This window comes from Rosa rugosa, chromosome 5, assembly GCF_958449725.1.
Source record: "Rosa rugosa chromosome 5, drRosRugo1.1, whole genome shotgun sequence".
NCBI classification, from domain to species: domain Eukaryota; kingdom Viridiplantae; phylum Streptophyta; class Magnoliopsida; order Rosales; family Rosaceae; genus Rosa; species Rosa rugosa.
This window is the reverse complement of record NC_084824.1, coordinates 6,296,559-6,355,723: the sequence shown is the minus strand read 5'-3', so window position 1 is coordinate 6,355,723 and position 59,165 is coordinate 6,296,559. Positions and strand designations below refer to the sequence as shown.

The 59,165-nt window shown below is 41.4% G+C and overlaps 3 protein-coding genes, 1 non-coding gene and 1 pseudogene across 5 annotated transcripts; 4 read left to right on the top strand and 1 right to left on the bottom strand.

Annotated features, from left to right (window-relative positions):
• Positions 1 to 12,079: 12,079 nt before the first annotated feature.
• On the top strand, positions 12,080 to 12,186 carry LOC133713257 (small nucleolar RNA R71). Its single transcript, XR_009847923.1, has one exon. It is a non-coding gene; the product is annotated as a small nucleolar RNA R71 (small nucleolar RNA).
• A 7,746-nt stretch (positions 12,187 to 19,932) lies between these two features.
• LOC133713116 (cytosolic sulfotransferase 13-like) lies at positions 19,933 to 27,420 on the top strand (annotated as a pseudogene).
• A 13,392-nt stretch (positions 27,421 to 40,812) lies between these two features.
• On the top strand, positions 40,813 to 44,321 carry LOC133710063 (ACT domain-containing protein ACR4-like). The gene is made up of 8 exons (XM_062136039.1): positions 40,813 to 41,345; positions 41,748 to 41,820; positions 41,913 to 41,958; positions 42,055 to 42,169; positions 42,263 to 42,330; positions 42,413 to 43,006; positions 43,133 to 43,237; positions 43,642 to 44,321. The coding sequence occupies exons 1-8, from the start codon at positions 41,342 to 41,344 to the stop codon at positions 43,981 to 43,983; spliced, it is 1,347 nt and encodes a 448-aa protein (XP_061992023.1). The 5' UTR covers positions 40,813 to 41,341; the 3' UTR covers positions 43,984 to 44,321.
• Positions 44,322 to 51,414: 7,093 nt separating this feature from the next.
• Positions 51,415 to 55,472, top strand: LOC133708934 (uncharacterized). 2 transcript variants are annotated; one of them, XM_062134525.1, is made up of 5 exons: positions 51,415 to 51,602; positions 52,308 to 53,959; positions 54,537 to 54,650; positions 54,811 to 54,960; positions 55,125 to 55,472. In XM_062134525.1, the coding sequence occupies exons 2-5, from the start codon at positions 52,316 to 52,318 to the stop codon at positions 55,269 to 55,271; spliced, it is 2,055 nt and encodes a 684-aa protein (XP_061990509.1). In that variant the 5' UTR covers positions 51,415 to 51,602; positions 52,308 to 52,315; the 3' UTR covers positions 55,272 to 55,472. The 2 variants fall into 2 exon arrangements, with proteins under 2 accessions (XP_061990509.1, XP_061990508.1); XM_062134524.1 differs by having other exon boundaries at positions 51,416 to 51,602; positions 52,302 to 53,959.
• LOC133708935 (cytochrome P450 CYP749A22-like) lies at positions 55,303 to 58,078 on the bottom strand. The gene is made up of 5 exons (XM_062134526.1): positions 57,763 to 58,078; positions 57,461 to 57,684; positions 57,140 to 57,372; positions 56,500 to 56,878; positions 55,303 to 56,386 (listed from the first exon to the last, which is right to left on the bottom strand). Exons 1-5 carry the CDS (start codon positions 58,046 to 58,048, stop codon positions 55,958 to 55,960), a joined length of 1,551 nt encoding a protein of 516 aa, XP_061990510.1. The 5' UTR covers positions 58,049 to 58,078; the 3' UTR covers positions 55,303 to 55,957.
• Positions 58,079 to 59,165: the final 1,087 nt, after the last annotated feature.

Below are 59,165 nucleotides of genomic sequence, written 5' to 3'. Positions count from 1 at the left end.
AGATTCATTTTCTTGCCTTAAATTACTTCCTCAGGGGCGACGAGCTGCGACGACGTGGGGAAGATGGCATCGACTTCCGGTGTGTCTATGGCCGCGAAGCAAAGCGCTTAATGCGCGAGGCACACGCGGGCGTATGTGGAGCCCATCAAGCGGGTCCTAAGATGCGATGGCTCATCAGGAGACATGGGTATTATTGGCCCAGCATTTTGAAGGATTGTATCACGTTCGCGAAGGGATGCCAAGACTGCCAGGCACATGGTCCAGTCGAGCACATCCCCAATATTCCCATGCAACCTATTATTAAGCCTTGGCCTGCGAAAGGCTGGGCATTGGACTTGATTGGCATGATTCACCCACATTCCTCACTCCAACACAAGTTCATCATTGTTGCTACTGATTTCTTCACCAAGTGGGTCGAAGTTGAGCCTTTGAAAGAGGCTTCAGGTGCCACCATTCGCCAATTTATCTTTCAACATATTATCTGCAGGTTTGGTATCCCAGAAGTGCTTGTCTCAGACAGGGGGCCAGCATTCATGGGTGGTGATGTAGAGAAACTTGTCAATGACTTAGGCATCCAGTTCGTCCACAGCACTCCATATTATGCTCAGTCCAACGGTCAAGCGGAGGCCAGTAACAAGATTATCATCACCCTGCTAAAGAAGATGCTGGTTGAAAACCCTCGCCAGTGGCACGACACGTTATATGAGACACTATGGGCTTACCGCACCTCCAAGAGGAATCCCACTGCTACAACACCCTATGCACTAATGTTTGGTCATGATGCAGTTTTACCCTTGGAACTCAACGTTCAATCCTCGCGCGTCCAAGATCAGCATCACTTGATCGGCGAAGACTATGTCCAAGCGATGTGGCAAGAGCATGAAGATCTGAACGAGCAGCGCCTAGCGGCTTTGGATAACCTAGTGATGGAAAAACAGCGTATCGCCCGCGCCTATGATAAGAGGACGCGTGGCCGTAGTTACAAAGAGGGCGACCTTGTTTGGAAAGCTGTTTTGCCCTTTGACGAGAAATTGACCGGTCACGGTAAATGGACTCCGCGCTGGGAAGGACCCTTTGTTGTTAACCGCATTCTGGAGCGCGGGGCTTTTCACCTCAAAGATTTGGATGGCGATATCCACCGGAATCCCATCAACGGGCAGTTCCTAAAAAAGTATTACCCTAGTGTTTGGGAGTTCGAAGATCCACCGGATCAACCTTCTTTCCAGACAGGGGGCAACCATAGTCTTCATTGGCTCGCGTCATCCATACATTCAGGCCTTTCCTGTGGCCTCATTCTCATGTATTTGCTTCACCTACGAACACTAGGGGGGCAACACTCTTTACATCTTGGCCTTAGTTGTGGCCAATTTTATGTTTTTATTGTAACTTTCTTTATTCCATTTTCCTTGACAATATGTGTTAAGAATATATCCATGGCCTATACATCAGGCTTTATTTTACAACAGATTTTTCCATTTTGAACTCAGAAACATTCATTCATAAATTGGCTTTGCGGCCAAGGCAGTACAAGTTGAAACAGTTACATTTGCGGTTTACAAGGTCAAAAGTGGCTTAAAAAATCATAAGAGTTGCAGATCTTCTAAGAATTTCTGGATCTTGTGGCGACAGGGGGGCAGTGCTATGATCATGCATGCTCTTCCTCTCTTCACCCACATCCCTACTCTGATCTGAGTCGCAGCTGCTATCGTCTGTACCGGAGGAAGAGGGAAGGAAATAATCCATCGCAACCCTTCCAGTTGGTTACCCTCCGGGATGGAGATGGTCTTCAGAGAGAGCGCGACTCACAACCACATCTACCTCCAGGGGAAAAATAGAAGTCTGACAGTCAGACCCCGGAGGTAGGCTTCGGAAGAAGAACAGTCAGCCTCGAATGGCCTTCCGCCCTTCTTCGTCCTGCTCCACACGAGAAATCTGAGGAAAGGGGATCCTCAGAATCTGGTTCCGCCGCGTTAGGAGCGTCGCGTGTTCTTCAGTCTAACTGGAACCGGTGAATCCCATCCGGAGTTCCAGAGACCAAAGACATGCGGCTGGACCTGAGATTAGGCCATAAGACCTACCCAAGTATTGAGATTAAGCCATAAAACCTAAGGATTTGAGGCTAAGGTTGAGATCGTGAGGAGAGGATTTCAGAAACAGAAGGAAGAGAAGTAGGGCTTGCGAAACTATTTCTGGGAAGGCCATATTTGCTCGTGTTTTTTCACTCCTCCAGAGTACAGGTATTTATAGGACCAATCTCAGTGGCCTTAACCGTGCGATGGGCAGTTGAAGTATTTTCAACGCCATCAATAAGAGTACCAATAGAATTGAATGCTAAGATCTCGGAAATGAAGGTAATTAAGAACGCGTGGGAAGTAGGGCAGTCTTCAAGGAGGTAACCGCTTCATTTCAAGAGTATCTTTTCAAACAGTTTCAACAGCAATAAAGGAAAATTAAACGCTGAACTGCTTGAAAAGTTGTGTATATATTTGGGCCAAGCGATGTGGGCTAAATTTTTAAATTATTAATAATAATATTGTTCATACAAAATGGGCCTAATACAATAGGCCTAAAGTTTTCGGCCTGCATGGGTTAAACGAAGGAAATGTTCATCTAAGCGAAAACTGGCATCAGCAACGGCTCGTTCTGCTTGTCGGACCGCCTCGCGAGCTTGAGCTAGGTTTTGAGACAGTATTTCAGAAGCCGCTAAGGGTTGCTCCAGCAAGGGCTCTTCATGTTCAAGCTGGGCCGTCACAGCAGTCAGTTGGGCCTGAAGATCTTGGACTTGGGACCGGAGGTGATTTTGCATGAGCCTCAAGTCTCTAACAAGGGTAGCCTGATAGCTCTTTTTAAAGCTATTGATTTTCCTTATTCTCCTGCAAATATGTCGATTGTAATATAGGGAAATAAGGGTCTCCCGCAGAGGATTAAGATAAACTAAAGGCTTCAACAAAAGTCACAAAAACGTGACTGCAGCTCCTACTGAACCGCAGTAGAAAAACAAACTAAAAACCTAACTAAAACAACCCAGAAAAATACGAAAATTTACAGAGATATACTAGACACGTAAAGAGTCTAGCACACAAAATTTGGTGAATTTTGGAGTTGATTTGCTATGGAAATAAAATACAGAAAAACAGAGAACAGAAAGAAAAATGAAATTGAAGCAGATTTGAAGTTGGTTGAGATCAAGATAATGAAACTAGCTAGGAAGGAAGTATCCACCCCCAACAATAACACACAACACACTTTGTCCAATTTATCACCAATTAACTTAGTTGAAGATACTCAGATTGGCTCGGTACGCTTGAACACAACCTATTACTCTTTCTTACCTTGTACGCTAGGCAGGAAGTGCTCTACACCTAGACTATTCCCAAGCAATGCAACCTAAAGGTACGTTTATTAGATTAAACATGCAGAGATCATTAAGTTTTAAAAGAGTTTGAGCAATCACTAGGCATCGCAAATAACTTAGAGCCTTGCTAAACCTAGGATTTTGTTTACTTGCTAGTGAAAACTACCAATTACTTCTCTAGATAATTTGAGGAATCCAACTATTGATCCAGGCATCAAACCATCAAAGTATTAGAACCCTAGCATGCATACTAAGTAGTCCTCCAAAGCATACAAACATAGAATTCATCAATGAGAAATTGGTAAACAAAACCTCAACTTTATTAATTGAAAACAAACCGAAAATCAAAGCATGTTATGGATCATGTCTAGGGGCTTCAACAGCTCCCTAGCTACTGGAAATTTAGTTACACATAATTGGAATCAAAAACACAAAGGAGTTCATGAGAAAGGAAGACAACAAAAATCAGAAATTGGGAAAAATACGATCAATGATCGATCTTTGAGAAACAGTGATCGATCGTCTCTGGTGTGATTTTGCAGTCTTGCTTCTTCTTCTTCTTCTTCTTCTTTGGTGTGTCTCTGGTTCTTTTTTATGTGATCTGGTCTGTATGTGGTTGGTCACTCTATTTATAAAACATGGAAGGAGGCCCCTTTATGTAGGAGTTGCAAGTTTCAAGGGCACTCTTGCAATTAGGCCAAGCTTGTTTACTTGTTCTATTTGATTTTCTCTTCTTAGGCTGAATTCTTTGACTTGTAGATCCTTTACAGCTGATATAAAACATGCTAACAGCTCATATAAAACGTGTATAACTCAGCAAAGGATCCCCAAGAAGCCTCAAAACAATCTGCCAAGAGATAAGGAAGGTGACTTCCTTATCTGCCTCACTTAGGATTGCCTTTTTAGCCCTTCTTTTAACTCGGTTTTATTTCAGCTTTGAATGTGATTTTTAACAAGATAACAGCCTTGATGTTGATCTTTAAGAGTGCATAAAGATCTTCTAAAAATCCCCTCAACTTGCTGCCCAAAAGCAGCCTTGAAAAGCCTTCAAGATAAGGTCTGTCAGAAATTTCCAGATTTTCCTTATCTTCTGGTCAATTTTATGGGCTTGTACACCGACCTTGTAGCTATCTTTCTGAACGTTTCTTAGGCCTATAATGTCCTATGATATCATTTATTGACGTCCAAACAATATCCTTCCAAAAGACTTTCCAAGAAAGTCTCCAAAAGACAGCTCCAATATGCTTCATAGATAAGACTGAAGGTGGAAAGCTGATCAGGATGCTTACTTTGTGCAACGTTTCTGACTTGATCCTTGACTATTATGATCACTTGATTTGGCTTTATTTATTGTAGTGAAATATCTGGTTTTCACATGTAGTCAAGAATTGCTGCCATGGTGCACTCAAAATATCTTCAAAATGGGGTCCAAATATAGAAGAAAATAAGGCAGATTCCAGTTTTCATATTTTGCTTCTCAGCAACTGTTTTGCACGAAGTTTTCCACAAGCTTCCCTTCTTGTTTCTGACCACATAAATGGTTGTCCTTCATCTTTTGCATCAGTATTATACATCTGAGCCTTAACTTGCCACAATTGAGCTCCTATTTTTCCATGGTTGATCCACAAACCTCCTAAGAAAATGACAAAGTTAGTTTGATCTTTTTAACGAAATAACTAAGCAAAAGTGTAAAGGATTAAACTATAAATTCGTCGCATTTTATGCTCCTATCAAATTCCCTCACACTTAGCTTTTGCTAGTCCCTTAGTAAAATCAAAACTAACAAGACTGAACAAAGACTTGACAAAAAGCAAGTAAATGACTCTACTGCTCCGAACTGTTGTCTCAGAGATATCAAACTCATGGCTTTCACGTTAAACACTTAATCACATAGATAATTCCAAGGTTAATAAACATGTGACACTCATATGACTAAGTAAGATATGGAGAACTTAAGTTATATAGTGAATGATAGCGTGATTCGAACAAGTCCAATCCAAACTCACAAGGCATACTCTCAATTTTTCTCTCAGAAACGGCTATGCTTAAAAGCTTCACACTCAAGTATATGCAAGAGAACAAATAGTAAGGCAACAAACAGCTTGTATATTTCATCAATAAAAGCATTTTGTGAAGAATTTTAAAGACCTCAAGAAATGATTAAGTGCACAAATGGACCTAAACCATAAGCTCGACTTTGTAACTGACTCCACTAACCAAAGGCTGCCCATCTCAAGGATCAAGTAAGGACTTGAAACGGGTTGTAATGGGGCTCAGCTAGGGTTTTCGAAATGAAGATTAAGGATAAAAAAATCCTAAGGACCTAGCAGAGCATATATGGACCATCTTATGTCACCATTTTTATGGGTCAATTATCATTGTTTTGGACCCAACTTTCACTCTAACCAACATGAGAATGGACAAAAGGCCTAATTTTCAACTTTGAGCCTTCTACAAATTTGAAAGTCCAAAACCACACTTCAACAACTTCCCAAGAGTTTTCTTTTTAATTTTTCTTCTCTTTTTGACATTTTTCTTTCTTTCCTTTTTTTTTTTTTTTTTTTTTTTCTTTTTCTTCTTGGGTTTTCCCCACCCCACACTTGTCTTTCATCGTCACCCCTAAACATTATGTCATGCTCTACTAAGTCCCTAGCACAAGGGTAGAGATATCCTGTACTAAGCTCATGGTAGGGTAGTGAGGGTGATGAAACAAAGGTTTTCAACGTAGGCTCAAAGGGGTTCATTCTAAGGAGTCCCACGACGGGCACTATTGGGGACACATGCTTGTTTGGCTATGGTAGTTACCCTAATGCCTTCTATCCTATCCAAGATCAGGGCAATTTATGGCATACAAGTTTTGACAGTCACAAAAGTCGAGTTCTAGTATTCTCTAGTCCATTAAGATCTATGGCACATGATCCTTGGATTTTCAAAGAATGATGAGGTCTTGCAAATACAGCCATTTAAATTTTGAATTTATCCTAGCATGCTTTATGAACCAAGTTACAATCCTATCTCAAATTTTCATACAAGTATCACAATGTCGATTAACCACAGAATTCAATTAAGTCCTATTTCAATTGTGAAAACCTTCAGCCATGAATTCAGAGACATGTTCATCCTCGACGTTAGGAGCATCCTAAGACTCAAAACAAAACAAAAACAAGAACAACACATAAAGTGACGCAACATACAAGAAAAAAAACATTTTGGACTTAGGGATATTCATCTTCTCCTTTCGGTAACTCCTTTGGAACATGACCAGGTGAAGAGAGGAACGATTTTGGCGGAGCTCAGCTCACTGGATTGACAGGGGACGAGACCCTTTGTCAGCACTTCTCATATCCAAACTAGACCTTAGACATCACATCCCATTGGATGCGCCTACGATGAAGAAGATATTTACCCAAAATTCATTTTGACTCTAATAATAAACAAACAAACAAACAAAAAGATTTTTAAATTTTCTGATTTTTCCGATTTTTTATTTTGTTTTTTCTTTTTATGACAAAAACTAACTACAAGCATTAATCCTTCCCCCCACACTTAAATCATACATTGTCCTCAATGTTAAACAAGTTAGAGCATGTAATGAACAATTATCATGTGAAAGGAATGATTAACTCAAGAAAACCTAAAAACAAAAACTAAAAATGCAAATAACATAGATACAATCAGAAAATAGTAATAGAGGAGATAGAGTTTAAGAGAGCAAATCTGCGTTGATGGCTCCTCCACAGCTACGGTTTGAAATGGGTTGCCTCCCATGCAGCGCTTAATGTTTAAAGTCTTTCAGCCTAGACTTGTACCAAGAATTTTGCTTAATGGGAGGGGGTTCATGGAGGGGTACATCCTCCATTTCTTGCTCCACAAAGGACTCATAGTAAAGTTTGAGTCGATGGCCATTGACTTTGAATTTCATTCCGGTCTTTTCACTTTGAATTTCCACTGCACCATGATGGAATACATTAGTAACAAAAAATGGACCAATCCAACGTGAACGAAGCTTACCAGGAAATAATTTAAGGCGGGAATGGAAAAGAAGGACTTTTTGTCCAACAACAAAAGTCTTCCTCATTATCATCTTGTCATGAAATGCCTTGGTCTTCTCCTTGTATATCTTAGCACTCTCATAAGCTTCATTGCGGATTTCCTCAAGCTCATTCAATTGAAGTTTTCTATGCAAGCCGACAACGTCCAAGTCCATGTTAAATTTCTTTATTGCCCACCATGCTCGATGTTCCAACTCCACGGGTAAGTGGCATGGCTTGCCATAGACAATTCGGAAGGGTGACATGCCAATGGGAGTTTTGAAGGCAGTCCTATAAGCCCATAAGGCGTCATCTAATCTCAAGCTCCAATCCTTCCTATTTGGTGCCACGGTCTTCTCCAAGATTTGCTTGATTTCACGATTGGACACTTCCGCTTGCCCACTTGTTTGAGGATGATATGGTGTAGACACTTTGTGGGTAATATTGTACTTCCGAAGAAGAGCTTCAAAGGTCCTGTTGCAAAAATGCGATCCTCCATCGCTGATTATGGCTCGTGGGGTCCCAAACCTAGAAAAAATGTTAGCTTTAAGGAAATCTGAAACCACTTTAGCATCGTTAGTCCGGGTGGCTTTTGCCTCCACCCATTTAGACACATAATCAACTGCAAGTAGAATGTAAAGAAAACCATATGAAGAAGGGAATGGACCCATGAAATCAATGCCCCAAATATCGAATATTTCAACACTTATAATTGGAGTTTGAGGCATTTGATCCCTTGGACCCAAGTTACCTGTACGTTGACATTTATCACATGTCTTGCAAAAGAGATAAGCATCCTTGAATAGTGTAGGCCAATAGAATCCACATTCAAGGACTTTCAAGGCAGTTCTTTTCACTCCAAAGTGTCCTCCACAAGCATAAGTATGGCAAAAGGTTAGTATAGAATGAAATTCAGATTCATGGACACACCTTCTTACCAATTGATCGGCACAAAACTTCCATAAATATGGCTCATCCCAAACGTATTGCCTTGCGGTTTTAATCAACTTATCCTTTTGAGCTCGAGTGAATTTGTCTGGAATTAGCTTGGTGGCCTTGTAATTTACGATGTCTGCGAACCATGGTTCCAAAGTACGATCGTTCATTTTTCCTTCTGATCCCAATTCTTGTACTTCAAACAATTGCTCATCCGGGAAGGTTTCCTTCAAAGGTAGTGCATCTTCTTCCTCCTTTGAACTATGCACAAGTCTACTCAAATGATCAGCCACCACATTCTCACATCCTTTCTTGTCTTTGATCTCCAAGTCAAACTCTTGAAGGAGGAGAATCCATCTAATTAATCGAGGCTTTGCTTCCTTCTTTGTAAGTAGGTACCTAAGGGCTGCATGATCAGAGAAAACAATAACTTTAGTGCCCAAAAGATATGAACGAAATTTTTCTAAAGCAAAAACAACAGCTAATAATTCTTTTTCTATGGTGGAGTAGTTGAGCTGGGCATCGTTCAGTGTCCTTGACGCATAGTAAATAACATGAGGGATCTTTTCAACCCTTTGCCCCAAAACAGCTCCTACGGCATAATCAGATGCATCACACATGAGCTCAAAAGGAAGATTCCAATCTGGTGGCATGATAATAGGGGCCTCGGTCAACATCTTCTTTAGCTTTTCAAATGCCTCCATGCACTCCTTATCGAAGACAAAAGGTACATCTTTTTGAAGTAGTCGACATAAAGGTCTTGTGATCTTTGAATGATCCTTGATGAAGCGTCGATAGAAACCTGCATGGCCAAGAAAAGACCGCACCTCCTTCACAGATGTGGGAGGTGGTAAAGAACGTACAAGATCTATCTTTGCTTTGTCTACTTCTATCCCTTTAGCAGATATAATATGACCCAAAACTATACCTTGTTGTACCATAAAATGACATTTTTCCCAGTTTAAAACAAGGTTAGTTTTTTGACATCTTTTAAGAACTAAAGATAGATTAAATAGACAAGAATCAAAAGAGTCACCGTGGAGAGAAAAATCGTCCATGAAGACCTCGATGATCTTTTCAACCATATCAGAAAATATGCTCATCATGCACCTTTGGAATGTTGCAGGGGCATTGCATAGGCCAAAAGGCATCCTCCGGTAAGCGAATGTCCCAAAAGGACATGTGAAAGTTGTCTTTTCCTGATCTTCCGGATGAATGGCAATTTGATTGTAACCGGAGTATCCATCCAAGAAACAATAATATGCATGACCTGCAAGTCTTTCCAACATTTGATCAATAAAAGGTAAAGGAAAATGGTCCTTACGTGTAGTAGTGTTGAGTTTGCGGTAATCAATGCAAACTCTCCAACCGGTTTGAACTCGGGTAGGAATCAACTCATTGTCTTCGTTCTTCACAACTGTGATGCCAGAACGTTTAGGTACAACTTGGACTGGACTCACCCATTGGCTATCAGAGATGGGATAAATGATGCCCACATCAAGGAGTTTAAGGACCTCCTTCTTTACTACCTCCATCATAGGTGGGTTGAGACGTCTTTGAGCCTCTCTTGATGGTTTGGTGCCTTCTTCTAAGAGAATTCGGTGCATACACATGGAAGGGCTTATTCCTTTTATATCCACTATACTCCATGCAATTGCTGACTTGTGTTCCCTTAGAACTCTCACCAATTTTTCTTCCTCAATCACAGAAAGGTTGGCTGCAATGATGACGGGTAATGTCTCATTCTCTCCCAAGAAAACATACTTTAAGTGTTCGGGCAATGGTTTGAGTTCTAATTTGGGTGCCTGAACAATAGAAGGAACAAGTTTTTCATCAGTTAGTGGAAGGTGAATGAATTTAGAACTAAACTTAGCTGGGATATAAGGTGGAGCATCAAGGATAGCAGCTAATTCCCGCAATTCTTCGTTGAAAACCATGGAAGATGAAGCAGCAACTTTTATGGCAGACGGCAAATAATCGATCGCTGCATTCCCTGCGGTCGATTGCTGCTGGGAGTTTAAACCGATTTCCAATGTTTTCTTGAGTGGGTCTTCCCCCACACTTGCATCAAAGGTGTCCTGCACTAAAAATTCAAGAGTATCAATAGAAAAACAGGAATGAACGTCACAAGGGTACCTCATAGCTTCAAAGATATTGAAGCTTATAACATCTCCATCGAATTCCATTGTTAAGGTTCCTTCGAAGACATCTATCTTTGTGCGAGCGGTTCTTAAGAATGGCCGGCCAAGAATAAGAGGTAGGTCATAAGGCACAGGCTCGGGCTCCATGTCAAGTACAAAGAAATCCGCGGGAAATATCAAATGATTAACTTGGACGAGCATATCCTCCACAAGTCCCTTAGGAAGAACTATTGAGCGATCCGCTAATTGGATAGTTATTGGTGTAGGCTTGAGTTCACCTAGGTTCAAAGACTCATAAACAGAAAAAGGCATTAGATTAATTGAAGCACCCAAGTCTAATAAAGCCTTACCGAACCTTTTATCCCCAATTGTGCAAGGGATTGTAAACCTCCCGGCGTCCTTCAATTTTGGAGGTAACTTTCTTAGGAGCACAGCGGACACTTCTTCACTTAAAGCAATGGTTTCCTTCTCCTTGTACTTCCTTTTATTGGTACAAAGCTCCTTGAGAAATTTGGCGTATCGTGGTATTTGGTTTATAGCATCCAAGAGAGGAATGTTAACTTGGACTTTACGGAAAGTTTCCAAGACATCCTTCTCTTCTTGATCTTTCTTAGAGCTCATGAACCTGCGAGGAAAAGGAATACATGAAGTAACCAACTTAGGAGGAGTAGGATCTTTTACCTTTGGAGGAGAAAAAGCATGAACATTCTGATCAGCCCCAAAATGATTGATTTTCTCTTCCTCCATATTTCTTTGCTCCTCCTTTTCTTCTTGACCTTTCATGGGTGCCCTTTGATGCGCAGAAGCTTTTTCCAATTGTGTACCACTCCTTAAAGTGATTGCATTGAGCTCAGCCATACGTCCATCCTTAGGATTTTGAATTGTTGTGCTAGGGAGGGTGCCAGGAAGTCTAGTGTGCATGTCTGTTGCAAGTTGCCCAACCTGCCTTTCCAAGTTCTTGATAGATTGACCATGCTCCTTGAGTTGAGATCTTGTTTCTTGGATGAAGACATTTTATGGTCATCTCCTTGACTAGTTCTTCCAAAGACTTGCTTGAGGTTTGTTGAGTGGGAGCTTGTTGATAGATTTGCTGCCTAGCCCCTTGTTGGAATCCAGGTGGTCCATTGTAGACACCTTGGGTGGGTCGAACCACGTTGTCATTGCCGCTCCAACGGAAGTTAGGGTGATCCTTCCATCCCGGATTGTACGTGTTCGAGTAAGGGTCGTATTTAGGCCTTTGTTGCCCCATATAATTCACCTGTTCTTCAGACAAAGAAGACAAAGGACATTTATCAGTAGTATGATCAGAATAGGAACAAATAGAACATACCTGAGGTGTTGCCTTAATGCCATTGCCCAAGGCATTCATTAGCATGTCGAGCTTTCTTTCCACTGCCACCATTTGGTTCCTTGAATCAACTTCATACACTCCACGTCCTCTTGTACGTTTATCTCTTGTGTAGAATTGTCTATTGTTGTCGGCCAAATCATCAATCAGATTATATGCTTCTTGACCTGTTTTATTCATGAAAGTACCTCCACATGCAGAATCAACGCTGCCCCTATTAGTTATGTCCAATCCATCATAGAAAAATTGGACAAGGTCATTCAGACTGAAGTTGTGATGGGGACACTTCCTCTGCAACTCTTGAAATTCCTCCCATGCCTCATATAGTGTATCTCCATCCTTTTGAGTGAAGTTCTGAATCTCCCTCCTTAATCGTTTGGTCAATTGAGCAGGGAAGTATTGTTTCAAAAACTTCTTCACCATTTCATCCCAAGTTGTGATGATACCTGCAGGTAACGAGTATAACCAACGTTTTGCATCATCTTTTAAAGAAAAGGGAAATAGAAGTAACCTGAGTCCTTCTGGTTGGATGTTCTGAATGGTTTGCAGCTTGCAAATATCCAAGAATTCTCTAATGTGAACATTAGGATCCTCAGATGGCGTGCCCGAGTACTTAGGCAACGAGTTAAGGAGCTGCACAGGAATGGAGAAGGCCTGATTGCCCGGTGGTGTGTAAGCTATGCATGAGGGGGACTCCGAAGCTGTAGGAACAAAAGCATCCTTCAATGGCTTTGGTTCAACCATGGTGAGGGTTGGGGGTTCCTCTTCGTCCTCGTGAATTGAACGTGCAGGTGCGTTTGGTGGAGTTTTCCCGTGCTCCTCCCCTTGTGAGGAAGTAGAACCCGCCGTTGTGTCGTCAATTGGCAAACTAGTTTCCTTCGGTTGCTTCCTATTCGACCTGCAAGTGCGTTCTATCTCTGAATCTAAGGGGGTAAGATTGCCTTGTGCAGTGCTACGAGTAAGCATACACCTGAAAACACAAACAAAGAAAAACAAAGTAAGAAACTAAAACAAAAATCAATTTAGACAAACTAGTAGAAGCAATTAGAATAAAAGTAATCCCCGGCAACGGCGCCAAAAATTGATAGCTCTTTTTAAAGCTATTGATTTTCCTTATTCTCCTGCAAATATGTCGATTGTAATATAGGGAAATAAGGGTCTCCCGCAGAGGATTAAGATAAACTAAAGGCTTCAACAAAAGTCACAAAAACGTGACTGCAGCTCCTACTGAACCGCAGTAGAAAAACAAACTAAAAACCTAACTAAAACAACCCAGAAAAATACGAAAATTTACAGAGATATACTAGACACGTAAAGAGTCTAGCACACAAAATTTGGTGAATTTTGGAGTTGATTTGCTATGGAAATAAAATACAGAAAAACAGAGAACAGAAAGAAAAATGAAATTGAAGCAGATTTGAAGTTGGTTGAGATCAAGATAATGAAACTAGCTAGGAAGGAAGTATCCACCCCCAACAATAACACACAACACACTTTGTCCAATTTATCACCAATTAACTTAGTTGAAGATACTCAGATTGGCTCGGTACGCTTGAACACAACCTATTACTCTTTCTTACCTTGTACGCTAGGCAGGAAGTGCTCTACACCTAGACTATTCCCAAGCAATGCAACCTAAAGGTACGTTTATTAGATTAAACATGCAGAGATCATTAAGTTTTAAAAGAGTTTGAGCAATCACTAGGCATCGCAAATAACTTAGAGCCTTGCTAAACCTAGGATTTTGTTTACTTGCTAGTGAAAACTACCAATTACTTCTCTAGATAATTTGAGGAATCCAACTATTGATCCAGGCATCAAACCATCAAAGTATTAGAACCCTAGCATGCATACTAAGTAGTCCTCCAAAGCATACAAACATAGAATTCATCAATGAGAAATTGGTAAACAAAACCTCAACTTTATTAATTGAAAACAAACCGAAAATCAAAGCATGTTATGGATCATGTCTAGGGGCTTCAACAGCTCCCTAGCTACTGGAAATTTAGTTACACATAATTGGAATCAAAAACACAAAGGAGTTCATGAGAAAGGAAGACAACAAAAATCAGAAATTGGGAAAAATACGATCAATGATCGATCTTTGAGAAACAGTGATCGATCGTCTCTGGTGTGATTTTGCAGTCTTGCTTCTTCTTCTTCTTCTTCTTCTTTGGTGTGTCTCTGGTTCTTTTTTATGTGATCTGGTCTGTATGTGGTTGGTCACTCTATTTATAAAACATGGAAGGAGGCCCCTTTATGTAGGAGTTGCAAGTTTCAAGGGCACTCTTGCAATTAGGCCAAGCTTGTTTACTTGTTCTATTTGATTTTCTCTTCTTAGGCTGAATTCTTTGACTTGTAGATCCTTTACAGCTGATATAAAACATGCTAACAGCTCATATAAAACGTGTATAACTCAGCAAAGGATCCCCAAGAAGCCTCAAAACAATCTGCCAAGAGATAAGGAAGGTGACTTCCTTATCTGCCTCACTTAGGATTGCCTTTTTAGCCCTTCTTTTAACTCGGTTTTATTTCAGCTTTGAATGTGATTTTTAACAAGATAACAGCCTTGATGTTGATCTTTAAGAGTGCATAAAGATCTTCTAAAAATCCCCTCAACTTGCTGCCCAAAAGCAGCCTTGAAAAGCCTTCAAGATAAGGTCTGTCAGAAATTTCCAGATTTTCCTTATCTTCTGGTCAATTTTATGGGCTTGTACACCGACCTTGTAGCTATCTTTCTGAACGTTTCTTAGGCCTATAATGTCCTATGATATCATTTATTGACGTCCAAACAATATCCTTCCAAAAGACTTTCCAAGAAAGTCTCCAAAAGACAGCTCCAATATGCTTCATAGATAAGACTGAAGGTGGAAAGCTGATCAGGATGCCTACTTTGTGCAACGTTTCTGACTTGATCCTTGACTATTATGATCACTTGATTTGGCTTTATTTATTGTAGTGAAATATCTGGTTTTCACATGTAGTCAAGAATTGCTGCCATGGTGCACTCAAAATATCTTCAAAATGGGGTCCAAATATAGAAGAAAATAAGGCAGATTCCAGTTTTCATATTTTGCTTCTCAGCAACTGTTTTGCACGAAGTTTTCCACAAGCTTCCCTTCTTGTTTCTGACCACATAAATGGTTGTCCTTCATCTTTTGCATCAGTATTATACATCTGAGCCTTAACTTGCCACAATTGAGCTCCTATTTTTCCATGGTTGATCCACAAACCTCCTAAGAAAATGACAAAGTTAGTTTGATCTTTTTAACGAAATAACTAAGCAAAAGTGTAAAGGATTAAACTATAAATTCGTCGCATTTTATGCTCCTATCATAGCCCGATCTCCCAAAAAGTCACGAGAAGAGTCCATTTGTTGAGCGAGGCCCTGATAGTGGGCCTGGGCTTGTCTGGCTTGCGCAATCGCAGCCGCTTTTTCATTAAGCCACTGGGGGAGATTCTGCAGCAGCTCGTCTATCTCAATGAATTCATCTTCAGTGATGGCGCGCTCGCGACGAAGAGCCCTCAGATACTCCAGAGCCCTGACGGACGCGCCAGGCAGCAAGATATCGGGACTCAGAAGACGGCGAAGGCCGTCCCTAGCTTCATCTATAACTCCGGGAGGAGTCACCTCAAGTACGCGAGCTAGCCTTTCCAGTCTGGAGGGAGGCACATGCAGTGGATTTGGGGGAGCAGTAGCAACAGGAGCCTCAAAAGGCTCCGCGATAGGAACCGCTTCCAGCACCGGCTCGAGGTTCACCCCTTCCATTGCTTCAGGTGCTTGGGGGCAGGTTCTTGGTTAATTACATCTTCACCAGCTGGTTCAGCAGGATTGGCGTCAAGTACCTCCATAGCGGCAGCTACCTCCTCGACAGGACCAGGGTTCTGCTTCTAAGGAGGAATCATTAGAATGTCTAAAGGATAGGACAGGATTCAGAATGTAGTGCTTGTTAGAAGTGAAATATACCTCTTCAACAGATGGTTCACGAAGGGTTGCTATTGGCATTGATTCTTGAACAGCCTCGCTAGAATCTGGAACTGAATCAGGCGCTATCTGTTCCAGGATAGGTGTTGAGTTTGGTTCCTCGCCAGATGCAGCTGGAAGAGGCATTCTCTCTTCGACCTCAGGCGAGCTGTCATCTATGACTTGCACTGGGATCAGGGCCAACTGCAAATTGTTCGCAACGCCGGCAGGTGGTGGAGGATTATTGGAACCAGTTGGCGCTAGGGCTTGTGAAGCACATGTGCCTTCACCAGCAGCTGAGGATCCTTCCCCAGGTTGCCTTGAGGACCTACGACAAACCTGCAAGCGAGGAACGTTATATGGTCACGCGGAAGGAAAAGAAGATTCCAACACACACTTCTAGTGTCTTACCAGTCGATCAGCGATTGGTTCATCTTCCGCCCATGGATCAGTTCGAGGATCAGAGCGACTGCGCTTTCAGGCCAAAATGGCAGCGATCTGCCAGGGTTGAAGGATTAGACTTGACTTGGAAAGAAAGTATGGACGAGTTAAACAAGAGAATCCTTACTGTTTGCGGGTCATCATCATCAGAAGAAGAATCTTCGACTTCAGGTTCTGTCACCACTGCTTTTTGCTTTCCGGACTGGCCAGTGGACCGAGAAGCATTGACTGCGTGATTACCAGAAGGTGGCGCACTTCCCTGGTGCAACAAAATCTGAGTTAGAACAGGAAGAGTGAAAGAAGGAACAAAATACAGACGAAGACACTTACCTCTTGAGAGGGCTCGCGAATTACGATACCAGCCTGGGCCTGGCGCGGAGCTCGCGCGGGTCGCGGAGTCGGCTCAGGTGGCGGGGATTGTGCGGCATCTTCAGGAAAGCGAGCAAGTAGCTCAATGTCAGCAGCATAAGGATATCTGAGTTCCTCGAAAATGGTCGCGAAGAGTTCGTCATACCGTTGTCTCCAGCAATTGACAGAGACTTCTTCCCACCATTCCTCATACCCTTCTTCGGTCCCATCCACGGCAGCAATGTTGTTAGCCCAATCAGGAAGATCAACCAGTGCAAGCATGCTGCGTACTGGCGGAGGCCCAAAGAGGGGCCCAATTCTGCGCCAAGAGGTGTTGTAGTTCCAGGCATCATAAAGAGGAAATGGCACTAATTGGACAATGCCAAATTGGCGAGCGAAATAGTTAGGAGCGTAAAGCTCATAACTGAGTTCTTCAGCCGCAATCCTAATGTCTGGTCTGAGCAAGAGATCGCGCGGCGAAAAGCCAAGCGCGCGCGATCGCTGTAGCGAGGAGCACCAGGGAGGAATCCATTTTCAAGCGGAGCTGGGAATCTTCTACCCAGCACTAAGTCGCAGTAGGGCATTTCGTGCAGGAAGTACAGATATGTAAAGCACTCAGAATAAGGAAGGGAAGTGTACCTTTCCTCGCGACTGAGCCATTGACCCAAGAGTTGGTCAGCCGGTGGAAGCAGCGGGATGTCGTCGCGGCGAAAATATGGAAAATAGGTTTGAATCCAGAAGTCAAGGATCCAAAAAGGGCCAGAAATGCTAGTTTCAAAAGGATGCATGGTGGCCTGGTACAGTGTACGATAGAGGGCGCCCAACACTGGTTGTCTGAGCCCAACTCGGCGGCCGTTGTAGAGGGTCGTTGCCAGAAGAGTCCAACCGCCAGTGGGCTTATAGGAGGAGGTACAAAAGATGAACTTACAGAGCCAGTATTCTAAGAAAGCAATTCCGCCAGTCGCATTGTGCTCTCGGCGGTAATAGGCCAGCCACCGTGGATAAGAGCCGCTGTGAGCGCTACGATTGTTTTGGGCCATGGTTGAAGTAAATTGACAGAGTCGAATTGGCCATGCAAATAGGGCTCGCCATCAATGGGTAGGCCGGTGATGGTTAGAATATCCAATAATGTGATACTCATTTGGCCAAATCGGAAATCAAAGGTGTTGGTGGCGGTGTTCCAAAAACAGAGAAAGGCGGCGAGCGGTGAGCGATTGCCACCGCGCGGAAGACGAAAACAAAGATCAATAGTGTGAGCGATACCTGCAGCGTTCCAGCGAGCCAGATCTCGTGCTCGCGCTTCGCGATACCAGGAAAGCTCCCCCGCGCTGATAGAAGATGACCAGTGCCCTATTTTTGCTCGATGGTTCTGGGCACTCCAACTGCTGAAATCCCCGGGAGTCCTTAGGAGGACTGGGATGGGTCGACGGATGGGCAGCCCGTAGAAAGCGATAGCGTCGGCCGGAATAGAATCTCGCGACGCTGGACCCAGTCCGACATGGTGGTTTGAGAACCGGAGAAGCAGGGGTCTCTGGATGGTGGTGTGGAGAAGACAGCGGGCACCGATGCTGGTTCCCCAAGAGTGGGCAGCCTGTTCATTAAGTTCTTCTTCTTGATTGATGACTATCTTCTTTGGGGGAGCCATTTCTGGGTTTCGGTGAGGAAGATGTTGGCAGTAAGAGGGTTTCTGGGTTTAAGAGACTAAAAGAGTTTCTGATGTGACAGGTCTGAAGTGGCTGCGAGTTTAAATAAGAGATTTTGTGAGGGAAACGATACGACAGAAAGGCGTTTTTGCAAGCGAAAGGACGCAACCCTCATTAATGATATCGTTCCAAGCAATAGGTGTGTCGTTTTAGTCCACTTCAATCAGTTACATTTTCGCGGGCCTGATTTCGGGGCCTGGGGGGCAATGTTTGAGCCCAAAAGTAATTTTGGCGAGATCCTTTAATGGATTTAGCACAGTGGGCCGATACCTGCGGCCCAAAAATAAGCCTACTTGGGTTTGGGTTACAGCTTCGCCCATTCCGTGATCCATAAGGAAAACGAAACCTTATTGGAATCAAGTAGCAGAGCTTGAATAGGAAACTTCAATCAATAATCCTTCTATGGAAAGGAACAGTCGAAACCCTAGGTATAAATATCAGGTTTCAAGGACGAATCAAGGACGACTCGCTCAATCAACTAATCGCACAGATTATCAAGCCTCCCCGGAGCAAACCTTCAACCTTGTTGAAACCCGGTGACCGCGCGCCAGTCCTAGTCTCTCTAAGAGCCGACTGTCAGCATCACCAGACCAACCCGGCGACCGTACTTCCAGTCCTAGTCTCCCCAGGAGCCGACTGCTAGTGCTACTGCCACCGATACTTCCAGCGAAGCAAGGGTAACGCCCTCGCAACCCAGCGAAGCTAAAGTCACGCTTTAGCAAACCCTGTGCTTTCTCCAAACTTCCCAGTGTTTGCTCTGCTCAACCTACAACGTTGAGTATCGATTCGGTGACGCGAAGAGATCACAACCAAAGCCCTTACCAGTAAGGCAAGAAGTCCTTTTCCGGAAGGCATAGAAAAGAGCCTTGTGACGAGGTTGGTGCTCTCCTCGTCCACAACGCTTGAAGAAGAAGTCAGGTCAAGGGATTCTCCAACGACTGCACCCCACAGTCCTGGCACGCCCGCGCAATCACAGCAGTAAAAGAGACAGTTTGCAAGCCAACTGGTTTTTGTGTCAAACAACGGTTGCCAGAGTTTGCTGGCGTATACGTACTGCATATTCGAACAATCGAACCGATTCACTTTGGAAAAGTTATGCCAGGGCAGTGAGTTTTTACGGACCCTGTTGGGATCATATGCATGTGTTAGCCGGGGTTCAAAGCAGTGAGTATATATTTGCAAGTATATATACATGTAAAGTTGTTATCCATTTCAAATTCTCGCTTCTCTAATTTTTAGTCGGTGTACATCATTTACTAGCTTTACTATATGTTTTCTTATCAATTATTAAGCAAAAAGAACAAACATGAAAAATTATCATAAACAAGCATGATTCGCGCCACTAATTGAATTTCTTCTGTCACTATTTGTTGTATGGAAGAAGTCTTCGATCTTTAGCAGGAGGCACGTTGGGCCCTTGTACGTATTAATATGGAAGTCAGTGGTGTTCATCACTAACTCAGAATGGCAATGGGTTCCTTTCTTTTAGGGGAAAAAAAATTAATAATTCTAGCAAAAGACCTGTTAAAATGTCGTCCAGATGTTTGTACTGCTCATGTTATGGGCAATACAAACTTCTGGTAGGTAAAATGTGAAGATATCTGGCCAACCCCTAGTAAGAAGTAAAGACACCTGTTCTTTGATCAATATGGACATATACGTCGTCGCCAGAGAGCCAACCCATGTACGTCGTCGCCTCACTATATATATAATGGAATCAACCACTACTCGTTATTTCGTTAATAGGCTAGGCAATCAAATCTGATCCTTTAGTAACTACCATGTCACTACCTCAAATTCCTTCTTCTCTTCCCCAACACTCGCAACAATTTGAGCTCAGCCAAGAAACCAGAGACCTAATATCCACGCTTCCTGCTGAGAAGGGATTGATTTCAGGTCATTTACATCAGTACCAGGGCTTTTGGTACCCCCACTATGCATATCCCAAAAGTTTTAGCCTCCCAAAAACACTTTCAAGCTCGAGATACTGATATCCTTCTTGCTACTACTCCCAAATCAGGCACCACTTGGCTCAAGGCAATTCTGTTTGCGCTAGTAAAGCGAGTGCACTATCATCCAGACCCACAAAACATGGACCACCCTTTGCTCACAAACAACCCTCATGTTCTTGTGCCCTTCTTGGAGAATAAGCAGTCTGGTAAGAACCAGATTCCTGACCCCACCTCCTATGCCCCTCCCAGGCTCTTTTCAACTCACTTACCACTAGCGCATCTGCCACAATCTGTTAAAGACTCTACTTGCAAGGTCATCTATCTGTGTAGAAACCCTAAGGACATAATAGTTTCACTTTGGCACTTCACAAACAGAGTGAGACACAAGAGTATGGGAACCAATTCACTTGAAGAAGTATTGGAATACTTCTGCAGGGGAGTGACTGGGTATGGACCCTTTTGGGATCATGTGTTGGGCTATTGGAAGGAGAGCTTGGAAGAGCCTGAAATGGTGTTCTTCATCAAATATGAGGAAATGAAAGAAAAACCTGGTCTGCAGTTGAGGAGGTGTACATACATGTACATTCACAAGCATAATTAGCTATAATGGGCTACGCTCATTGTACCGCCAGAGGTACTAATTCCCGCCAAAGGAATAACATGCAGATACACAGCCAAGCAAGCTACGGCCTGAGCCTCGGATCACCCCCAGATCACCGCCGACGCGCCGCCACGCGCCGTGTCAAGATAGCATCAGAAGCTCCTGAAGCTGGGGACTGAAGCACATCAGTCCCACATCGAAAACAAGGAGAAGATCAGCCTCCTCCTCACCTATAAAAGGTTCTCTCCTCTCTCCTCATTAATTACGCATTTACTACTCATTTATTGTTATGCTGTCTATATGCCTTGACTGACTTAGGCATCGGAGAAGTGAAGACCGCCCAACGCGGTCTCCCTCTGACGTCCTGTCTTTCGTCTGACAGCAAGCGAAGATCACCAAACCCACAGAGTAGCGGTCCGCCCACCGGACCCGCGTTAAACGAAGGTTTGGCTACCGCCAGACTTTGAGCATTAACATTGGCGCCGTCTGTGGGAACCCTTGAACAAAAGGTCATCCCGCCACAATCACCATGACTAACGGTAGCGGGGGAAATGCTGAAGATCAGGCGGACCAGTCCACCATTCCCCAGCACTCCAACCCAGCGGTAGGCGTTAACCGCGCACTATTCAATACCCCAGCCAACCCCGGCGGTGAGATGAATCCAAGCAGCAGCCGCCCACCAGGCCAAGATCTCACCACTATGTACGAGCTGGCACTGGCGGACCTTCACAAGGCAAACAGAGAGCGTGAAGAGGAGCGCAGGGAGAAGGCCGAGGCCCAGAGACAGGTGGCTACGCTTATGTCACGTTTTGATGAACTAAAGAGAACGCTGGAAGCCACCGCCAATCCAGCGCAGAGCGAGCAGTCACGCAGCACCAGGCGTAGTCAGCCCAACACTGGAACATTGATACCAGGGCCAGTCATACATATGCAAGTACCGCTAGACCCACCTGAACTATTGGGGATGGGACCACCGCCCATCCCCCAACTAATGCTGGACCAGGACGCGGAGTCATTGCCGCACACCAACCGCTCGGAGGCTAGAGTGAGGACTGAGGGCAATCCGCCTGCGCCAAGGTGCAGACAGGTCCAGCGGAATATCCAAATTGGTTCCGCCGGCGGTGCAACCGCCCAGATATTGGAAAGGATGCAACAACTGGAGCAGAGATTAATCCGGGCGGAGTCGGGCGCCCCAGCGCCAACTCAAAATCCACTTTTCGCTTCCAGACCTGGACCCTTCACCGCTGCGATTCTACAGGTTATCAGACCAGCGTATGCAAAAACCCCAAAGATGTCACATTACAATGGCATGTCTGACCCCTTCGTCCATATGGACACCTTCAAGAAAGTCACCAACAACAAGGGATTTGACGACGCCACTCTGTGCCACTTGTTCAGTGAAACGCTAGATGGTGAGGCTATGAACTGGTTCTACGAGTGTCCGCCAGGGTCCATTGATTCATTCCATGCACTATCACACTCCTTCCTCTCTCGGTTCATCTTATTGTCCGCCGGACATCACAACACAAGTCATATGTTCAGCGTCAAGCAAGGGGCAGACGAATCACTGAAGGCATTCGTCACAAGCAAGGGAGCTGGCGGAGGCGAGGGGCTAGTCTGGCGGCGGACTCTCGCTGCAGGATATCGATCTTCTTATCCTTAGCGGCTACCCGCTCCTGCAGCAAGGCCATGTCCTGCTCCAACTTGGAGACGTGTTCATTCCTCTCCAGGTCCCGCTTGATGGCCACCGCCAGCTTGCCGCGGGCGTCCGCGGCGTCACAGTCCGCCTTTGTCAGGCGCCGTTCCACCACCGCCAGCCTGTCCCTCACCTCCGCCAGCTCCCTCTGGAGACTTTGGACCTCCTCCCTGAGCTCCCGCTCAACCTGGGGCTGCTTCGACGCCGCCAGGAACATTTCATGCAGCCCAGCTGACAATTGACCAAAGGCCGAGCTATAGGGCTACTGGTCAATGGCCGTTGGGCGCGAAATCCCCGCTAGGCCGCCGAACCCCAGCCGCTCGCAGAGATGGTAGAGAAACTCCCGCTCACCGTCAGTCATGAATTCGGCATACGCGGCGAACGAGTCCAGGTCACTCGCGGGCGTCTCTCTCTCCACCACGGGAGCCTTGAGCGGAGCTTGCCGAGCCTTCTTCTGCTGACGGGCCCCAATAGTCTCCACATCGTCCCCCTCTTCCTCATCGGGGGAGTCATTCTGCCGGCGCCTTCGCTGGAGCACCCTTGTGTTCCCAACAGCAGGCCTCGCTTCCCTCGGCGGCGGCCTTGCAATGGTAACGGTCTCCGCCGCCGACACCGTTCACTCCTTGTGTGGGCCGCGCCGGTTGCCTGGCACCCTCTCTTTTTGGGGCGCGGCGGTAGCAGACCCCTTCTTCCCGCCATCCGCATTGGCCCCCGCCTGAACGACTGGCAGGCCGTCACTACCAAGGTAGGAGTGGTGCGGCATAGGCAACAACACCGGAACCTCGGACGGGCTAAGTGCCAGCGTTTCCGGGTTCACAACCGTCTGCTGCGCCGCCAGCCCAGAGGCATACATGGTCTCCAGGAAGTTGTCGATCTCTGCACGATCCATGGCCTTATCGAAAGCGTCGCGGCTCGATTTGTTACCTGGCGGAGTTTCTAAAAAAAAAAAAAAAAAAACAAGCAAGTCAGCCTGGGGCACTCAGATCAAAGGTACAGTGTGGCGGATATTTCTTACCAACGGCGCGAGTTAGTCGTTGATCGACCAACAACTCCCAACCGGTAAGAAGGCGAAAATCCAACAAGTTGCGATTCCGCCAGCAGCCTCTGATGCGTGCCACGCGACACTCTTCTTCACGCGTCAGGTTATACCGCAATCCCGCTGCACAAACACAATAATCGTTAGTAAAATTATAAGACTACGCATTGGAGATACCGCCAGCTATGTTCAGCAGAGACCGGTAAACAACCTCGGATATGTTGAAACTCCGACTTAATCCTATACGTCGGCTCCCCCTCGTTGGACCCAGCTTGGTACTCCCACCCCTCCGTGGCAACGCAGAAGGTCCCCCGCCAGTAGGACATGAAATCCCTTAGGTTCTCAATCAGCTTGGGCGCTCCCTGGCGGCTGCTCAAATTCACCTGCCCTCTGCAACCTTGGCGCTTCACATACACCAGCTCGTAGAAATGAAGCACCTCCGCCACAGTAGGTCCCTCACAACCGGACAACCGCCATAGTGAGTTCAGCGCCAGCATTAACCGCCACATATTGGGGCAAATTTGCCCAAAAGCAAGGCCAAATTTGCACACCAAGATCTGAAGATTTGGCACCAGCGGGAGTGTCACTCCTTGGCGGAATATCGCCTCGTGCACGGCGGCATACCCCTCTGGAAGAACCGATGCCTTCTCGTCCACTGTCGGCGGGCGCAGCTTCACCTAACCTCGCAACCGGAACATCCGCTTCACCCGATTAACGGCAGCAATGTTCATCCGCCCTCCGGCCTCGTCAACAGGGGTGCCGTCCTGGAGAACCCACGCTGACTCCGCATCCTCCCCCGCCAGCAGACCCACTGGCAGCGCTGTTACTCGCCAACCGCTCATCACGCCTATTTTTGGCAGCGGCGGCCTCTCCTGCCCTAGAACTCTCTGGACGCGAGGCACGACCCATAGCTACTTCCCAGGGTATGGTCTGTAGCGGCTCAACCTCTAGCGGTTCTGGCAGTGAGGTTCCTGCATGGGCAGACGGACGCAACGAATCAATAAATACTCTATCCGCCACGCTGAACGACACGTCAGACCCGGAATCCTCACTGCTCGAAATCTCTACGACGTTAGCCATCCCAAACCCTAAAACCCAAATCAGTTAGCTCAAACAAAGATCTAGCCTAGGCCTATATCAGTTATCGCCAAGAATACCAAGAACAGTTTACCCAGAAAAAGCCAAAACAAGAACAAACACACTCAACCCAGATTCGACCATCTAGCAAATCCCTAAACACCAACCCTCTGCCAAACACCATAACCCACCCCCAAATCGCACTTCACACCCTCCGAGCACACTAAAGAAGAGCAGAAACCATCCCCAAAACAGAAACAACAAAACCCAGCAACCAACAGATCCAATAAAACAGGGAAAGAAATCAAAATACCAACCTTAGTGGTGAAACTTCCGGTGCGATGGTGAGCAGTAATCTTCGGTGGGGAAAATCTTCGTGTTTCCGGGAACGATATCTCCAAACTCCAGCAGCCTCTTTCTTCAGTCTCGAACGAGCAGGGCGTGAAGACGACGAGTAAGAGTTTGAAGCCTTAGCAAAGTGTCAAATCTCGCTGAGTTCCCCCTCTTTTATGTCAACATCAACGCATTCTAAGCCGTCCACTAGAAAACGACATCGCACACCAGCCGTACACGTGTCCCACGTCTCCACTTACTCTCCGGATTAACCGAGGCGTCGCCTCGGTTACGGAATCCATAATTACTAGCATTAATGGTGAGAAGACGGCCAGGCTTAGGAGACAAGCCTCCAGACGCTAACCCCCTAGGAGTTGGCCACGTGTCGACCACCATCAGACGAAGCGTCTAAAGGAAGTAACCACTTAAGAAGAAATCACTAACCGCCCGAAGTCTCCGCTGAGCGAAAACCCCGCCAGCGGAACTTCTCCCTTGTCACCTTCCAAGCGACGAAGTCTCCGCTGAGCTAAACCCCGCCAGCGGAACTTCTCCCTTATCACCTTCCAAGCGACGAAGTCTCCGCTGAGCGAAACCCCGCCAGCGGAACTTCTCCCTTGTCACCTTCCAAGTGACGAAGTCTCCGCTGAGCGAAACCCCGCCAGCGGAACTTCTCCCTTATCACCTTCCAAGCGACGAAGTCTCCGCTGAGCGAAACCCCGCCAGCGGAACTTCTCCCTTGTCACCTTCCAAGCGACGAAGTCTCCGCTGAGCGAAACCCCGCCAGCGGAACTTCTCCCTTGTCACCTTCCAAGGGACGAAGTCTCCGCTGAGCGAAACCCCGCCAGCGGAACTTCTCCCTTGTCACCTTCCAAGCGACAAAGTCTCCGCTGAGCGAAACCCCGCCAGCGGAACTTCTCCCTTGTCACCTTCCAAGTGACGAAGTCTCCGCTGAGCGAAACCCCGCCATCGGAACTTCTCCCTTGTCACCTTCCAAGTGACGAAGTCTCCGCTGAGCGAAACCCCGCCATCGGAACTTCTCCATTGTCACCTCCCAAGTGATGAAGTCTCCGCTGAGTGAAACTCCGCCAGCGGAACTTCTCGTCCTCCTGCAAGCGGGGCGTATTCCGCTACACACCTCTAGCGGAACCCCCTTTTTTTTTTCATCTTGCAAGCCGCGTACTTTGTTCAGCGCAATACCGCTCAATAAACTACCGCCAAGCACGTCTACTGGACGCTGTTTCCTGCTTCGACCAGCGGGGGGATATCCGCCAACGGCGAATCCCGAGACCATCCCTACGGGACACGAGGACTTGTCAACAGTCTACGACGGCTCTGATCAGGCACGTTGACCCCCGTCACTTGGGTGCTAAAGATTGGGCTTGCTACCCAACACCCTCTGCTTCGCGCAGCTCCCCCTCAACAAACAATTTACAGACCATCCGGAGGTCTATCTTAGCCGGGGAGTGGGGGACTCCCTGGGGGGCCTAGCAGGGGCCCACCCGAAAGGGTATAAAGCGTTTGCTCAGTAAATCCATGGTTGACAACGCACTGACGCTAATTATGCTGTTGCAAGTCTAGCAGAAGATAACGCTTCAAACCGCCGAACAACTCCCCAACCAAGATTGCCCTCCTTGACTGAGGACTTGTACATACATGTACATTCACAAGCATAATTAGCTATAATGGGCTACGCTCATTGTACCGCCAGAGGTACTAATTCCCGCCAAAGGAATAACATGCAGATACACAGCCAGGCAAGCTACGGCCTGAGCCTCGGATCACCCCCAGATCACCGCCGACGCGCCGCCACGCGCCGTGTCAAGATAGCATCAGAAGCTCCTGAAGCTGGGGACTGAAGCACATCAGTCCCACATCGAAAACAAGGAGAAGATCAGCCTCCTCCTCACCTATAAAAGGTTCTCTCCTCTCTCCTCATTAATTACGCATTTACTACTCATTTATTGTTATGCTGTCTATATGCCTTGACTGACTTAGGCATAGGAAAAGTGAAGACCGCCCAACGCGGTCTCCCTCTGACGCCCTGTCTTTCGTCTGACAGCTAGCAAAGATCACCAAACCCACAGAGTAGCGGTCCGCCCACTGGACCCGCGTTAAACGAAGGTTTGGCTACCGCCAGACTTCGAGGCTACCGCCAGACTTTGAGCATTAACAGGAGGCTAGCTGAGTTCTTGGGGTGCCCATTTTCACCGGAAGAAGAGGCACATGGAGTGGTGGACAATATCTTAAGGCTGTGTAGTTTTGAGAATTTGAGCAATTTGGATGTGAACAAAACGAGAAATTATCGACAGGGCTGGAGAATAGTGCATTCTTTCGGCGCGGGGAGGCGGGAGACTGGAGGAACTATTTGACAGCTGAGATGGTGGAACAGCTAGACCGTATCATTGAAGAGAAGTTGCAAGGTTCTGGATTGAAATTCTAAGTTTGCTTAATTACTAGTTTCTGCTGCTTATTGATGTGTGTTATTTACTTCTCGATCAGTTATCTGCGTCTGTGTTGGTACTTTCTGTGTACTTTTGCTTTGGTTTATGCGTTTGTCAACTTTGTCAACTTTGTGTATACTTTGACCTTGGTTAGTTCCAATGTCAATATTTCAATCTCAGTCATGAAATAAAAAGCAATCCAACTCTTCTATATCATTAGTAAAAACGAACTGAATGGCATGGAAGAAACAAAAAAAGAAAGAGGGCGAATAACATATTATGCTTTTTTTTTCTTTTCTTTTCTTTTGCAAAAGACTGACATATATGTTATGCTGAATATATATGAAGTACAAATGTCCTTACCAACGGTGTTGGCACTTCGTCAGATTTTGAATCTCTTTGGTCGATATGACCATTTGTCTTGCCTCATGGTGTACCGGAGATCTAGTAGCTCCATTATGTTCAGGCCCTTTTTTTTTTTTTTTTTTTTTTTTTGACTTTGTCAAGGGGAACCCAAAGACTTCCTAGGCCCAAGATAAACCCCTTCGGCTCATGTGAAATGCTCCAACTGTGCATTGCAGCACAGTGTCTGGCCACTTTGACAGCTTCGGGGTTCGAACCTAGGTTGGGGAGCACACCCAACTAGACAAGAACCACTAGGCCTCCATTATGTTCAGGCCCTTTGGTCTGACTTGTTACAAGTGGTATATTAGTGACGCTAGTTGTATTGTTCATACCGCTTATAACTTCTTCCGTATGAATGCAATTATTTAATAAAAAATAATATATATATATATATATATAGAAGTGTTTGAGATACTACATCACAGAGTTGATAATGACATGAAGATTTAATAGTGGATACAATGATTCAAATCAAGTGTGATGAAGATAAAGATGGCAAACAGTTTCCTTCGATATAAGCAAGTATATATGCATGAAAACGTGTTATTCATGTACAATTTGTCGCACTTTCTCAAATTTTTAGTCGGTCACCCGTCACCCTCTTTAATACTTTAGTATATGCTTTTTATTAATTATGAAGCGGAAATGACAAAAGGCATGAACCCTATGCTTTCTTTATCAATTATTTAGCGAAAATGACAAGCGTAAAACATTGCTATTATAATAAACAGCAACAAGTGTGGATTTATGGATGCACAACATCAATTCTTTTATCAACGTATCTTTCTGTAAGATCTTATTAAGAGTTTCTTATGCAATAAATCAATAGTAAATGATCACCCAATTCAAATGGAGTTTTTAATTTATCACATAATCTTTTGTAGGGACTCTCCGATCTTCAACAAGAGGCGCACAGGGCCCTTGTACGATTAACTTATAATTGCCTTAAACAATTTAGAACCACTACTAAATGCAATAGGCTTGTTAAAATGTCGTCCACACCAAAAGGTTGTAACGCTCATGAAGCACTGGCAATTTAGTTAGTTGATAATCAAAAGGACCGTAACCTTTTCTACCTGAAGGGGGTTTCAGAAGCATGCGTACTAATCTTACAGAAACTAATGTCTAATGGCTCGTGAAATGTGAAGATATCTGGCCAACCCTGAGCTAGTAAAAACTAAAAAGTAAGAACAACGTTTGGTTGAACAAAAGCGGGAAATTATCGTCAGGGGTGGAAAATAGTGCATTCTTTCGCCGAGGGGAGGCGGGAGACTGGAGGAATTATTTGACAGCTGAGATGGTGGAACAGCTAGACCGTATCACTGAAGAGAAGTTGCAAGGTTCTGGATTAAATTCAAAGTTTGCTTATGTGTGTTCATTTACTTCTTGGTTGTTCGTGTGTGTGTACTTTGACCTTGGATAGTTCCAATATCAGTCTCCTAAATCTCGACCATGAAATAAAATGTATCAACATACTTTGAGCTTGGTTAGTTCCAACGTCAATATATGAATCTCGAACATGAAATAAAAAGTATTGCCGATTTGTCGTCCAATATTTTGTGGATCGAAGTCATTCATGGAATATATAAACAGATTCCAAAAGCTACATGCATATGGCTAGTTGGCTACAGCAGTGTATAAGTGCATAAAACCTCCCTGCCCAAGGCCCGACCGGCATGTTATGAATTTATGATGTACGTTAGACTTTCTACCATATTATTTCGGAGTATGTTATATTTTGAATTTTTCTACATACATATTAGGTAGCTTCCCTTCCTGATTCAATAGTGGAAAGAAATTCTAATACTAACACAGTGGTTTAGGAAGATATGTAACATCACAAAGATAAAGCCCAAAGGATCTCTGCGTTTTTTTCTCTAACAGATCTCCCTGGTGGACACAGTACTTTGTAGGCCATGGAAAACTAACATTGTGTGGCCTACTGGCCTAATTATACTAATGGGTCGTTTGGCAATAATGGAAAAATGACATGAATAAATTAATTTTGGGCTAGAGGACATTAATACTTGTATGATCTTGTGTATTTCGATTTGCTCTAATGCAGGCCACAGCCTTCCATCAAATTCCTTCTTACGAATATAAACTTGAACCCCTTACTGTCTGAGTTTGCTGTCTGAAGTAAGGGACTGGCTAACAAATTCTTGCATAAAGCCCATGTAAAGTTATGTCATTGTGGTACTCATTGTTAGTATAAAGATGAGGCTTCAAACATAACATTACAAAGATTATCCGGAAGGATCCCAATCAGTACACCTAATTACTATTAAGAACACGTACCCAAAGAAAGTTCGAGAGGTAATGTCAAAACCCTGAGCTGAACTAGTGGCTATAGACATACCACAATTACAAGAATTTTAAAATTTATCCATGAGTCAAGGAGAACTAACTTCTAACCAAATAAACGTCTTATCCTTAAACTACACATTGAGCGGTATATTAGCTCTTTCGTACATGGCTTTCTTGAGGGATATAATAGAGATGAAGTTAAGTAACCAGCAAAAATGTCAATCAAGCTGTGATGGTGCATTTATGTAACGTCTTTCATCGTTGACGTTTTTTTTTTTTTTTTTTTTTTCAGTTTGAGAAATACTCTTTGCTTCTCCTTAATAATATGGAAAGTTACCAATAAATTGGTAGCTCTATTCTTTTTTTTTTTCTTTTCTATTTTTCGAAATAATATAACTACAAAGACCATGCAATACAAATTTAGGGTTTGACAAAAGCCCAAATCATTGGCTGTTTAAACAGTTACTTCAGCAAAACCAGTACTGGCCTGGTACGTGCCCATGATTAATTGCTTGCTTTCTTGGTGAGGCTGGAGTTGGAGTGATAAATAGGCTTTCATATCTTCTGTCTCGATTTGATTATGACCAATTTGTGCTTCTTCTTCTTACACATCTCCATCTTCTTCTTCTTCTTCTTCTTCAGACGTTCTTGTATTCGATCTCTAAATCTGATCAGCCTCAACGTGGCTGTTACTGGCTTCGAATTAATCATGGATCGACATACTACTTAACTGAACCTCTGTACATACTCTGTCGTTCAGCAAATTAACAGCTAGCACATGCATGGCTTAATTATAGTAAACGCTTGGTTTGGACGTGCTAACCCTGAATTTATACAACTAAATCGTAGACTAGACGACATGAATCCTTTGCTTCTCAGATTTTCTGAGACATTTGGAGAGTTCTGCTTCCAATAATGTTAGTTACTTAACTTCATCTTTGCCGACTATGCCAGAATTTCTAACTGCAACTAACTTTGAGTCCTCTTAAAGTTGCCAGCTCTTAGTGTTAGCTATATGTTGTTGCTATTAGCTAGCTACTTTGTGTTACCAAACTTTTGGGTGGCTCCCAACTACAAAATCTGAGTGCCATTTCATCATAATTAAGTACTAATTAGATCGACCCAAAAGTAGTGTGCTTTGAATTCCTGTTGTACATTTTTATTTCTAGCCACATTCCGGAAAAATAATTCAAAGAAAATTCTTCACCATATATATATATATATATATATATATATATATATATATATATATGTGTGTGTGTCTATTCTTTTAGAGTGAGCTAACTCTAATAGTGATATCGATCTGTAGTTCTGTACAATGTTGAAAACCCATTTTTTATACGAGTTATAATAGACTTCTTTGTAAGGTCCTCTATTATCTTCCATTTAAGTTATATATCGATCGAAGCCATTGGCCTAGAGTTTAAGAAAAGTATATGCATGCAAACATGCTCAAATTCTCCCAACTTCTAATCGTTTGGTGGCCTTTGGTCCACATGAAGCACCCCTTTACTAGTATTACTATATGCATGCTTTCTTAATCAATTATGAAGCAAAAATAACAAGCATGAAATCGTTGTATGATTAAAAACCTGGCCAATATAGGCAATATATGGAGGCACATCGGGCCCTTAGCTATATATGCCTTTCTCTAACTTATATAATTTCTTTAAATTAAATCTTTTAAAACTAATACTAACACATACATAATCAATCAAAAACAATGGAAATACATGAATCACGATGAGTTCCTTTCATTAAAAATTAAAAATGTCTAGCAAGAGACATGTCACAGTGTCGTCCACACCACAAGTTGGTAGATTAATTATGAAGTTTTAATTGAGGAAATTAATTGATCTAATCCTATAGACTATAAACCTATAACATTTGCAATCTCTCAACTAACAAATCTTACTAGGACGACCTAATTATTATCAGGATCTTATACGCGACCCAAGCTAGCTAGCATTGCTTGTATATTGTGAACCATATATGTGGTTTGTGTGTGAAGAAAATATTTAAGAGCAATGAATGTTCGTTCGTATAATTAGTCAGTGAGTTAGGTGATAAGTACCCAAAATATGTGAAAGAAGTTAGGGAAGGACCAGCTAGCAGGTAGGGTTTGGTTGCGGACTATTATAATTTGCTAATCTTCTGCTACATATGAAGCACGAGGCATATATGTGACGTATATTCAAACACCAACTCGGATTATATGTCATAATTATGGGGACAAACCCCATTGAAGTTGATGATGCATATCACTGCTTTCATTACAAGTTTACTCGATTAATTAGTTAAGAACCTAATACCGAAAACATGGAAATGAAATCAATTGAAATTTGAAATCGCCCAAAGAATTCGAATAAAAAAAAGAACTTCTATATACTGTCACAATTTTTTTTTTCTTTTCGGAGTGCTCTATATAACACAAGAAATATGACACACATACTCTACATGTTCGAATAGGAGTTAAAAGAAAGTTACAAAAAAAAAATAGAAACAGTCGAGTATTGTAAAATATTTAATTATGTGAGGTACTCTCTTTGTTCACAAAGAGGACGAGGGGGTCAAAAAATGTTAGTGACACTATTTTTCTAAAATCGTTAGCAATTCAAAATTTGAAGTCGAAAAATTAACTATATCATAGTTGGTTAACGAGTTATAGGTTTCATTCTCCATCGTTTTAAGTTTTAACATGTGAAAAAAAAAAAATGTTTGTCATTATACGCATGTGTAACGCAATTAGTATTTGTTCAACATTTTTTAGATTTTAAGCTAAGCGTTGTATTCACTAGATTACCGGCTAACTATTTCGTTCTCCACCTAGTCACGAGCTAACCAATTATGGTTTATGTAGTCACCACTCACCAGCGGGGCAGCCAACCATGAAATACTTGGTAAATAAGGTAAACACCACGCTTAAAGTTACTGAAAACATGAGAAACCCTATTACGTCATTAATGACATCTCCTTTCAAATGTGGTAGGGCGAGAGAAGACGAGTCGTTCCTTTCATGGTACGGCTTCGAACTTGTCCCATCTGGGCTTCGCTTCCATCAATCACTCAGTATTGGGCTTCGGGGAAGAAGACTGTTGTGGACTAAGAAGGCCCACCAAGCCTCATCATCATTTGTTACGTGGACGCGCTTCTACTGCGAAACGTGTGCGGACAACAGAGGCTGTTCTCTGTCCTGTGTGGGACCCGCCATCGTATTCAAACAGCTAATTGCCATTCCTGTTGCCAACTGGCAACCAGCCAACCAGGGACCGTCCTACTTTTGGCGGCAAACAATTTTAATTTTCTTCTTACTGATAATTATTTTGAGTTTTCTTTTTATGATAATTATTTTGAGGTGGAATCACTATTTAGTTAGAAGATCGATGATAAGTTTTCCGTTTTTCAAACTAAGACTTCATGTCTTCATGAATGCCATCCATTTCAAAGAAGCTGGTTACCGCATAAATGTGATATAATTAAAAAAATTTATTATCTATCTCGAGCGAATAACCGTTTGACACTGATTTGATTATAAATTATAACATACTTACAAGTTACAATAAAAATATAAAGGGCTAAATACAAATTACTACCCTGTGGTTTAGGTCCAAAATCAATTCAGTCCCTGAACTTCTAATTTCATCAAAAACACCCCTGCACTTTCAATTTTGATCTAATAGGTCCAATTTGTTAGTTTTCCGACAATTGAGTTATTTAACTTGTTAATGTGGATCATATATGACCTATATTTTATGATGTGGTGTCAAGGTGGTCTGCATTGTCAATTTAGGAGTGAGTCCTACTATTAAAAATAAATAGTTTTTCAACAAATAATCCAACTATTTGAAAGAATATTAACGAATTGGACCTATTAGATCAAAATTGAAAGTGCAGGGGTGTTTTTGATGAAATTAGAAGTCCAGGGACTGAATTGATTTTGTACCTATACCACAGGGTACTAACTAGTATTTAGCCCAAATATAAACTATTTATAATTTTGCTTGAATTCGGTTAGAATAAATTTCATTATTTTATATTTAAGTTGAGTGTTGGCTAAAAGTCTAAAAATAATTAGACTCAAGTGCTTTATCGAAGTTTTTCATTGAACTATTATAAATAATTAGTATTAAAGTAAAAATTTGAATTATTAATTATTTATTCTAATAGACCCCAGTTAACTTGAATCCGGTTTCTTGGATAAAACTAGGGCTGTCACTCGGTCGGTTCGAATCGGTTATAGGTATTACCAACTTTAAAACCAAAGCTTTCGGTTTCAAAATTAAGCTACCAATTACCAACCAAAATTTTCGGTTTTTAATCATATCTATCAAATTCGGTATTTCGGTTTTCGGTATTACCAACTTTAGAACAACTAATTCTTTGTTATAACAAAATTATGTTTTTCAATTTTATAACCGTAAACTTCATATTCATCTACTAATCATAGCTTTCTTTTGTATATATGACATCAAATTTTAGCAATTTTCAATAAAACTAGGTTATTTAACCATCTTGGACTAAGTTACTCAAAATACATGTACCATTAATTAATGTAGTATATTGAGTAATGTTCATACTATTATGAAAACTTTTATGTTTATTTCTTAATAAACATGTATGTGTATTGAAAACTATAGTATATAAAACTAATATTTAGATAATCGGTTGATTCGGTATTTACCAAAATCAAACCAACTTTTTCAGTAATTTTCGATTTCGATTTTATCGGTCTCGGTTACTAAAAAGTCGATTTACCAAACCTAAAGTATCAGTTGGTATTCGGTTGGTTTGGTAATTACCAAACAAAGTGGCAGCCCTAGATAAAACTAAATAGACAAATTTAGTTCAAATTTACTTAATTTTTTTTGAACATATTCAGTAGTTTTTTAACATGTCTAGTGACGAATTACTACGTATCTATAGCCTTTGATAATTTAATTGGTCTATATGATCAATTTTCTCTCTTTTTTTTTTTTTTTTTTTTTTTCCCGAGCTAATAATAGAATTCAATTTGGTCCCGACACCTTTTCTTTCTACTTTTTCTCCGACGCGGAACGTGAACTGGCATCGTACCCGAACGACGTTTCGTGCCCCCGAAAGGACCCTGTTATATTTTTATTCTAAAAGAAATCAATTAATTAATAATTAAATTACTAAAAGAGGGAGAAAAGACCGGAAGATTATGACACGGACGTGCTACGTGCGTGACTGCCATGCCAGCTCCCATATGCAAAGTCTGCTCACTGGTCTGACGCTAGTCACGTGCACTCGTACGACCCTCGACAAAACATTTAACTTAATTTTTTAAAGGGAATTCTTTTTTTTCTTTTTTTTCTTTTTACTGTTTTTCTAAATAAAGTGGGTCGAGTCGGTGACTCGGTGTTTAACTATTCATGCATTGGCTGGTTGACCGTTGACCGAGGGAAACACCTACTGATTACTTAACCAAATTAAGTGGTTAGCTTTAACCTTATAGTGAGCCTGGGGACAGTTCAGAATGGTGGTTAGTAGTTATAAGCGGTTGTTCATGAAGTGTAACGGGCACGTGGTTGCTTCATGATGAGGATTTAGGGAGGTTCGGATCGATGATGATGATAATAATAATGTCACACTCGCTTGGATTTGATTCAAGGAAAAGCATTGTTGATTAGTTTTATGAATTTCTTTGGGTATAGTAGAGGATCTGATGGCTAATGATTTGTGATAATCCACTTGGTGCACGTCTGAAAAGAGAGGTTACTGTAATGTAGCAGGAGAGGAATCATAATTATATAGGATTTTATACCAAAAAGCTGAGAATTAGAGTATTGTATAATGGGAGATTATGATCTGCTCGGAAGCTATAATTCTTATAGATAGTTGATCCGATTGTTTCAAAATGAAGATTGTTTTACTTTTGAAAAATTTAATTTATACCTACCTGCACCATGCATGATACGATTAGTACTCTAATCTTCTATTACAAGGAATAAGCGGTAAAATTTATATTATATTGTTAGTATTCTAGTTTTCTATAGAAGTGAAATTTATATTATATTATTACATATTAGAATACAATAAATTATCTACAATGAGATTTTGATTCTTAGTTTGTAGAATAACAACTCATAATTAAAGTGCATAGAATTAAGATATAAAAAATTTTGCTTTTTTATTTGCATATTGAATATAATATTTTTATTAAACATAATTTTTCATTTCTGTGATCAATTGTTTTTTTTTTTTTTTTGAAAGGAAGACGACAAACTATATTAAGTGAATATTGAGAATTACATGGAATGATGCATAAAACATCAAAAGAAAGCAATAAAACATAACAAGATGCACAAACACATCTGTAATGAAGAAAAAACAATAAAGCATAATTAGATGCACAATCGCATCGAGAATAAAAGGTAACCAGGTAACCATGTGACTTGATGCCGTAAGGCATTGCTGCACTGCATATGTCACTGAAGCAGTGTAAATAGAAGAGTAACCTTAACTGTAACCGATGATATGACCACCTAGGAGAGGCGATTCGCTCACCAAGAGATCGAAAGCGACCAAGGGTGTTAGAACCTCGGATTTAGGCAGACGAACTCTGAAGAACCAGAACCAATACCAGAACCATATGAGCAGTTGTGTCGGATCCAAGATCCGAAATAGAATACGACCTGGATCCCAAATGCGGATCCAAATCCGGCCTGAGACCAAAGTCAAATCTACCAAAGCAGACTCGACTAAAGCCCAAGCCCATCTGAATCTGATTTGGACACCTAAGTACATGGGCACCCTATCAGACCTTCTCTGGGCACCCACACATCTACTCGCCCACTGCAGCCGTCGAAGGCCACCAATGGAAGGACCACGGCGCCGCCTCCACCATCCACGCATAGCCCCAGAACGCCTCGTCTTGCTCCGCCGCGCCATACCAGAGCGCGCCGCCAATCCGTGAGAAGATCAGATCTCAGAACCACGAGCCCATGCCGGAAAAGGCCCAACCCCAACCACTGAACCTCCGTCCCACAGTAATCAGATCTCGGCTGATGTAGAGCCGGACAAGAATCCTCATAATTCAGGCGTGCAGCCAAGTGCCCCCGCCACCCAACCTCACAGCCAAAATTCCAAGAAATCTTCAAAGTCCCTGGATCCCAGATCCGAATCCGGCCGAACAACTCTGATTTCCCAGCAAAAGGTCGGCGACCACTTGCCCAAGTCGAGCGCAGCCTTGAATCCCAGGCTGTAAAGACCCAAGAGAAAGAGAACAGAGCACGATCCGCCACCGGCCGCTAGCTGGAGGAGTTGTAGACCACTCCTTTGAAAAGCAAACCGGAAGAAAATAGGAGACGGTATGCACCGCACTCGAGGTATACGACACCAATGGATGTGCCGACATTGATCTCCCTCAGAGATGGAGAAAGTTGCAGAAACGTCCACCCATCGGGGCGGCGTTCTCTCAAACCCTGTAGATTGTAAAATAAGGAGTATCCGTGATCAATTGTTAATTTTATGTGATTTCTTTATTTAAATTATTTACCCATCGCATCTTAATTAGATTTTTGAGAGACTGATTCCATCTTAATTGAATTATTGAGATTGAGTAAATTAATATTTGATTTTACCCTTAATTTGCTTCATATCTTCAAAGTTTTCCATAGAGGAAAAATATCAATCTGCAATCTTCCACTATCGTTGTCAAATGGTTAATTGAGATATGATGAATTTCCAAGACACAATTGCTTGATTTTAAGGGCACTTGGAAATCAATACATTCGATCGTCTCGAAGAAACGTGCCCTATTTGCCCCCAGGAACTCCCCACCATATATTCCTCAAACAAAACCGAAAAAACGAAAATGAAAAAAGACGCTGACCAGGAAACCCACTTGACACTTGGATAACTCCATGGGTGTATCATGAATGCCCTTTCAAATGGGGTACATACAAATATTATAGGGGTAGGTCTGGCCACCATGACAAATTCCCATACCAACTTGAGCCTAATCAACTCCCATCGGGTCTTGGGCTCTTTCTAGCCAAAGTCTAGCTAGAAAGATAGGCTCTGGAGCTATAGTTCGTAAACAGTTCTGCAAGTGATTAGTTAATACTTAATAGGTAGTCCTTAGTTTCTGGTTTGCCATAATTACAAGCAAAGCATGAATGAATTGACTGCTAATCTCCATTAGCATGAATGCATTGACTGCTAATCTCCATTAGCTCGCTCAAGTGGCCGTTGCATAGACGTAGCACCACCATCAGTCCATCACCACCACCACCACCACCACCCCAATTGCCATACATACACGACTAACCACTTCATGGGGTTCAGGTCGTCACTCCAAAACCTAGGTGGAAGACACCAGATTCACACCCAGTATATTCAATCATGGTAAACAGGTGCACCCCTGAAATTTGGGAGCCATACCTTTACTCGGTTCTGGGTCTTTTGGCCCTACTTGAATAGGGTTTATCGGAATCATATACTAGCCAGGGCAACTGCCCCCATAAGAAACTGGAAAAGTGAGTAAACCCTAGTTTTAAGAGGAAGCAGATGGGGCCATGGGGCCATGTGCGAGGAGCATGAGGCCGGCATGCACCATAAGACACGCGTATGTGCGCGCGCACCAAATTTTGACTCAGACTCGATCGAACTCAAGCAACGCAATTAAGGAGTTGATGAGCAATACGTGAGGGTTTGTTTTATGATTTTGATTAGTATATAATCTATGAGCTTCTCTTCGAGTTTAATTAATTAGCTAAAATATGTTTGTGAGGCACTAATATCCAATGAAAACATTATCCTAAGGGTCAGCAAGGAGGAGAAGTACTATTATTCCTAGTTTATAATTTTGGCGGCTTTTTTTGTTGGATAATTTGATTATTGTATCTCGTACTCTAATTGTTAATTTTGGAGTATTGGATTGGACTAAGACTGACTGAGTTTGATCGTGGATAATTAATAAATCAAGATGGTTTTAATTAGAAAAATTAGAGACATGCATGGGACACCACAGAATGAGTCATGAAACATGGTTGATTATCTGAATCTCTGATTAATATGTTATCATCTTGTAGGCAAAGGGAGGAACTAGGGATTTGGATTCCATTTCTTTCTGTCACCATGTCCCATATTGATGAAATTAGAACACTTCATTATTTTTTTTTTTGAAGGGGTTTGGAGCCCATCCTTACTCGGAGGCTCAGCCCTCAGCCCCACGCCCGAATATTATTGATAACAGAAGGATGATTGTACACCGAGGGTGACATATAACCTTCACCTCGAGTACTAGTACAAGAATCCTCATAGAGTACATTCTGAATAATAACATGTGCCTCTTCTAACCAATACTCATCTAAAACATATAAACTAGCAAGGTGCGCCAATCTATGGGCTACACCATTTGCTTCATTAATTTTTCTTATTTGGTCGTGTTTGTTTTATGTCATGTTTATTTAAATTGTACTCGTGTATTAAAATAAGGAATTATTTTGATTTGTAAGTTTTTATGTATTCACAAAACAAAAATTAAAAAATGTTACAAGCTAGCATTTTTGGAATTTCTCACGAAAGAGTAAGAATTCTAAGTGAGTGAACACGCTATATCGTTTATTTCTTAATTAATTGAAAATCTCACAGAAAGGATTTGTGTGTACGTATTAAAACAAAAATATTCGCAAGATTGACCGAATTACCATGCTATGAAAAACCTAACAATAATACATGGAGCAATCGAACCATGCATGCATGTACACACAACACATAAATTTGAGAATAATTAGTAAAATACTTGCCTTTATTTACAAACATTTATTTAATTTTTTAAATTACGTGGCAAAATTAGGGCTTGCAATTAATTAACTAATGAAGTTAAAATTCCAAAATCATTGATGAGAAACCATTCTGAAACCCTAAAAAGATTCAGATTCAATCCTCACAATAAATTTCTAGAGATTCCGTCAGTTACGTTTCCACTAATCAAAAATTTTCTTCAATAATAAACGGTGAGGCATTAATTCCTGAAGGAAGTTTGAGCACAGAAATTGATTGAGACAAACCGTTAAAAGTTAAAACCTAGACCACCAGGATAAATTGACTTAACTCCCTGGCTCCATTGATGGTTGATCCCTCACACCTTGGAATTCGAAACTACTTTTTACTGTCCCCCCGCCCCCTTATTTTATCGTGTATTTACTGTTTACCGCCAATAAAAGTTCTAATATGTGAGATTACTGGTCAAAATAACTAAACGCAGCACGGTAATTCTTTCTTAGGATCTTTCTTGTGAATTCGGTAATAATGAATGTAACTACAACATGTATGAGTATTACTTTCTTTAGAAGATAAATCACATATTTTCTTTCGACAACAACTCTTTTGACTCCTACTTATTTTTGAGCAAAAATCACTTGTATCCCTTTAACTTGAAAGACTGAACATAGACTTTGTGCCTGATTTATTTCAACTTTTAGAGGACTAATCAGTGAACAAAGATAAATACAAAGACTAAATTGACTAAAATGGAATACAGAGATAAAAAAAATTGGTTAAATAAACTATACAAAAGGACCGGAAAAGAAAATTAGTAAATTATTACACCTATCTCAAACTTACTCAGCGCACTTTAGCACCTAGCCACGTTAATCTCCCCGCAAAGTTCGGGTGGGTGCTAGAATACGCGGGGTGTTCAGATTTACATGGCCTTGCCAGCCAACCTATACCATCCTTCATTTTAAGCAGCGAAGTTATTCACAAATTTAGACCGAGAATTTCCAATTTGGAAAGTCACAGACTTTTATATAGAGAGAGTCACAGAGAGAGAGAGAGAGAGAGACCTCAGAGACTATAAAAAACCCACAAAGAAAAACACAAGCAGAGAGAAAAAGAGGGAAAGCTGTGGGACTGTGTTTGGTGGTACCTTTTGAACTTGCAGGTTTTTTTGGAGTATTGTGTCGGGAGGTCTCTGAGTTTTAATGGGCAGTTGGTTTTACATTTTGGGTTTTCTTTTAAGGAAGGAGGAAAGCATATTTATATTGTTTATTGGTTTCCTTAGTGAGAGAGATGAAACAGAGGCAAGTCTAAGATCCTAAAGATCTTTCTTCCTTTCTGTGTATAAATACATACATACCAGCCCAGCTTTTCTCCTTCCCTCTGCTCTTCTTGCTTTGTTCCGAGACACAACCCAGAAAGAACAAAAGTAAAAAGCTTTTGGTGTAGGAGATAATCACCAATTCTCTGCATATTGAAATGGGTAGGTGCTGTTTTCTTTGATTTATGGCTTCATGATTTGTGAATTTGTGTTCTTTTGTTACGAGAATCAAGTTGGAGGGTGAGAAAGTGTGGGTTTTTGAGTTTAGTTTTCTTAATTGAAGGATTGAGGAACAAGTTTTCTCTTGGATTTTGGTTACTTTACAGTTTACACTGTCTACACCTTCATCCCCCTTTGTCTTGTGCTACAAGTCCTTGAAAGGATTTACCTTGATGGTTTTTGTTTTCTCCTTTTTAGCTTCGTTATATTCTTTAGGAGTTACAAGTATCATTGCCTGATTGGTTCTGCATAAATTCCCAATCTTCTTCCATTGGTGCCTTTTATTCCCTCCCACCTTTTTGTCTAATTTGGTTTTACTTTTTTTTTTTTTTTGGGTTTCTTCAGAGGTTAGCATGAGCTTTTCACATGACATGGATGATGAATATGAGAAACTTTGCAGGAGAATGAACCCACCAAGGTTTGCAATCTCATTTTCTTCATTGTTGCTCAAAGTAAATGAATTTTTACCATACCTGTTTTTGAGATTTACACCTCTGTCTGTCTTGTCAGGGTTGTAATTGATAATGAAGCCTGCAAGAATGCCACGGTGATAAGGGTATGGTCACCCTTTCTATACTTTTGTGTGTCTTTTTCTTCTCCAATTCTGGTTTTTGGTGGAAGTTTTGGTACTTATTCCAATTTTCTGGTGCAGGTTGATAGTGCTAACAAACTTGGAATACTTCTAGAAGTTGTGCAAATACTCACTGATCTTAACCTTATTGTAACCAAAGCGTACATATCTTCGGATGGTGGCTGGTTCATGGATGGTAACACTCCTTTTATGCTTTTTTTGACTGTTGGTAGTTTATCACCGTGAAAAATATGTCCTTTAACCCTTTGTGATTTGCTTTTGAAATCAGTTTTTAATGTCACTGATCAAGATGGAAACAAGGTTACAGATGAAGGGGTTTTGGACTATATACGAAAGGTAAGTTGTTCTTGCTGTTTGTTTTTCCTATGTTTGTTCACTTTAATGTAATAAGGCTCCTAATCTTGTTCCTTTTATTCAGTCTCTTGGCCCTGAGTCTTGCTTTGCATCTTCCATGAGATCTGTTGGTGTTATACAATCAATGGACCATACTACACTTGAGCTAAGCGGAACCGACAGACCGGGATTGCTATCTGAAGTGAGCCGTGTGCTCGCCATTCTTAAATGCAATGTAGTGGGTGCGCAAGTGTGGACGCACAACACAAGGGCTGCATCTGTGATGCACATTACCGATGAGGATACAGGGTTGGCTATCACTGATCCCGAGAGGTTAGCTAGTATTAAGAAATCAGTATGCAATGTACTTAAGGGCAGCATCAAATCTAAGGGGTCTAGGACTGTTGTCTCTCATACGGGCACACACCCTGAAAGAAGGCTACACCAGATGATGTTTGCAGATAGGGATTATGACCGAGTTAAAGATGAGAGTGTCTTGGATGACAAGCAAAGACCAGATGTGAATGTTGTTAATTGGTATGACAAGGACTACTCAGTGGTTACTATTCGGAGTAAAGATAGGCCAAAGCTTCTCTTCGATACAGTTTGCACTTTGACAGACATGCAGTATGTGGTTTATCATGCAAATATTGATGCTGAGGGGCCTGAAGCTTATCAGGTATGATTTTCACTTTCTGCAACTTAACATTGGTGGCTTGTTTTCGGCTGCTTGGTTAGATGAGCTACATTTGGTCCTGGTTTGGCTAGAAAATCTTGCCTAATCATTGTCTCAATGCGTTTGTAGGAATACTATATCAGGCATATAGATGGATCTCCTGTGAAATCAGATGCAGAGAGACAGAGAGTGATACAATGCCTTGAAGCAGCTATTGAGAGAAGAGTATCTGAGGTAAATGGACTATTGTATCTCACATTTTCTGTTTGTCTGATTCTGTTTTGGGAAGTAATCTTCCAAAGGGAACCAAAAGTATTCATTTGAGGGCATTGATAGCTCTAATGTATGACAAAGGAGTGATAATCATTTGTTTTGTTTAATGCAGAATTTAGCGATTGTACTGATATGATTATGAGTCAAATTGTCATTTTAAAAGCATGGATGTTGACCTTTTTCTTTTACTAAACCAGTGCTGCTGTAGTATATTCCATTTGTCTCATTATGTTCTAATGCACTCACCTGTTTGTCTAATTTCAGTAATAGGTGATACTTTGATTCTGTTTAGTCATATGTTTTTTATTTGTTTTTGAAAGACTACATCGAAATGCAGACAACTGATATGTTTCTTCTTGATTCAGGGTTTGAAGCTAGAACTCTGTACTACAGATAGAGTTGGGCTGCTCTCTGATGTCACCCGAATTTTTCGAGAGAATAGCCTTACTGTAACCAGAGCAGAAGTGACAACCAAAGCAGGCAAAGCTGTTAATACATTCTATGTTCGTGAGGCATCAGGCAATCCTGTTGACTCCAAAACCATAGAGTCGATTCGTCAAGAAATCGGGCAGACGATACTTAAAGTGAAAGGCACTCCCGAAGACTTCAATCCTGGTTCTCAGGAATCACCAACCAGGTTCCTCTTTGGTGGTCTGTTCAAGTCAAGATCTTTTGTGAATTTTAAACTGATTAGGTCTTATTCCTGAGAAACTGGTCACTGATCACCCCCCTCTTGTACATATTAGACCAGTCAAAGTCCAACTTCACCAAAATTTAGACCAATTTAGCGGTTGAGAGACCTAAATTTAGGAAAACATCCAATTTTAGAGGAAAAAAGTAGAGTGAAGTATTTGTAAATACCCCCTATCAGCATCTCTGGTTCCTTTTTTTATTACTGTGATCCAACCTCCCATTGGGTCATCAGAGCAAAGGAAATTGTGTAATGATCAGAGAAAAAGTATTTCTAAGCATACATTCTTTTCTATATCCTTGTTCAAGTCATGGTAGTATAATATTTAATACGAATCTCAATCTTTGTTTTGTATATATTTTGTGGTTGGGGTAATTGTGGTAGGCATCAGTCAATTGGCTCTAGTTTTTTTATTGGCATTCAATGATTTGAATTTTCTTGGCAACTTTAGGTCCTAATTCCAAACATAAAAAGCTGCATAGAAAAGGTTCCTTTGTGTTTTGAGTATTCAAAGCTGTGTTTCTTTCTTGGTGGGTGATTGTACCAAACATTTGACTACTCGATTTCCCATTGGGCAGGCTATGAGTGATTTGGTTTCTAGTTTTAGTTGTGCATTCAATCACCATCAGATGGAGACAGGCACTTTGAAACCCTTAACTTGGGAATGAATGAAGAAAGGTAAAATTTTTTTGCAGAAAAACCCAAAATTGGGGGTAGAGTTGAAAGAATCATGCACTCATATTCTATACGCTTCTTTTTTGTTTCCATGAAACTGATTTGGACCCATTACTAGTTGGAATAGGAAAGGTACATGAAGATCCTTCTAGGCCAATCCAAATCCATTTTGAACATTCCCTTTTGACCAAATACCTCAGCAAAGTGCCAAGGATGCTGTGTGATTTGAAAGCACAAAAGCAACAATTGAGAGAGGAAAAAAAAAAGACAAGAGGGGAAATGCGCCTTTCTTTTAAATTTTGTAGTCAAATAATTTTATGATAGGTCTTCCTCAGTAGTCTTTGTAATTGGCACCATTATTACCACTTGGGTTTCGTCACTCTTATCTTGGTTGCTGATGCCACCAGAAGAAGAAATCCCAGATGGACAAGCAATCCAAAGTGACAAGATAATTGATATTTTTGTACACAAAAGATTATATGCAGCTGTCTTTCTTTGTCATTGTTTATGTAATGCAACGAATTTCATACATAATTTGGTGGTTACCACTTCAGCTAAAGAAAGATTAGTTAGAAATGGAAAAGCCTTAATAATAAAACTATACTCTGAAAAAAGGCATGTCTTGAAGTAGACAGATTACAATCATTACATGAGTAGCGTATTTCTTTGTAATTGATTGTTATAATTATTTGACTAGTTACAAGTTTCCTTCATACATTGTATATGTCTTGGATAAACATGAATGTCCATATCAAGACTATTAGAGCAAGTCTAGTCCACCCTTCATTTCCTTTTCTTTGCTCCCCTTTGACAAAGAGAAGTACTAACTAATTCAATCTTTTATGTTTTGAGTTTGTCTACGATACACTAATATATTGATGCATCAAGTAGACCAGTCCGATGTAGAGGAAGACCGTAGAGAGTTGATCTACTACTGTAAACAATTGATCTACATTTACAATACATTTCGTAGGCTATTTCTGGTCTTTACTGTGAATCTGTGATACATTCATGCATCATGTTTTGCTAGACAAATAAACACCAAAATCACACAGAACTGCACAACAGAGATACACTACTGTTTTTGTGCAGTATTCTGCTTGGACTAGTCAACAGTCAACCCTACTCTTTATTACATATGAATGAACCAAGAGTAATAATCAATCATGGCCTAATCACGATCATGCATATTGAGATAAAAATATGATTTAACAGTGATGGTGAGCCACAAATCAAAGTCCATATTCATCTGCAAAATCCTGAAATAAACAGCGAAATATTGTTTAAGTTATCAAGAATCATGTGCCTCTGAATTTTCTCTGTCACTGAAAACAATGGCTTTTGAATGCATGTGTGCACAGTGCACTTATTCCTCACCACATGACATAAAGAAAGTGGGCATTGGGGGAATGCAAGATTGCAAACTGGTTTTCTTTGAACCTCAGCAAGGAAGCAACCTCCCCTCACATGAAGGAAGCTCAATCTCAGCTGAGCATATGAGATTCTTTATTACATATCCCATTTAACAATGCAGCAATTCCAGTGCTGCTTCTGCACAATTGCACATGATATGTGCCATTCTTTAGCAACTAGCAAACCTTTTGGGGCCCCCTCATAGGAATTTAGCCGATTCATCCCATCATTTTACTTTACTGTAACGAAAAAATCAATATGTACCCCTTAAAGAAAAAAAAGGGAACTTCCAATGGATTAAAAACTAACTAGTATGTCGATATTGTAAAATTTTCGACGTGGAGATGCAGATTCTAGCTTATCTGGATGTGTGAGTCAATGGTCACTCTTGTAATCTTATTGTAACATTAATGATTCCCCCAGCTAGCTAAATTAAGTATTCCTTGAGATCTCTCTCAAAGTTATATACCTAGCTAAGAGAGTACATAAAACACAAGGAGATCCAAAGACCCAATAACTTACACTAGAGGCAACAAACAATCATGGAAGACACAGGTACTGAGTTTCCAGGCTTCCAAACTTGTGCACACAAGGATGACAGTATTTTCAGAAGGCGGTTGAGCCGGTTGCAACGACGAGCTCCTTATCCTCTTCAGCTGATTAAGCAGCCTAATAATAACAATGCCAGCTCTTCTGGTTGCACCAGCAGCTCGAATAATTCTTCTTCTTCTTCTTTGAATTCATTCATCTATCAGAGTAAAGTTCCTATCCCACTACTCTCCCCTCTAGTATTGCCTTCTTTGCTTGAATCTGCCTGCATTCAACAAGTAAATTAAGTGCGCTGCTACCCAAAGCCTTGAGGAAGTTTTCAGAAGGGTTATATCCTGTGGCAAGTTGATGTAATCTTTAAGTACTTTTATTCCAAGGCACATTGTATCTTCTATTTGTATGAACTCTGTAAATTGAGTACATTTTGCTTCTATGGGTTTGCCAACAAATTCAGATGATGAAAATTTCTGCTCCTAGATACATCTTTAGTAATTACAGATCATGTATGTATAAAATATTAAAATTTCTGCCTTTCTAAAATGCAAAGCACTACTACGTACCCAACAAGCCCAAAATGTGAACTTCGAAATTAGGCTATTAGAATTATAAGCAATCTCTACTATAACGGTGTAGGCTCAAGTACTCGATCCAAGTGCTTTCTTCAAACATAAAGCCCATGTTTGGATTGTGGTTTTGTTTAGTAAGCCCAATAACCATCTTATTCAAGAACAAATTAGGGATCTTGACCAAAAACACCAAAATTATCCCACTTACCCCAACAACAGATTTTTATTCCCACTAACCCAATTTAAAGAAAAATGACTATTTTGCCCACAACTTAATTAATGAATTACAAGCCACTACCACTCTCTCTCTCTCTCCGGTATCCACCTTCGGCGCAACGTTGATCGCAAACGACATGACGAACTCTGGCAATTCGCGACGAAGAGCAGACTGCTCTCCACACCCAAGCAATTGCTCAGGACACTCAAGCTCCATCTTCTTCGCTGAATCTCGCGAACACCGTGTTGCAAATCGAACACCTCGCCCTCGTTCAATTATAGCGGTCAAGATCGAGCTTCTGCACCGGCCAATTGTCATTCGGCCCGGATCTCACCTTTGCCTTCCGCTCTTGCAACCACATCCGCTACATGAGCTTTTCCGACCCAGCTCCAATTCACCCACCTTCGCCGGAGTCAATCTGAGATTGAGATGCAGACCTCTGATTGCGAATGTTCCTTGATCTCAGAGCAGTTCCCGGAAACCACCGGGTCCATCACCTCGTTTCGGGTAGACGCGCGAAGCTTTGCAGACGAATGCCGAGATTGGAGAGGATCGGAATTTACAGGTGGTGGTGAGAATATCGGCGGCGGCGTCGATGGTGTCGTCTTTCACGTCTCACGGTTGAACTCCTTGAACTCCGATTGGGTGCCCAGAGCTTTTCTCTGGGTGCCCAAATCAATTTCTTTGTTTGTTTTTTTTTTTTTTAAGTAATGGGACAGAAGGAAAGAAATTTTTTTTTTTTGAATGTCTATTGGGGGGGCAATAGACGTCTATTGGCGAGCAATAGACGTTTTGAATTGATATAATCTCTTCGTTTTTTTTTTTTAATCAAAGTTTTATTTGTCTAATTTTAGGAAGATTAGTTCCCATTCCAGCAACCGAAAGTTCTACTGGGGGGCAATACATGGCTGATAGACGTCTACTGGGGGGCAATAGACCTCTATTGCCCCTCTATTGGGGGGGGGGGTAATAGATGTCTATTGGGGGCAATAAACCATTCCAGTGAGGTTTTCATAAAAGTCCGGTGAGTGGCGGTCGGTGACCGGAATCCGGCGACCGGTGACCGAAATCCGGGGAACTTGGCCGGATTCCGGCGGTCGGTGACCAGATTCTGGCTACCGGTGACGGGGCTCCGGCGAAGTCTCCTATGGTTTCTCTCTCTTTCATTTTTTTTTCTCTCTCTAAGTAACAAAGGAGTGAGGGTAAAATGGTATTAAAAAAAATAAAAAAAATCTTAATGAGGTATTAGGGAATACCTCCTTAGAGTGTTTTGGGTAAGAGAGAATTAAAAAAACTTAATGGGGTAAGTGGGAAAAAAATCTATAAAAATAGGGTAAATGGACAAAAACCTAACAAATTATAGGCAACGTAATGGAACTATAAACTAGAGACTACTAGCTAAGAAAACATGAAGAAATCAATATAAAATCATGTACATTTATGAGCCTATCAATGATGCTATTGCAAATTGGATGAGTCCTTAAACCCTTAATCGGCCTAGACGTGAAAGCAGAACCCATTCCCTTTCGTCCTCTCCCTTTCTCTACCCCTCTCTCACACTCTCTCTTTGTGCAGTTCAAAGAAGCAATTGTCCTTCTCCAGCTCAAACATGTAGATATGGGGACGACCTCTGTTTCAAAAACAACATGTATGCACTTAGTGCCATAGAAATCATACAGGTGGACTGTGTAATTCCGTAAAACATAGCAGGGCAAAAACTTCTGCCCACTATTCATAAGGAAAACCTTCATTTAGTATAAGTTATAATTTCTTACTATTTAATATTTATAGTAAGAAAAATTCATTAATCAATTTCTAATACATACACCTCCTCGGTAATTGAATTCCAAGTTATTTAGGAAAGTGTTCCTGATCATGACGAGGGGTGCATTTTTATTCTCACTCGTTTGCATTAGTAAATGCATGAGTCGATATGTATAAGTATAAGAATCAATGCTTTATTTATAGGGGCTGTGACCACTTACCCAATTTCAGCTTCAAAATTGCCCACTTACTCCACTAAGAGTTTTTTAACCCCATTTACCCAATCTAACAGCTATTGACAGTTTCGCCCTTATTTTAATTCATAAATTACACTCCCCCTCTCTCTCTCTCTCTCTCGCTCTCTCATCCCCTCCTCACCCAGACCACCGTCAACGATATCTCTCTCTCTCTCTCATCCGCCTCCTCACCCAGACCACCGTCGTCGATCTGCCTCCTTTGCGGCTTCTCGGCCATCACCGCTGGCTACTCCATCATCGAGCCCAGGCAACCATTCATGTCCCCATCAGAAGCAGCACTAGACACCGTGCCAATCACTAAGTCAAATCATCGAGCCCAGGCAACCATTCCTGTCCCCATCAGAAGCAGCACCGGACCACCGTGTCAATCACTAAGTCAAACCACAAATCTGGAGATCAAGTCGACCTCAAACACGAAAGCCCGACCTTGACCCGATTCCAAATCCGATTAGACAGCCGAGACCACCTTGAAAGGGAGCCAACCCAAGGTCCTCAATCCCAGGTTTGCGATTTTGCTGTTGGTGTTTGATTCCGAGGATGAGCTTGTGCTTCTTCTTGGCGCGCTCGTCGTCGTCGTCCGGCGAAGGAGGAGGAGGGGCCGGCTTCACACTCTTGGGTGCCCATAGCACTTTTTTTTTTTTTATACACTGTGAACCCCGAGAATGAGGAAGGAATTGCAATGTAACTGTGGGGTTTGTTTGATGGTCTACTGGGGGCAGTAGACACATTATTGGCCCCCAGTAGACTTTGATATGAGGGACATGGATCACTATAGTGTGGTGTTTTGATAAGTTACATGTAGTTTTCTGTGTATTAAAGTCAAATTATCTGTGAATCATACAAAATGGTGTATTTTTGGCCCCCAGTAGACACATTATTGGCCCCCAGTAGACTTTGAAATGAGGGACAGGGATCACTATAGTGTGGTGTATTGATAAGTTACCTGTTGTTTTCTGTGTATTAAAGACAAATTATCTGTGAATCATACAAAATGGTGCATTTTTGGTGGTCTATTGGGAGGCAGTAGAGACATTGGACTTTGTATTGGGGGGCAATAATATGATTATTGGGAGCCAATAATATGATTATAAATTGATCAATTGTTCCTGTAGTGTATTCATTTTGGTTTTGGGAGTTCATACAATTCACTGGACGGCAATAATATGATTTTTGGGAGGTAATAATATGATTACTGGGGGGCAGTAATATGATTACTGGGGGGCAGTAATATGATTACTGGGGGGCAATAATAGCCGGATTCCGGATTCCAGTCATCGGTCGCCGGATTTCGGTTACCGGTTCCCGGAATCCGGTCATTGGTCGCCAGAATCCGGTCACCGGTCGCCGGAGACCGCGCCGGCCACTGGTCACCGGAGCACAACAAGGTGGAAGGTGACTTCTCTCTCTAAGTGAGAAAGAAGGAGAGGGCAAAAAAGTCTAAAAAAAAAAGAAAAAAGAATTAATTGGGTAAAGGGGAAATAATCCCTTAGAGTGTTTTGGGTAAATGGGGTTAAAAAACAGTTGGTGGAGCAAGTGGGCAATTTTTAGCCTAAAATCGGGTAAATGATCATTTTCCCTTATTTATAAACTCATTTTGCCCTGAACAAGTAAAAGTGTTATAATTTTGAATCGATATATAGCTTCATTAATTTTTCGTATAAATTTATCTAAATAAGGAAGATTTAATTTGGGATCAATGTCTTTATACCGCTTTAACCTTTTATTTTTCTTTTTATATTTTTAATTAAACAAAGAAAGAAAAAATCAAATTTGGTGTGTCCATCCAAACATTGTTGAGACCAAATAAGTTTGTAATAAAATCAATTATTATTGGTCAATACAAATAGAAAGACATGGCAAAGTCTTATATATATTTGAACGAGAGACCAATCCTCCTCTTCCACGTTGCACACCCAACGAACACGTCCGTCTTCTTTTTCTAGATAAAATAACTTTTTTCTTTTGGGTAGAATTTTCAATTTCATATATAAACGTTTTTCCCCTAATCTCTGCTTTCCTCTTCGTTTTGGTACCAATATATATATATTTTTTTTCCGGTTTCAATTTCAATTTCAATTTCAATTTCAATTTCAAAACCCTCTCCCCAAAATCGGCCTCCAAATCGGTCCCAAAGCTCCCTCCTTTCTGGGTTTCACTGTCCTGATGAGCTAGGGATTCATCGGCTTCATCAAAGGTGAGGTTCAATTTCTGGTTCTCGTTTGGTTCAAATCGTCACCGCGTTTATCAACTTGTTTTGAATTTCTTTATCTGTGGTACGGTTGTTGATTGATCGATGGATTCTTGCTTAATGGTTTTGTTTAATTACTGGACTTTGTGGGTTTTGGTTGAAGTTAGGGCTCAATTGAAATTCAATTTCTTTGTTTGAAGTGTGAATGGGGGAAAATGTTTGTGCATTTGCTTTCATTATGAATTGGGGATTTAGGGTTTTATGTAAAGTTGGGTAATTTGATGTAGCTGTTGGTTATATGAGTTAATATGGGTGTGTGTTCTTCGCTTATAACATGTTAGCTTCAAATGAAACAGACCCTAATAGTCAAGTGATTGTTTTGGTAAGGTACTGGCTTATAAGTTAGTACTAACAGATGAGACGATAAAGCCTGAAAAGGCTATAGGTGAGCAATGGTTTACGATAATTTATAAGATTATCTCTATTTGGTAAAAGGATTCCATTAGCGTTGTTCCTTTAAAGTTCAAATTCTTTCGATGTAGCGTGCATAATAGGTAACATTGCAAATCAGCAACGTGTGTGTGTGTGCATATATTTGCTAGGTTTTGATTGTGAGCATTTAATTCATACTCCGGATGCTTATTTATCTGATCGAAATTCAACTTTAGCTTGTTTTTTTATGGTTTATGTATTCCTTTGTTGCAGTAGCAGATGAAACAATGAGAGGGGCAAAATCATCAAGAGTCTTTCCTGGGCTTGGAAGATGTTCTGGGAAAACGCCTGTAGAAAGTTGCAAGGTTAATAAGGGTGTTAGCAAAGTTGAGATCATCGATCTTGACGACGATGATGATGTCATTGACATCGATGATATCGAGCAGCCACAATCTCGAGGTTCCAGTACATTGAGACAAAACAGAGAATTTAGTACTGTCATTGATATAGATGATGACGATGATGCAAGTAGTGACACCGATACCGTAATTTCTGTTGAAGAGGTTGGGGACCTGGACAGTGATGCCACCTCTAGCAAAAGTTGGTTCCCCACTTCTAACTATAGGCGGAGTTCCTTACGCTCAGATGGAGATGAATGTGAAGTTGTCCAGGAAAAGGGTTTTCCATCCAAGGGGTCAAAAGGCAAGCAAACCCATTCTGGGACAGCTCCCCGTAGATATGGTTATGGTTTATATTCTGAGTCTGAGTCCGCTTCCTCTGATACTGATTATTCTGATTGTGAGTTAATAGAAGGTTCAGTGCTTCATGAACATTGGAAAAAAGCTTCCCAAAAGAGAAAACATGTTGTTCATAATTGTCAGCCGGGTCCAGAGGATCAAGCTAGTGGATCTGGATCTCATGGTGATACTGTTGATGTGGAGAATAGGTCAGAACAGCATGCAGAGGCTCCTGTTTGTTCAAGTTCAGAGCATGGAAATTATGAAAAAGAAAGCCCTCCGGACATGGGAACTCATGATGACCACTTTGATGGTAGTTCTTTTGAGGCCAAAATGAAAACTTCTTCTGTGGAGTCCAATCAGAATGTTGCTAAGGATAGTTTTCCATGTGCAAAACCAGGGTCAGCTAAAGAAACAGAAAGCATACATAGGAATGATGATTTTCAGCATGTAAGAGGCAGAGTCCCAGAAGATCCTCTTAGTTGTAAGTCGCAAGCTGTTCATAATGATGGCATCTCTGGTTCTGGGAATGAAGAAGAGCAAAGTCCTGAAGAGCATTCCTCGCGGTCCACGGAAGAACTAGCTGGGAAACAATCTAAACATTTTATGCATAATGAACAAAAGCTCAGGGATGAAACTTGTTTCTCCGATTCTTTACCAAGGTTTTACAATGATCGAAGAAGCTCTGGGGTATTGAATGAAGAGCTTTCCTGCAAGAACCAACATTCTGGTGAAGTGCTTACTGACCACGGCAGAGTTGATTTAGGAGGCAAGGACGATGACTTTCAGAAAGGATCTAGTTTTGAGGAAAAGGTGAAATTAGTTCCTGGGCAGCCACTCAATGAAACACATGTGGATTGTGGGATTTCTGAAGATGACCTTGGAGCTGTTCCTAGAGAAAGTAAAGTGTCTGTGGATAAATCAGAAATAAGTAATGAAAAAGATGTTTCACAGGAGAGAGTGGGGGCAGATTCTGAGGTGGTATCTTTCTGCAACACTTCATCCAACAGAAGTAGTTCTGCAAGTGGGAATCAATCATCTGAAGCAAGGGAGCAGTTATGTGCTCAAGGTGTTAATGTTACTCCTGTTCAAAACAATATTATCACTGATCGTGAAAAGCTCAAGGAAACTGATGAATACAAGCAAGCAATGGAAGAAGAAATGGAATCCAGGCGGCAAGTCTTACAAATTCAGGTTATGCACATGCATGAATACCCTTTCTATTTGATGCTTTTATTTATTTTTTTATTTTTAACTCGTTGGAGGCTCCTATAGGCTACAGAACAAGAGATAGCCCTTTTCCCTCTCCAGTCTCTTCTCTCTTGTGGGTATAATCCAAAATCTTCCAGTTATTGAAAGGGGCTAAAATTATTCGTCTTATAGGGAGTCTCTTCTCTCTTGTGGGTATAATCCAAAATCTTCCAGTTATTGAAAGGGGCTAAAATTATTCGTCTTATAGGGTTGGTAGTTAATTATGCTCTTCCTCATTGAGTATTAATCATTCAGGATAGTTCATAACATGATAGATTATAGGTTCTGAATAAATCTCACCACTTTAGCTTATGTTATGTGCAGAATATATATACAAGCTTGACCATAATTCATCCGTAGTCTGGTGTCTATTTGTTTTCTTTTTTGTTTTATTATAAATATTATATATTATGCATAGCACTTTTGTATCATGTACCTTTGCAAACCTCAGTAGCCCTGACATCGGTAATGACCACGTGACCTTACATCAATCTTTCTTTTTTATTTTCTTTTATTTCAGGCAGAAGAGGCACAGAGATTGCGTAAGAGGAAAAAAGCTGAAAGCATGCGCTTATTGGACATGCAGAGAAGGCAAAAGCAACGCGTGGAAGAAGTTAGAGAAACTCAAAAGAAGGTTTGGAACTTTGGATTCATATCTTCAACAATCATCATATCTTCTTTGCCTCTCTTAAGGCGTTTTGCCTCATATCTTCTCTTTTTCTTTTTGGTACAGCAGTCTCTTTTAAGATTGTACCCAATTAAATATTTCTGATTTGTTAAAATGTGATGCTCAGGATGAAGAAAATTTGAACATGAAAGAGAAACTTCGTGCTGAAGTAAGGAAGGAACTCAACAGATTGGAATCGTCATGCAATAGCATGGCTTCTTTGCTTCGCGGCTTGGGAATACAAGTGGGGTCAGGTGTGCATCCTTTGCCACAGGAGGTAAGCTGAATAAGTGATTGAAGTATATGATATGTTAGGCAAAAATGCAACCACCTCGAATATTATATCAGACACGTGCATGTATATTTTGAAATGTACATTTATATGTATGAAACTATGAATACATCTGATTCTTTTTTTGATGGAAATGGTTATTATTTCAGGTGCATGCAGCTTATAAACGGGCATTATTGAAATTTCACCCTGATCGGGCATCAAGAACTGACATCCGCCAGATGGTTGAAGCTGAGGAAAAATTTAAGCTTATATCTCGCATGAAGGAGAAACTTATATCAACTACGTGGTTCTGAACACAAGTTATGATTTTGTTTCAACTTACTGGTTTCTAACTGCAGGAGCTAAAGGTATTTTTTTTTTTGGCTGTGGATGCATTTGCCACAAGTTGTCAGTGCACTTGGCATTTTTGAGCCCGATTTGATGAATATCCATTGTAAAACAGTTGTAGTTAGCCAAAGGAAATCATTGATTCAAATTTGAGAATGTTAACCCGATTCTTTGGTCTAGTTGTGTAATTCCAGCTGTCATAGTTATAATAAATTCAGGTACACTGAATTTTCTAAATGACTTGTGTCTTAGTAGCAGGAGGGTGTTTCTACATTTTGTAACATAAAATTAACACTTCTCGTGCTCCTATACAAGCTTGCAGCCAGTTTACACAAAATTGTTAATTTTTTGGCATTCCTGCAAAATGTCTCGGAAAAATTTCTTACATATGCCATGTTTTCCCTATGAAACAGAAAATTCATACAATTTCACCTTAAAATCTCCTGTTGGGGTTTGCAGACAAATTTCATGATATACTGATTGTAGCAGAAACAATTAAGCTGCTGCAGAAGGAGATAATTCATAACAGGCTCGCAACCAGGAGTTGCACTCTTTATAAGCTACCATATCCAAACTTCCAAAATCAGTACTATCTGTCTAGTCTAAGATTATAGTGGCCAATTCTGGTTTTCGATCACAAGCAGTTCAGACTTCACAGTGAGCGTAGCATTACTTGAACACCATGTTGTGGGCGAACAATAAGATTCTCATAGGGCGAGTGGACATAACCTGGGGAAAGGGTGAAGGAATAGTTCTGTAGAATCATTGAAAGAACAACTTTGGCTTCAATGGTAGCAAAGTTCAACCCTGGACAGATTCGAGGTCCCATTCCAAAAGGTAAGAATGCGGTTATGTTATTATTAGTAGCTTTAACAACACCGTCAGAGAATCGCTCTGGCTTGAAAAGATGCACATCTTCTCCCCAGAATTGAGGCTCATGGTGAAGTGCTAAACTGGAGATGTACAATTCGAAACCAGCAGGAATAATGAGATTTCCCAGTCTAACTTCCCTTTCAACTCTCCTATCATAGGATATTACTGGTGCGTATAACCTCAAAGTCTCATTGATGATCATACTCATCTGCATAAAAATAATGAACAATTCAGAATTTCACACTCAATTAGTTGAGAACATGCATTAACTTCTACCACTTATTTAGGCAAAGCAATTCATTGGGTTGTCGACTTTCTTACTGTTTTTAGTTTGGCAAGGCCATCAGGATCTGGAGTTTGTTTGCCAAATGATTGTAAGACCTCCTTTCTTGCTTCTTCTTGCCAATCAGGATGGAGTGCCAGAAGAAGGATGGTCCAAGCAAGCAAAGCATTAGTGGTTTCGTGTCCAGCAAAGTAAAAGATTTTGCACTCATCAACCAGTTCATCCACTGAAATCCGCTGCTTGTCATTGGCACCATGATGAGCCTTTAAAAGCAATCCTAGAAAATCATTCCCAAAGTTGTCTTCTTCTGCAGTCATTGTCTCCTTTTCTCTTTTCTTAACAATCTCCACTATGGAGTCATGTATTCCTTTCTCAAGTTTCTCTGATTCAATCTCATCGCTAGTTTTGAAAAACTTGCTGCAAAAATTGATCGAGAATATGTACATAAGAATTGACAATACACACAGGCCTCCAAGAATTGACAATATATATTGAGTTAAAACTTGATTCATCTTGTAAAACCAGCTTTACAAGGAAGCTAGGGAAACAAAGCTTCAATGAGACATTTGAGCAGCATATTCATAGAGAATTGATTACACATTGTGCAGTTGCTAAACAAATTATTAGACAATACTTCACCAAGATCAAGGCTTAGTACATTAGTTGGAAGTGAATTACCTGATGCCAGGAAATCTGATTTTGAAAGAAGTTTTGAGTAACAAGGAGCATAACTTGTTGAACATATCAAAAATGTTCTTCCCTTCTAAATAGCTACTGCCGAATGCTGTCTTCGAAATCACTTCCGAAGTCAACAATTTAAATTCTTCATACACCTCAATCTCTTTGCCATCATGGCTTTTCCACCTCTGTAGCATCGTCTCAGTACTATCTATCATCGTTGGAATCATACTCTAGTAAAAGTGACACCAGTAAATTCAGTCTATCATTGCTTGACACAAGAATTACCACAACTGTAAAAATTGATAAGCAACTACTTACTTTTAAGCTGTCTCCATGGAAGGCATGGTCGGCCTGTTTTCGCAATTTCTCCCATTTTTCGGGATCGGTTGTTGTGGCTAGACCTTCTCCAAATATCTTCTTCATCAATGGTAAGAGCTTCCTTTTCGGATAAGTGTCCTTTTTATTCAGTATCTCTTTGATCAATTCGGGCTCCGAAATCACCAGCTGAGCTTGACAACCATACCATTGAACAAAATTCTTCCCTGTAATTCACAAAATGTAATTCTCTTTCCAAAACATATTGATATATACAGTTCATAGTAACTATGAAAAGGTTTTACCATAGGTCTTGTTCCATGAGTGAATATGAGGTTGGACTCGAGAAAATATGTCATGGGAAAAGTTTGTGAGCCTTCTGCTCATGGCTTCCCTTTTCATCTCGGAGATCTCTTTGGTGTTTCCATGGATGAATCTGTACGAAGGGCCTTTGATTCCCTGCAAAGCCATCAGTTTCTGTATGCGAATCGGAGTCCACCATAGTTTGTGAAAGATCTTGATCAGAGCTAAGAGAAGAAATGCACAGAGAAAGCTTGAGATAGTGGTCACTAGGCCTCCCAAAGAATTCATTTTTTCGGTGTTGGTTTGTAAACAAAGTGAGAGTAGTCCACTATTTTTCTTCAAGTGTCTTTTTTTTTTTTTTTTTTGAAATATTCTTCAAGTGTCTTTTCTCTTATCGAAAATTGAACTGGGAGACACACGTGGTTGAAGGTTTGCTGAATTATTACCCAGACGAGTTGCCACGTAGCTTTTCCCCATGCATTATATATATAGTATAACTTGGTAAATGACAGAAATCTATGTTGTCAAGCTTTTCTGGAAAATTTCTGAGGTTAATTCACATCTCAAAATTCAAAACTGTTGACAGGGCCTTATATATAGTTGGACATATGCTAGGTTGGCGTTTACAATAATGAAGGCATTGATACATTGAATCAAAATTTACTCTAGGTTATTCATGTACGTATATTGGGTATTAGCTAGTTAATATTAAGGAAAAAAAAATATAGTTTTTTTTTTTTTGAGGTTAAATACTGTTTAGTCCATGTATTTTGCCTATCTCATCGTTTCAGTCCCTGACATTCTAATTTAATCTAAAAACTCTCTGATCTCACAATTTCCCTCTAATAGGTCCATTCCGCATCAAATTAGGAGTTGGCCTTGGGTGAAATGTCCAATATACCCCTCTGTTATTTTATTTTTTTTTTTTCCTTTTTAATTTCTTTTTTTCCTTTTTCCTTTTTTTTTTCTTTCTTTTTTCCTTTTTTTTTTTTTTTTTTTTTTTTTCCTTTTTAGTGACCATCATATCTTGCTGCATCAGTAGCGCCACGTCGGCGAACCAATCCAGATCGACTCGAAACTCCAATTATTGTTCTCCACGCCGGCGGCCATTTTTCTTTTCCATCACTATTCTTCTTCTTCACTTCTGGTTTTGGTCAACTTGGCCATCAAAAACCACCATTTCAACCAGACCAAAAATCCAAATCACCATTTTGAGCAAGACCCAAAAACCTTAGAGTCTGAAAAAATGGTAGTTTTCAGTGAAAAGTTTCCAAATTGAGGCCTGATGTGGAGAGAGAAAGTGGGATTTGAGTGGGAGAGAGAGAAATAGGCTGTGAAAACAAGAGGGGAGTGGTTGAGCGGCGAATTTCCGAGCTGATTGGGATATGCTTATGTTTGAGAGATG

Excerpts from the sequence above, each read along its gene's own strand:
- LOC133710063 (XM_062136039.1), top strand. Across the intron at positions 42,170-42,262 it reads TGGTGGCTGGTTCATGGATG|TTTTTAATGTCACTGATCAA; the intron begins GTAACACTCCTT and ends TTTTGAAATCAG. Across the intron at positions 42,331-42,412 it reads TTTTGGACTATATACGAAAG|TCTCTTGGCCCTGAGTCTTG; the intron begins GTAAGTTGTTCT and ends CCTTTTATTCAG.
- LOC133708934 (XM_062134525.1), top strand. The coding sequence starts at position 52,316 with ATGAGAGGGGCAAAATCATCAAGAGTCTTTCCTGGGCTTGGAAGATGT. Across the intron at positions 53,960-54,536 it reads GGCAAGTCTTACAAATTCAG|GCAGAAGAGGCACAGAGATT; the intron begins GTTATGCACATG and ends CTTTTATTTCAG. Across the intron at positions 54,961-55,124 it reads TGCATCCTTTGCCACAGGAG|GTGCATGCAGCTTATAAACG; the intron begins GTAAGCTGAATA and ends TTATTATTTCAG.
- LOC133708935 (XM_062134526.1), bottom strand. The coding sequence starts at position 58,048 with ATGAATTCTTTGGGAGGCCTAGTGACCACTATCTCAAGCTTTCTCTGT. Across the intron at positions 57,685-57,762 it reads CTCATGGAACAAGACCTATG|GGAAGAATTTTGTTCAATGG; the intron begins GTAAAACCTTTT and ends TGTGAATTACAG. Across the intron at positions 57,373-57,460 it reads TCCATGGAGACAGCTTAAAA|AGTATGATTCCAACGATGAT; the intron begins GTAAGTAGTTGC and ends CACTTTTACTAG.